We start from the raw sequence: 72,089 nt of genomic DNA on the forward strand, positions 1-72,089 counted from the left end.
ATTCTGTCAACAGTGGATATGCTACATATCTCAAATCTCTATTCACAATTCAGAAATCCAAAATCTTCGAAAATTGGAAGTTAGTATTTTAAAAGTTTTCAGTAAATTCATTTGATAGTAAATGTAAAATTTACTGACCAAGGCTATGAATAGTGTTTTAAAAATTTCTACTTTGAATATTCATCATTTTGATACAGAAATATTAAAGTATTTGTTCATAAAATATTGAGAGTGTTACACAATCTGTACTGTATTACTTTATTTCCAACACTGAAATATTCCGAATTGTAAAACACATTATGTTCCAAGATTTTTAAATAGGGGACTGTGAACCTATTTAATCTATGCTTTCAGCTCAAAGTAATATTATATTAATAGTATTAGGCTACCTAGGTAAACAAATAATTTAGGTAGAAGTAGAATATCCATGCAGTTCAGAACATTTCTAAATGTTACCTGTGTAAATAACCTGATTAAAGAAGAAAATTATAAAATCTGTAGTATCTGATAACTCTATCATCTTGCAATCCCTTAGGTTTTGTTTGTTCATTTGTTTGTTTTTTATTGTCCATTGTTTTTCTTTGTTTCATTTATATAATCTTTTCTTCTTTTGTGTCAGGTAATTTTTATTTTGTTTTAGACATTGTTTGTTTTGCAAATGTAATAGGAGGCCTAGAGTTATATTAGCTCTCTTTTGAGAAGTTTTATATTTGTATCCAGAAAGCCTCAGGGGGAGCTAGTGATTAGGTTCACTGGTTCACCCTTAGTCCTAGGGTGTTGTCCTTAAAAGTACCAAATTAAAGCATGGACAGGCTTTCTAGGTTATACCTCCTAATGTTGAAAGACTCTTAATTCCAATTTTTGTTTACCTATCAATTAAGTGTTGTTAAGCATATTGTGTGGCTTCTTGGCTACTTCATCCAGAATTGAAAAACACCTTTAGGGGAAAAATGGCCCACAGTACCCAAGCTTCTGGGTTGTTGTCTTCTCTTAGCTCTTGATTCTGTAATTCTTCGCTGCCTATTGGATACCTAAAACTTTCATGAATTTAACAAACAATCCTATTTTTCACACCTCTTTAAAGGGATAGTTATAGGATTTCCTGGTCTTCCATTTAAGAAATCAGATATTGTTACATAGATTTCTTGTCTTTTCCAATCTGTACTAAATTTTCTGTACTTTATTACAATCTATCTTTCAGTTTACTAACTCTCTTTTTTGATATTTCTAATCTATATATTATGATGTTTCTTTAATTTATAATTTGTTTTATTATATTTTAATCTGTATAAAATTTATTGTACTTTTTTAGATTTTCTTAATTCATTTTGGTGGTATCTTTCTGCTTAATATTTTAAGGGCATTTAAGTATATCAGTTATGCTTAATATTGTGTAGCAGATATTTCTCGGAATTCTAAGCCACCATCATTTATAGTGGCTTGTTTTCTCATGGTTCTTTGATCATGAGTTTACATTACTTGAAATTTTAGCAGTATGTATTTTTTGAGACCTGGTTATAAACTACATTGCTCCAAAAGAGGATTTGGTTTTGCTTCTGTGGAGTTCCTGAAAGGAACTAAAAATCCATGACTACTTTAATCATCAGCTTGTTTATTTTACCTTTCTTCTTCTTTTTATTTTTCTTGTTAATTTTGTCTCACTACTGCTTTTATCCAGTTTTGAGTGTGTAAGCTTGTTTATTTTAGAACTACAGAGTATTGTGTATTCTGGTCCCAAATCCTTGTCAGAGAGGACTTTTTTAGAAATTGTAAGGATAGACTTTTATTTTTTTTCCACATTCACCTAGAGCACAGTGTGACACAGTATCTCTGTCAGTAAAGAAGGGATTTTTGTGTATTTGCTTTTTGTTTTGTGCTGAATTTATATAAACTTAAGGTAAATTATGTTTTAGGAATCTCTGAACCAAACTCACCCCGTGCTGGTTCTAGGCTCCTCTCCTGCTTCACTGCCAAGCACATGCCAAAGGAAGCAATGCTCTGTGACGGTAACCAGAAATTAGGGGATGTCCTCAGGACAATGGCCAGATCCTTTACAAAGTCATTTCCCCAGATTGTGTTTTCACTGTGCTTTTGGCCTTTCATTTGCCCTTTATTTTGATCTCAGTAGTACATTCAAAATACAACTCTTGTATTTCATCCAATTTGTTCTCAGAACTTTTGCAGCTACATCATTTAAGACTTAATGTAGCATAAGAGTATGAATACAGACTGCCTAGATTTGAATCTTAACTGAGCTACTTAGCAGCCATAAGACCCTGAACAAATTACATAACTTACATTATCCTCAGTTTCTTCCTCTATAATTGGGGGGAAAATAATAGTATCTGTATCATGGCTTAACTGGTAAGAATACATGAGTTATCTTATTTCAGATATTTAGGTTTCAATATTTTTAGAATACTTGATATTCAATATTGTGAAAATTAAAAGGTCCAGTTATTTTATCAATGTAATAAAATGATCAGATTTCAAAATCAATATTATAAAAAGAGCTACTTAAATCAACATAAAGTTCTTAAGAAGCAGAAGCAATTCTCCAGAGATTAGGACAATGATGATTTCAAATTAATCTATTATTTAGAATCACTTGATTTCAGAGAAACACAATGTATTTTAATCAGCAAGTCTGGTGGAGAGTTGCCATGTTACAAAAGAGCATAATTCTGCCTTTATCATCAAAGTATGAAGACACAGGATTCTTATCTTTAAAAACATGGGGTGAAGCTTTCCAGGGTTAAAGAATTATCAAGATGATTATAGCTTTTAACATTTTGGAATCAGAGCTCTTGGTTTATTGCTCAAAATGATTAAGGCAGTTTACATATTTTATGCAACATGAAAAAATCCTCAATTTCTATGTAAATTTCCAAAAGACCACTTTCTAAAGAAAGAATTTTTGAGAACTTGGTGCCCAAGTTTGGAAAACATGCTGTTATCTGGAAAATTGTGACATGAATTATGTGTATTAATACAGTAGTATGGTGATATGGGACTAAATACATATCTCTAATTATCCATATGAGATTTCACATCAAAGACACAGTTAAGATGATTTTAAGAGAAAAATAATGTAAAATACAAATCTTTAAAGCAACAGTTCATCCAAGAGTTTTGAGACCAGCCTGAGCTGGAGCAAGACCCTGTCTCTACAAAAGATAGAGAAATAGCCATGTGTGGTGATAGGCACCTATAGTCCCAGCTACTCTGGAGGCTGAGGCTGGAGGATCACTTATGCTCAGGAGTTTGAGGTTGCAGTGAGCTATGATGGTGTCCCTGAACTCTAGCCCAGGTGACAGAGCAAGATTCTGTCTCAAGAATAAAAATAAATACATAAATATATAAATAATATAAAGCAACAGTTCATAGAAACAAAAGAAAAATAAAAATGTTTATTATTTTCCATTTGGTAACCATTGTGTGACTTTTGTTATTTAACAACAACCACCCATAATTTTGCGTTTATAAAAGTTTAAGTTAAATTAAACTTGTCCTCTAGAAATGAAAAAAAAAAGTCCTTTAATTAAGATTAACTTCAGAGCAGTCATTAAAGCAACTCAATCACTGAGTTTGGCATATGCTAGATGCTTACCAAATATTTATAAATAACTCCATAGATAAATTATTATCAGTGAATTGAAGAGATAATTTTTCTGAACACTACATATTCATAAAATTTAAGGTATTTCAATTTTTTACTGTGTTAATTTAATTTTATTCTAACTATTTTGATACACTTGCACTTTACAAAATAAAATTCATATTTATTATATTTTTATATTTCCTGGCTATAATTTTCCAATTGATCCTTTCTTCTTTATTGATTTATAATCTCAAATTATTTATATCAGTTTCCAAATTATAAAAGTTTCACAGATTGTGATGGTGGAAGTTATCATTTTTTCTTTTATCCTTATCCCCTTTATGCATGATGTTGATACAGAAACTGTATTACTAAAATTCATTCCATACATTGACCATTTATCTAATATGGCATTAATAATTACATGTTCCTCTTTACATTTTCTTCTTCTTTAACACTGCCATCACATTCTCTATCAAATATTTTAAACTCCAGAGAAATATGATATATTCATTTGTTTCAACAACTTTCCAGAAGTGTCCATCTCAGCACCGTGACCAGATATGCAGCAGTAAGTTCTGTCTCCCATAAACTATGCAATTACCTATGCTTCCATTTTTTTTCCAAAGAAATTTTCACAGTGAAAGTCATTCTCTTTTATTACATTAGGTCTACAAGTGGCAACAGATGCACTCATGTAATGAAGCACAAGGCCCCAATTTGGCATTGCTAGTCAAGAGTTTCCTCTTATAGGAGATGTCACTTTTTGCACACAACAAGCTATCCTGCTAAATTAATCTTTGGTTGGCATTTATGTCTACTTGAAACTAGCTTGCCACTTCCTCAGTATGGCACCATGACAACCTAGCAGATGGGCCTGAGGACATGCATGCCAGATGATCTGAATGACAACCAGGTTTAAGTATCATGGGATATATTTTTTTCTTCAAAGACTGAAATAATGACCCACACCAAATATCTGTATATTAAAAATAAATCAAAAGGTGAGCACCATTTCAGCTTTACAAATATTTTAAGATTTTTTTCAAGCATATAAAATGAATTAAAATTATGGTCATATTCCCACCTTTGTGTATGTCTGGGCAGATACTGGTTAAATGAAATTGAGGCCAAACTCAGCATTCTGAGTCTTTAGAATTACAGAGGATATTAATGGCACCTTCAGTTACATAAAGCACTGAAATATCCAAAGGCAGCTTAAGAAAATGATTTCTTAATCAGTGTTCTTCCCAAATATCTTATCTTAGTTACAAACTGGTTTTTTGTCCTACTTCTTGGATAAGGTACACCTTCTGGCTCCTGATTTACTATACTCTAGATTATTCACTTTTCCTTATTCTTTGCTACCTATCTCTTTCATATTTCTGTCTCCTGGTCTAGCTTTTAACCCTTATGATTATTCCAACTTCTAAAAATCTTGACTTTTCATTAATAGTCTGGTTGCACTTGTTTTAATTTATTGCTATTGTTATTTTATTTTATTAATATTATTTTGTTTTGATAGTGTTAACTTCCCTTTGAACTGTGATATGCTTAGCTATTGCATACAATGTTTCAACAGATTTTATTACTAATACTTTGTTATGTCTTTATCTCACTTTTATTTTATTTTTATTTTTAGATTTGAGCCTATTGTTTTTTCTGTGAAGAAACTTCAGGCATATATATTACCCATTCTTAGTGACAATATTAAAAATGAGGGGATTAATGTTTGAAAGTGATATGGTTAAATATGAGAATTAAATAATCATATTTGCTCCTGAAGATTAGGAGAATTTAAGGGTTCTACAATCTGACTAGGTTTACTAAATACAAGTTAAAATAGAAATCTCAGACAACTAGACAATTTGGAATTAGAAACATTTCCATCAAGCCATGACATTGAATAACCTGGTATATGATGGAAACGTTTTATTGTTCTGAATCTTCTCAACATTGAACTTGAATTTCCAGTATACTTCCATAAAGTTCTATCATTTAGTTACAAATAAATTTACATTATAATTTAGTCTAGCACTTTATTTTTAAAACACTAAGTTTGCCTGCCATTTTATAGGTATATATTCAATCTCAGAGAGCTTAAATGTTTCCTATAGGGTCATGCAAGCAACTTCTTAAGAAAGCTTATTATCTACCTTTCTGCATACCTTCTGCATATTCTTTCCAGTACACTTGTATATATTATTTATACTTACATAAATATGTCCATAGGTATAAGTCAACGTCTATTAACTGTACTAAATTTCCAAATCACCTGAGTTTGGCAACTAATTATTGCTTGATAAATCAACATATTTTTTATCTAAATATCATTAAAATAATTCTTTAAGTGGAAATTAAATAATTATATTGGCATCAATTAAAGCATAATTGACATTTGTTGATAGAAAAAGGGAATGACTAATAGAATTACCCAAAAGTAGTCTAGCTATGTGGAGCTCTTGAGTCCATCTCCAGGTCTAATTCTCTCTTTTTGTGAACCTCTGGGATCTTTTCCTTCTTGAATTTGAGTATTTTTATAATTGTTTATTGCATGACTTTTTGCCTGACCAAACCTTTTTGTACTGAATTTTAGAGCTTCAGTTTTGTTTTAGTATCATGCTTAACCAAGACAGGAAAGCAACACACACAGGAAGCAGGCTACCCACAGGCTGTAACTCACACCTATGACAATACCTTAGTGCTAAATAGTTATAACATTCTCCCAGTTGGCCCTCACTCCTGCAGTTTCAGGTTTTCTATTATTAGTACTTTAAAAGGTGATCACAATTTGAAGTGAGGTTTTCATTTACATCAGCAAAACTCAATGAAACTGATAAAAATTATAATGACAATTAATTTAAATGTAAATATGATAAGCAAGTAGCTGGATATTCATAATTACTAATTTGCTTATTTTCTCCTTGTGGATAAATCCACATAGGAAGTCAAATTCTAATTAGAAGATTTCTTAGTGAACTTGGAGGTAAAACATTAGCTATTAAATGATGTTAACAACTAGTGTCATCCATGCTCAATACTACCATAGAGCTGCTAAAAGGGCCACATATTCATATTTAGGGCATCCTCCAGCCTAGTCAGAGCTTTAAGGGACTCTGCTTCATTTTTTATTTATCAGTTTTATGATCCTCCCCTTGTACCAGCATTATTACCTTTTTTAGCTTTTAATCATGTTATTTATGGCCAGGCATAGTGGCTTTCCCTGTATAATCTCAGTGCCTTGGGAACTCTAGGGGTCAGGAGTTCATGACAAGCCTGGGCAATATAGTGAGACCCCATTTCTAAAAAGGAAAAAACAAAATAGCCAGGCATGGTGGTACACCTGTAGTCCTAGCTACTCAAGAGGCCAAAGTAGAAAAATAACTTGAGCCTTGGAGTTCAAGGTTACAATGAACACTTATCATGCCATTGGACTCCAGCCTGGGCAACAGAGTGTGACAGAGTGTCTCTAATGATAATGATAATGATGATGATTTTATTTAGACTATCAGCATCAGTAGAGACCTGTCTATATTATGTAAGCATACATATTTTATTGTTTATCTATCAAACGGAAAGTCACCACTGTCTCCTGGTGTTTGGATTGGGGAACCTTTATTAGTGAAAATAACTTAGGAAGAATGTAAACAATAAATATTTTCTTAAATGTGTACATCTCACTTAGTGGTTGCATACCTGTGTCACCTGAGGCTAAATTTTCATACTAAACTTTTAGTTCAACACTTCTTCATAGTTTCTAAAATTCAATACAATGAATCATCAAAGCCTTTAATTTTCCTCAGGTCCAAGATTTCTGGCTGGCTCACTGCAGGAGGCTAATAGCCTTGCTAAAACCCTGCAGCTCTTAAAAAAACAATGAAAATGAAATTTTGAAAATATGTTTAAATATATTTTTTGTTTTGTTGACAAGTCAAAATCTCACATTAGTCCATTGAGACAGACATATTCCAGTAGATAACCACAAATTTTATCATAAATTCATTTTTTATTGTCTACTCTTCCTATATCGGACTTTCTCTAACTTAGGGCAGGCACCTAAAAAGCCTGTGGTTTTCTTTCTTGAGGAAGTTCTAAAAACCAGCCATTGGCTTTTACTTGTAATATCTTTGGACTAAGCATACACATGTTTATAATTAATCTCATTATCTATTATTAATTTTCATCTTCTTTGATCAAGAAAAACCTTTATCTTATTGATACTGCAGACTTGGATTCTCTTAGACGAGGGAAGCATTTGTACACATTATTTAATTTGGGGCTCATCTATTTTATAAATACTTTGGAGGTCTGAGGATATCATCAATACAAAAAATATATATATATATATATATATATATATATATATATATATATATATATATATATTTGCCATTCATCATCTCTTCTCTACAAACCGAGTATATCATACCTACAAATTCCCTGCTGCCATGGAGCAATTTCTATCAATGCACACATTTTTTTTGACCTTGACTATTTTCCAGCTTTTTTTTACAGACTAAAAAAGTGACAGCACTTCTGAAATTCATATATGTGTTTTCCATTTGTCCCCTTCCTCATCTACATGAATGAGCATTTAGGAAGTCTAGATGAAAGAAAAAAACACTAACTCCTCACCATAAAGAAAAGGAAGGCAATCAGAGTTTTTGCATAACACTCCACACTGTATTTTCTACAATAAGTATAACAGCACTTTTCTGAAACCATCTCACTTAGTGGTTGCCAAGAAAATTATAAGTTTAAGAAACATATAAAAGCCTTTGAAATTGTTAAAGGTGACAGGGTGGTAAGATAGTTGTCCTGGTTGACTCTTTGCTTTGAAGAATCACAAGTAGCATCCATGCCAGGAAGTGATGACAGACACAAAACACTTCCACACAAGTAGCTTTTATCATAAAATGAAAGTACATTCTGGAGAGAGAGCGAGGAGCAGGTCTGTCTTCATGAATGGAGAAGACCCTGAGTTTGAAGACAGATTATAAAAAGTATACACACTCTCAAAGTCAGTAGAGAACAGACTATTCCAATAAGGAACAGCATCATCTCAGGGTTAGGGTCTGCCTTTTATGCAAATCCCTAATAATGTTACACTGGGTGTGCAATATTCATGTATTTTTGGGGAAATGGATGCAGATTCCAGAATCATATAGTCTCCCATTTTCCGTCCTTCTATGGCTTGCTCTAGGACTGTCATGGTGCTAGGGGGTGTGGTTTTTTTACTATGCTAATGGGGAAAGGTTACCTGCAGACAGGTTTTCCATTCCTCTGCTCATGCCCTGGTGGAGGGAAAGTCCCTAAACTGCCATTTTCTGCTGTTGTGGTTTCTAATCTTTATCCTCATTGGTCTGTGCCACCCGTACACCCTCATCCTTATCTAACAAAGGAAGCGAAACTTGAGTTATATTCCAATAAGAAGTTTAAATTACATGTTATACAACAATAGTGGTATATTTTGTTTTCTTTATTCTTTGATTTTGCTATCAATAGTCTTAGAATTTTGCCAGTGGACTATCTTGGTTCTTGTATCTTCTCAATAAAGAAAACAAAAGCAACGAACAATACTATATACATGCACACAGACACACACATACAAATACATTATTATAATAAATCCTATAATTACTCCATTCATAAGTTCTTATTTAGAAATTTGATTTCATTATTTGGGAAGAAAGCTCAAATGTTCAAGGTAAAATTAATATAAAATTTCTGTTGATATCAGAACTCAATAATTTTTGTTTTTTGTTTTTCAAAATTCTGGAAAGCAAAATCATACTTAGTATTGTAATTTAGCCAGCTAGTATACAAATTAGTGCTTTCCATCTAAGAACTTAGAAGTGAAATTGTATTGATATTAGTGATACTAGACGGAATTCTTTCTTGCTTGAAATCCAACAGTACTATACTTGTAGCTCTTTATTATTTTACCTTCTATGACAATAATGTACCAATATGACTTCCCTATTAGATTGCACATCATTGAATATGGAGTCCACATCAAATACAAATTGCTGTCACCTATCATCTACAGTACCTTACACTTGTGATTACTTTAATAAATATTTGTTGTATTAATATAAATGCCTAAGAAACAATAAGTAAAGATCATCTCTGTCTCTAGGTAAAACAAACCATGAGCATAGATCATCGAATTGCATACCAACTTTTACCACATGAAACTGAATACACTCAAAGTTTCCCTCAAATTCGGGGTTTCTAATAAGTAATATATAGAAACATTATACATATACATGGTTACAGAAATCTGGCCAAGCAGATAGCCCTTAACTTTGAGTACTGCATTGTGGTCTAAACCTCAATCAATTGTATATCTGTCTCACATCATGCCATGACCCCCTAATAATAAAGTACAGAAAGAGAGGATTGGTTTATAATATCCATTTGGAGGAAGCATCTAAGAAAAAAAGATAATAAAACATGAGTTTTAAAATAAATTGTCTGTTCTTGAGCTAATTTATCTGCCAGATTATATTCTAGATGGGATAGATCCAAGTCCCTATCATACAGATAAAGTCAAGAAGAATATTTAAGTAGACTTTGTGTATTTAATATTTGGGAGCTACAGAATATTGGTATAGTCATTTAGATTTTTGGAGTGAGCTGGCTAAGGATGTATGCAAATAACGAATACTAGGGACTTGGAAATACTTGAAGGTTTATGAGGCTTGTTAGCCTGATTTTCAGAGGTATGTGCTGTGATCCAAACTTAAGCTGCTCTAGGTGGCTGTGCTGAGCAAAAATGGTATATGATTGAAACTGATTGAGCAGAAATGAATACAGAAATAATGAAAACAGCATCTAATATTTTGTTTTTGTGAGCAAGAATTTGAGGGACTCTATTGAACCTTGAAAAGTATATACTACATACTTTTTTGAGCTGTGTGTATCTGTCTTTCTTTGGCGTCACTTTGGAAAATATTATTCTTGCAGCAAATCATTAATGCACAATAGACTTCCTTTAAAATATATTCTATATCTATTACTTTGTCAGTAATAACTAAGAAGAAAGCTTACACATGGTAGAAAGGATTTTTTTCCCAGAGAAAGTGTCATAATATAAAGGGCCAGAAAACCAAAGTGAAGTGGCCTGACACTGCTAAATGAATTAACCTTGTTTATGGCCTAGTTATTTGAAGAATCAATATTTACAAGAATGAGGAGAAGAAGTAAGGAATAAAATGGAAATGACCAGAAAAAAACAAATGATATAATTCCCCCATTGGAGAAAAATACATAGGCAATTAGGGAGACCTGGGAGGAAGTAGTGAGAGAGTCCTCTGAAAGGATGGTCTGTTTGTGTATGTTTAGGCAAAGAATACACCCATTCGGGGGTCATATGTTTCACCTGAAAACAAATCATACCTGTATAAGAAACTATTGATGAAAAGGAACTCAGAAAATTTTGTAATAGATACCATTCCAGACACAGAAAAACACACAGTACTAGTGGCTCTTAGAAAGTGGTTGCAGCAGGTACTGAGTGTTGCAAGGAAACAGAGAAAAGCCAACCCGGAAGCAGGGCAAGACAGATGGGGAATCAGGACTCCCTGCAAATCAAATAGAAAATCTCTTTCACATTATGCCAGAAAATCTCTTTGTGCCCCTGGTCTCAGTCACGAAAGTAATTGCTCTAGTTGGTAAGAGTAAGGTTCCAAAAATAGAATGTATGAGTCTTAAGCTCTGTTGGATTCTCCAAGTCAATGACTTTGCCTCAGGGCCTCACATCTGCCAATCCTGGATCAAAAAGATCAAGGGCAAAAAAGAGGGAATGTATTAGAGAAGGGAATGATTCACTGACCTTTCTGATGGAGTTAGCCAAAAAATAAGTGACCAAATAAATAAGTAGAAGAAAACAACACACAAGTAAAAAAAGTATAAAAAAAAAAAATTGCTCTAACAAGATACTTGCACTAGCTGCAAGAAATATATAATATTTTCTTGATTCTAAAGAAATCTGCTTAACACTATGTGAAATTCATTTTATTTTAGATTTTGCCTTTAGGGAAAAATATGTTTGTCTTAGATAAGTCCTAACTTTGAAAATAACCTGTAATTCTCTTCATAAAATTCGGTATTAAGAGATTGAGAATTTAAAAATATAATTGTAATTCAGGAAAGTCATCTCTAGATGAAAGATTGGCATGGTTTAATTGGAAACAGAAAATCCCATTGTTAAAATTTTGAGTTTTTGTACATGTGCTTGGTTTATGTGTCTCCTGCTTAGAATCTGAATGCTTTCCTCAGCTGTGTTTGTATACAGTTGTAATTTCTCAGGTTCCTCACTGGGCTAAAATGGAGCTATGATTTCAACAGTAAAAATTTACACTCACTAATATAATTATTATAATCAGAAGATTATTTTACTGTAGAAAAATTGACATTAAATAATTATACCAAAGTTTTATTATTTATTAAATATACTTAATTAGGTTTTTTATATATCATGATTTTTTTCCTTTTGTGGTAATTCCATTTAGAATTTCACACATGATTTCTTAAATTTTGAAATTTGCTGTTGCTGCTGCAGTTAGTATTGTTATTTTTATTGTTGGTTTTATATTTCAAGAGTAATATCTCTGCTTTATAGGAAAGGATTTTTTTTATTTATTTTAAAAGCAGAATTTATTGATCTGTAGAGCTGGAAATCAAATAACTAGGAATGGTAAACATAGAATGGATATTTTTTACTAGTTAGGTAAACACTTTTACACCTCTTTAGAATGTAGCACTGTGGCACAAGGTATAAAGAACAGCAGACTAGACAACTGTCTCCACTATTTAAAAATAACATTCTCACATAAATAATTTGAAGAGGCATATTACCATTATTTTAAATTTAAAATAAAAGGGGGAAATAGTGCAAAGCATTTTTAACAAAAACAATATATTTTTTACCTCTGGGATTTTCTTACCTAAATATCTCAATTAAAATAACCTGATTTCATATTTGGCAATTTCAAATATGTATTTTTGTATGTGAGTGAGTATGTGGGAGGGGGAGGCATTATTTCAGGGTGACAGTACTGTTACTACAGAATGTTATATTATTACATGCAAAAAATTTGAAGAGCTGCTGGAAAACAAATCAGAGATTTTAACTTTGTTTTTATTTAAAGGACTTTGAGTATATACTCAAAATGTTTGAAAATAACAATGTACACATCAATGTTAATGTTATGAATATTAATATAACTAAATACATTATTGTTCACACATATTGTGTCTTTAGAAAAAAGAATTGCTAGTAATCTTTTAGTATGATTTAGTATGATGCTTAGACCCCAATAATGTTTCAAAGTACAAACAACTGCCTCTTTCAAAGAAAACTATAACTGATTGGCAGTATGAATTAGTCTTCAACTTAAGAGAACAATTTCATGTAATACTTCAAAAGGAAAATATATATTATTCAACTTTTGATAAATCAACAGATATTACTGACTTAGCATAGGTTTTATACTTCATTCGAGTCATAACGGAAGATTTTCTTTGCTATGAAGAGTTACTCACTTTGGGCACTCTTGCGAACAGAGCACATGGAATAGATGTCTTCAACAACTTTCAAGATAAATGTCATGAAGTTGGACTGAATTTGATAAATTTAGTGTGTGTATATACAGACAAGGCACCTTCTATAACAATAAAATATGAAGGGGTTTATTGTACAGATGAAAAATTAACAGATTCAGCACTTATTTATTTTGTGTTATTGAACTTTTATATATAGGTTGTATATCAACTTTTCCCTTTCCCCTAGGCTTCAACAACCATCACTTTACTTTTGTTTTTATGAGTTTGACTACTTTAGATACCTAATAAAGTGGAATTATGCAGTCTTTGTCTTTCTGTAAGAGGTAATTTCATTAGAAGATATTAGGTAATTAAATATGAAGTGTTCGATTATGAATCAAAAGTGTAGTCTATTATACCTCAAGCAAAAAGCAGAACAATTAATCAAAATATGCACCTAAACTATCATCAGTTTTGCCTCCTTAAGAGTAGCTTGTTTATGCCAGCAGTGAAGAAGCCTGGAAAGAGAGTGACAATGAAATTGCCAAACGTGTCCATCCCCCAGAGGGTATGCTCTGTACTCATTAAATGTGAATATATCCTTTCCTTCCTGTCCCTTCCCACCTGCCTGACACCTAATGAATGTTACTACTATATGTGCACTTAAGTGTTGGTCAGCTAAATCAGTTAATAACAATTTGCCAGTGAGTACATATGGTGCTTGTTTTTCCATTCTTTTTTTTTTATTATTTATTTATTATTTTTATTTTGGCATATTATGGGGGTACAGATTTTAAGGTTTCAATAAATGCCCATTTCCCCCCTCCCCCCAAAAGTCTGAGTCTCCATCATGACCATCCCCCAGATGGTGCACATCTCACTCGTTATGTATGTATATACCCGCCCCCCTCCCCCCTCCCCAATACCCTATTACTGTAGCACCTGTGTGTCCACTTAGGTGCTACTCAGTTAATACCAGTTTGCTGGAGAATATATCTGGTGCTTGTTTTTCCATTCTTGGGATACTTCACTTAGTAGAATGGGTTCTATCCAGGCTCTATCCAGGATAATATAAGAGGTGCTGGGTTACTATTGTTTTTTGTGGCTGCGTAGAACTCATGGTATATACACATACCACAGGTTTTTAATGATTATCTTTCAAAAACATTTTAGAGTAATTTTTATAAAATCATGGATAAGTCCAAAATTCAAGTTATTTTAGAATATGAGTTCTGTGGTGGAACTAATGCAGGACACATTTGAAGGTCTGACTCGGGTGGGGAAAAGGCAATATATGTAACCTAAACATTTGTACCCCCATAATATGCTAGAATTAAAAAAAAATCACAAGCCAAACCATGCATTTGAAAGAATGTGAATGTACCTTCACAATAAAAATAAAACAAGATGTGTCAAATTGAAATGTCAGAGATATCAACTGTCATACTTAGTACTTAAGGAAATAGGACATTTCATACTTAATAACCTAATACACAAATAGCCAATAGGTAATTGAAAAGATGCTCAATGTTACTAATCATCAGGAAAATATAAATCAAAAGTACAATTCAATATCACCTCACATTTGTTATGATGGGTATTATCAAAAAACTCACATAAGATAACAAGTGCTGCTGAGGATGTAGAAAAATAGAAACACTTGGACACTGTTGGGGAAATGTAATACAATGGTATAACTGTTATGGAAAACAGTAGGGAGGGTCCTTGAAATATTAAAAATAGTACTAACATATGATCCAGAAATCCCTTCTGGGTATATATCTAAAATAATTGAAATAATGTTCTTCAAAAGAAATCAGCATTTTGATGGTCATTGCAAAATTATTCACAATAGCCAAGATATCAAAACAACCTAAATGTCTGTTGACAGTTGACTGGATAAAGAAATTTTGAGATTTATATATATATATCAAAATATATACACACAATGCAATAATAGTCTTAAAAAAGGAAATCCAACTATATGTGATAATATGAACATGAGTAATTTTTTATTGATTCTTTTTTATTTTTATACATTATAGATATTAATCATTTGTTGGTTATTGTTTTGTTTTGTTTTGTTTTGTTTTTGTTTTTGTTTTGTTTTTTGAGACAGAATCTCACTGGGTTGCCCGGGCTACAGTGCAGTGGTGTCAGCCTAGCTCACAGCAACCTCAAACTCACGGGTTCAAGCAATCTTTCTGCCTCAGCCTGCCGAGCAGCTGGGACTACAGGCATGTGCCACCATGCCTGACTAATTTTTTCTATATATATTTTTAGTTGGCCAATTAATTTCTTTGTATTTTTTAGTAGAGATGTGGTCTCGCTCTTGCTCAGCCTGGTTTCGAACTCCTGACCTTGAGCGATCCTTCAGCCTCAGCCTCCCAGAGTACTAGGTTTACAGGCGTGAGCCACCACACCTGGCCTCTATTTGTTGGTTATTTGTATTAGAAATATTTTATCAGATTGAATTTGTATTTTCACTGACTCTTTTGATTACAAAGTTTCTTAATTTAATATTGTCAAACTAATAAATACTTTCTATATGACTTTCACTTTTTTATCTTATTTACAAAATAATTTTATACACTAAGATGATAAAGGAATTGTGTCCTAAATTTTTGCATATTTTTTATATTTAGCCATTAGTTATTTAATATTCAGAAAATGTGTTTGCTCTGAATGTGGGAGGTAGGGCCCTTTTTTGTACTTTATTTTTTCCATATGGCTAGCCATCACTTATTTAAAAGTCTCCAACACCATCTGCAACATAGCAAATGCCCATGTTTATGTATTTTTTTCTTGGCTTGATATTATATTTATTTGCTCATTTGCACAATAGATGCCCTGTTATACATACATTTATAATAAGTCATAATATATGATAAAACTATTCACCAAATTTTGTGACCTAAAATGAAACTTTATTGTTCTTAAACATTTGTTCTTCAATATAAGCTTTAAACATTTGTTCTTCAATATAAGCTTTAAACATTTGTTCTTCAATATAAGCTTGATAAGTTTATCAAGTTCCACCTAGAAAATGTGAGTAAGAAACTGTTAGAAATTTGATTGGAATTTCATTGAATTTATAGGGTTTTTTTCAGAAATATCTGCCTTTTATAATATTAAAAATTCTAATTTATGAACATTATGACTATGTTTTAGATTTTTTGTTTCAGTGATCTTTTATTAGTGTCCTGTTGTACATTTTATTGGATTTTTTATTTATATTTGCCATAAAATTAGAAATGATACTTTTTTGATTTGTATTTTGTCTCCTTTTATCGCTTGATTATAATAGTGTATGTTATGAAATTTTCATTAATTCCACTTGTTGTACTATTTTGGGTTCTCTATGTTGACAATTATCACATACATAATTAAGATAGTTTTCTTTCTTTCATCAATACCCAAGAGATAATGACCAAAAAGACACCTGTAATTGAACAAGGTTTTATTTATTGGTACATGTTCATCAAGAGAAACTTCACATGATAGGGAACCATTTGGATGTTAGGAAGATATTGTTATAGAACCTAAGTTTGTGTTAAAATATTGTGGGAAGTCTTCATAGGAGTGTAATTTTAATCTATATTAGTAAGTGTCAGTATGTGGGAGTAATTCTAGGTTCAAATATCCTATAATACATAATTTTTATCCTGGTTCCTAGAAGAAAGCAATGTGGATACACTGAAATTGGTTTAAAAATAAAAGCAGTTGTCACTGCTCTGGGAGTGGGAAAGATTTGATTTTTTGTGTGTTTTGTATAGTATTTTTATTTTTTTTGTGTGCATAGACATTATTATAGAGTGATTATATTATTGATTCACTTCATCATGGACAGACAGGGACACTGTGTGATATTGGTGTTCTATGAAATTGTTTAGGTTCAGTAAAGAATGCCTCTGTATTACCAATTTTTTAAACATCTAATCCTCATATTTCATATGATTTTGGTAGTTTCCTAACCATCAGATTGCTCAGTAGAAAAAATGATGGGCACACTTGTTTTATTCCTTACCTTAAAGGTAATACTTCCAGGGTTTCATTATCAAGTTTTTGCTATAGAAGTTTTGTTGATACCTTTTAGTAAGGTAAAGAAAAAAAGTTCCTATTTTCAAGACTTTTTCCAAATTAATATAACTATATTTGCAATCTTTGTATTTTTATTATGAAATCGTTGTCTGTTTCCTTCTAGAAATATTAGAGTTTTATAGTTTATATTTGAATTTAATTTTGTATGCTGTGAAATATTTTTCTATTTATCTATGCCAAATTTTTCCAGTGCCATTTTCCTTTACTGAGACCATCTTTTCTTTATTGAATTACTTTGGCACTCCTTATAAAATAAATTGTGTGAGGGGCACCACTTCTGGACTGTATTTTCACCCATTGATTTCCATTCTGTTGCCAAAAACACATTGTCTTGGTTGGGAAAGCCTTATAATAATTTCTTGAAATAAAATAGTTTGAGCCCTCTATGTTGTAATTTAATTACATTGTTTATCATAGTATATAGTACAAAATATAGAATTTTGTAGAGTATATTATGTGTATGTGTAACGACATTGCATTTCAATCGAAAGCACAAAAATGATCTAGTAATTCTAAGGTTCTTGTGTTAATGCTCCATTAGTAACATAAGAAAATATTTACTGGGGATGCACACAATCATTTTAATGTATCCATAAGCATCCACGCTTTGATCAGCTCACTTTTACATCCAGACTGAAATTGGAGCTTCTGATTGAATGGTGGCATGACATCATAAACAGGTCAAAATCAAAATGAATTTCAGAAATTTTCTATGTCTGGAAACAAAAATATTTTCAAGTGTACTTAGACTTGTGTTGACAATAAAACAAGAGTACAACTTTGGAGAGGGTATGCACTAGAGAAATATTCACTAACTGAGAATGAATATATAAACCTGTGTACATGTTACATATGTATGCACATGCACATGCCCTTACTTCTTTTTAGATGTAAATATAGATATCTTTGCTGCTGTTTGACAATTAAATTACCACTGAATGTAGAGATGGGTGGGTACAGTCATGTCATATTGTAATTCATAAAAAGTAATATGGATACATTATTAATGGAATAAATCTAAGACAAATCATAATGAAAAGTTTAAAATACTATAAAGCTGTAATAAAAACACTGGTTTCTAAAGTCCATGTAAAGATGCTATATATGAATGAGTCTTTGCTTGGTAAAATTTTCTATGCCTTTGTCTTTCCTGTCAATTACAAAAAAAAAAATTAAAGAGGAGGCATAAATCGAGTGGATCTGAAAACTCAGGAAAAGTTATCATATGTTAATTTTAAGTATAAGAATATTGGAAGAATCTATATACACAAATATATATATATATATATATACACACACACACACACACACATACATACCGTGTGTGTGAGATACACAGAATCTAAAATCATGACATTATTAAGATAGATACAAATGTGTATACAAATTTTGTTCACAGAAATATTACTTTTTGAATAGTATCTTATCGTATAACACTTTTATATTCCCAGTTTTCTTTTAATAATACTAAAAGTCCTCCTCAGTCTCATTGTACTTTTGTCCTCTGTAAACCAATCCAATAACCATCATGGATGCTTCCCATGGAAGCAACATATTTCAAGAGGTCAGAATCACTGGTGTAATTTTAATGGAAAATCTCTAACTGCTGATGGTCATAACTTGCTACAACATCTGGAGTTTTCTTTAAAAAATGGTTCAAAAGATTACTACTTTTATAAAGATTTTAGCATTGGTATAGAAAAACATTAGGTCACAGATGGCATAATTCTTTTTATCTATCACCAGAGAGCTCTAATATAACATATAACAGTGGTATGGTTTAGACATATGAGCTTTCTAAACTATAAAATTTATTCTTTAATTCTTTGGACATGTTCTCAGAGGCCAGACATAATATGGAGGTCAAGTATTATTAACCTTGAAACATAATGACAATATAAACTATAAAAAATAGAGACATTCTCTTCCAGAAACTTGCCAACCTCATCCATTTTTTCTAAAAAATAACATTGACTATTCTTGAATTAATTTTAATTTTAATTAATTTAATTATAATTACTATGTACCTAAACAGATAGATTGATAGATATATAGATAGATATGTTTGTTTTCAGCAAGTGTATCACTTTTCTAAGTTTTTATGTTATATATTTATTTATTAAAATGCAAGTTTAAGCATATATACAAGAAAAAAGGAAAGCTAAAAATCTTTTATAAGTCTTGATTGATTAGTGAACCACTAGATGAAGCATAAAAATAAGAAATAATATAGAAATAGGAAAATAAATAGAAAAAACAAGCATAAAATAGTAAAACAGAATTACGTATTTAGACATAGACTATCAACCAAACCATGAGTTGTGTCTTGAAAATATTAATAAAATTGATAAATTTCTACATAAATAACTCTAGAATAAAAGAAATTTAAAAAATAATTTTGACATGAAGAATATACTAGAAAACCACAACACAGTCTGAAGATAGTACAACTTACTTAGATAATATTATGAATTTGTTTTTACAGTAAATTTCTCAAAAAAGTTAGAATGAAAAATTACATGACAATAAAATGTTGCAAAACTTACAGAAAACTGAAAATCTGCTTATTACACTATTAAGGTGATTGAATCTACTCTTAATATTTATTCTTAAACAAAATTTCTAACAAGGTGAATTTTCCGTTGAATTATTTTAACCATTTAAGGAATAAGTTACACATCTTATCTCAAAACTTCTAGGTAATAAAAAAAAATTGAGGGATACTTCCAAGCTATTTATGAATCCAGCATAACCTTGAAGTGAAAATCTGACAGACACTACAAGAAAGACAAAACTAAATCTCTCTCATGTGTAAATATAGAAAAGTCTTAAATAAATAATATATAAAGGGTGATTTATGAAAAAATATAATATGTGAAAAGAATACGCCATTATGATCAATAGATTATTTCTCAGATGCTTGCATGATGTAACATTTTATAAGCAAAGGAAAAAAAACATATAATCTTCTCAAATTACACAGAAGTCACATGTACTGAAATAAATTGGTATTGAATCTCAGCAAGTGTGGTTTTTGTTTAAGACTTTAAAATATTTGTCCATGAGAAGTATAGAAGGCAGCAGGATAGAAAAAAGAGGCAGAGAAATCTCATTCTTTGAAAAGATCGATAGATCAATAAAATTAATATAAACCTCTAGCCAGGCTAAACAAGAAAAAAAGAGAAAAGACTCAAATGACCAATATTAGTAATGTAAAAGCGGTCATTACCACTGATTGAATAGACATTAAAAGGATAAGAAGGACTACTACAACCAACTTTATGCCCATAAATTTATAATATAGAAGAAATGAACAAATCCCTTAAAAGACAAAAATTACAGGAAAAAAAAATACTGAAAATACTGAAGGAGAAATTCACAACCAGACAAGCACTATATCTTTATGGAAATTTAATTCACAGTTAATATCCTTTCTGTTGGGAAAATATGATTGAGGAATTAATGAGATGTGGCTCATGAGATCATTATTTTATTGCATTGCCCAATATTGCTATATTAAAGACAAAAACAATAGTTTGCAGGGTTTTGCCCTGAAGGAAGATATGAGCTCATTAGTTCACTTATTGGGATCTGCTCTCTTGGAAGGGCTCTCAAGGCTCAGGTAAAGATGTTTTCCAAGAAGGCTTCCCTGGTTATCTCATCTGTGGAGCCTTCCTGTTTCTTGAAAGGCAAGACAGGGCCTTTCAAAAGGCCCTGGACTGGAGCCTCCCGTCCTGTGGCTCAAAGGATGGGAGCCAGAGACAATGGGTGCCCTTTGCCCAGAGACACACGCTTATGTTTATAAACAATTTGTTTTGTAGAAATGGGCTTCTTGCTCTCTCCTGGCTATCTGCTTTTAGTCCACAATAACTAGATCAAATAAGTATTGAACCACTATACCTTTTTGTTACACCTCTGTTAATTGATAACTACCTCTTGGAACTTAGAAGTTAGCCCTTGAAAAACTTGGTACCTGTTTGTTCACCTAGATAGATTAGAATTTGTTAGAAGCCCTTTGTGAGGACTTTTGACCCTAACCCACTACTTGTGTAATTCTGTTCCTATAGCAACTGTATTCCCTGATATATAAATGTGTCACTATGGCAACTGGTAATTGATTATCTGTGATTATGAAAACCTATGTGAATCTAAACATATGGCTGAACCATTCACGGGGATATGGTTCAGACTCCTGAGTAACCCTGCTGTTATTCTGATCTTTTTATATAAAACTATATACTATACCTTAGTCTCTGTGTATTCTTTTATTCTATTTCCTATCAATTTTCTTATCCTCTGTGGCAACCCCTATCTAAGGGACCATTCATGGGGAGACATAGCTAATCTCCTCACAGGCCTGCCCCATTCCCATACCTTTCCTTCCCCTCAAAATGCTTAGGCCCAGATTTTTCACTTGCGACTTATACAGACCACTTAAATGTAGATATAATTCTACATTTAACACAATATAGAAGCATTTTACCATTCTACCATTCTATACAAGCTTCAGCAGAAAATACAAATGAAGGAATATTTCCTATCTCATTTTATGAGGGCAGCATTACCTTGACACCAAATTCAATGTAAAGAAAAAAATAAATTAGAACACCACAGGCTCATAGCTATCATGAGTGTAGTAAACTCAAAATTCTCAAAAAAAAAAAAAAAAAAAAAAAGAGTTAGTCCATCAAATCTAGCATTGTATAACAAAATCTAACATTTAAATAGAGACCATGTCAAAGATGCAGGTTTGGTGGGACATTAAAAAATTAATTGATGGTGACAAGTACAACCAGTACAAGTTTTTGTTTTTTAATACCATTTTCCAATATACAAAAGGAGTGCTCCTTGGATAAATGGGCTATTTATCACCGGAGTATGGAACATAAAAGGGACACAGGGGGCAAGTGAAAGAGATACTCATGGCTAAATCTGGAACAATTTGAACAATAATATAAATAATGTGATATTGTATTACATTACATTACTATAAAAGAAACATCCGTTGCCTTGTATTGATATAAAAATGGTCACATAACACAAAAGAGGTAGAAAGACCGATTGGTGTAGAAAAATTCCAAGCAATATGCGCAGATACTCCCATTCCAGAAATTGGAGCATAACCTCCTACTCTTTTTTCTCCCCCTTTTGAGGGTTTTATAAGTTCCAGAGAATTCTTTACTAGTATTTCACAGATGACATAAGAGCTTCATTTATTTATTGAATCTGAAATTCAACCAAGTTCAATGAGAAGCATTATCCTTGAAGTACTTTTTCCAGCTACAGATAGTTTTACCAGTCTGGGCCCATTGTCTTTTTCTTTTTTTTTTTTTCATTTAAAGTCTATTTTATTCTATTTTAATTTTTTTTCTTTCAGAATAATACAGGAGTATAAATGTTAAGGTTATCTGTTTTACCTTTGCCCCACCTGAGTAGAGCTACAAGCATGGCCTTCCCCAGACAGTGTGCACTGCACCCACTAGGTGTAAATATACCCATCCCTTCCTTCCCCCTCCCACCTGCCTGACACCCATAGAATGTTACTATCATATGTGCACATAGGTGTTGATCAATTAGTGCAAATTTGATGGTAAGTATATGTGGTACTTGTTTTTCCATTCTAGTGATATTTCACTTAGTAGAATGTGCTCCAGTTCCATCCAGGGTAATATAAGATGTGCTAGTTCACCATTGTCATTTGTGGCTGAGTAGAACTCTGTGGTATACATGTACTGCATTTTATTAATCCACTCATGTATTTGATGGACACTTGGGTTGTTTCCACATCTTTGCAATTGTGGCTTGTACTACTACAAGCATTCATGTGTAGATGTCTTTTTTATAGAATGTCTATTTTTCCTTTGCCTAGATGCCCAGTATGGGATTGCTGGATCAAATGGTAGTTCTACTTTTAGCTCTATGAGGTATTTCCATGTTACTCTATGAGGTATTTCCACAGACGTACTAGCTTGCAGTCTCACCAGTAGCGTATGAGTGTTCCTATCTCTCCATATCCACACCGACATTTGTTGTTTTTGGAGTTTTTGATAAAAGTCACTCTGACTAGAGTTAATTAATATCTCACTATGGTTTTGATTTGCATTTCCGTGGTGATTAGAGATGTTGAGCATTTTCATATGTTTGTTGGTCATTAATCTGTCTTCTTCTGAAAGTTTCTGTTCATGTCTTTTGCCCACTTTTTAATGGAGTTATTTTATTTTATTTTTTTCTTGCTGATTTTCCTGAGTCATATATATAGATTTTACTTATCAGGCCTTTATTGGATATATAGCATGCAAATATTTTCTCACATTCTGTAGGTTGTCTATTTGCTCTAATGATTGTTTCCTTGGTTTTGGAGACGCTTTTATTTTATTTTATTTTAGCACATTATGGGGGTACAAGTGTTAAGGTTACGTATATTTCCCATGCCCCCCATCAAGGCAGAACCTTAAGAGTTACCATCCCCCAAACATTGCACCTCTCACTCATTGTGTCTGTATATACCTATCACCTCCTTTCCCCTCCCACCTGCCTGACACCCGATAAATGTTATTCCTATATGTCCACTGACATGTTGATCCGTTAATACCAATTTGTTGGTGAGTACATGTGGTGTTTGTTTTTCCATTCACTTAGTAGAATGGGTTCCAGCTCTATCCAGGAAAATACAAGAGGTGCTATATCACCATTGTTTCTTAAAGCTGAATGGTACTCCATGGTATACATATACCACATTTTATTAATCCACTCAGGAATTGATGGGCACTTGGGTTGTTTCCACACCTTTGCAATTGTGAATTGTGGATGCTATGAAAGATCAGGTTCCATTCATTTATTTATTTTTGTTGCACTGTGATTGCTTTTGGAGTCTTCATAAATTCTTTGCATAGATCAATGTCTATAAGGGTTTTTCCAACATTTTCTTCTACAATTTTTATGGTTTCATGTCTTAGGTTTAAGTCTGTTATCCAACACAAATTGATTTTTTGTTAGAGGTGAGAGGTGTGGATCCTGTTTCAGTCTTGTACAAGTTGCTATCCAATTTTACCAGCACCATTTATTGAATGAGGATTCTTCTCTCCAGTGTAAATATGAGCACTATGTTGTGACTTTCTTCCAAAGAATACAATATGAAAAGGGATAGAGTAATTTTACAGTGGAAAAATGTGACAAATATTCATTCAGCCAGTGGGTTAAGGGGAATAGCAATCATGAAAAATCATGTTGATAGCATGTATCCTTGATATGACATGTTGAGAATGGCACTTTATCTCTCTGGCCTGCCCTCCAAAATCCCATAATCCATTTAATCATAAGAAAATTCCATAAAAATACTAATTGAAGGACATGATGCAAAATACCTGACAAGTACTCTTCAAAACTATGAAGGTCATCAAAAACAATAAAAGTCTGAGAAACTGTTACAGCCAAAACAGGCTAAGGGACATGATGACTAAATGTAATATGATATCCTAGATAAGATACTGAGACAGAAAAAGGGCTTCAGGTGAGAATAAAGGTCATTTGAAAAATATGGACTTTAATTAACAATGATATATTGGTATTGATTCATCAGCAGTGACAAATTTAGCATGCTAATGGAAAATGTTAATAATAAGGAAAATAATAAGGAAAATACTATCTTTACACTTCTTTATAAATCTAAAACTATTCTAAAATTAAAAGTTTGCTTAAAAATTTAATCAGTATGAATTAATATTTTAACAGACTTTAAAAATCCACATGATAATAATATCATTTAATGCAGAAAAATGTTGATGCTGACAATATTCAATATATATTCAAGTTAAATATTCTCAGAAAACTTGGAATAGAATGAATTTTTTTTATTTTGATAAAAGGCATCTAAAAAATACCTACAATCAAAATCATACCTTGTGGCAATAGATTAAATGTTTTACACTAAGATCAGTTACAAGGCTAGAATGTTCACTCCCACAACCTGTATTCAACATTTCATTGAATGTTTTAGCAGTGAATTAAGGCAAAAAAAATAATAACAAATACAAGCAGATTGGAAAGAAATAAATAAAATTGCCCCCATTCACAGAAGACAAGATAACCACCTAGAAAATCCCAAATAATCAACCCAAATAAGTTTCTGAAATTAATAATAAAAAGGTTTAGTAAAGTCATTGGACACAACATAAAAATGTATAAATATATCTTATTTCTATATATTAACATTGAAAGGTTGCAAACCAAACATTTTAAAGATGCTATCAACAGTAGGTCAAAAATAAAAATGCTGAGATGTAAATCTAACAAAACATGTGCAGGAATTGTGGGCTGAAAACAAGAAATCAAAGACCCAAATAAATAGAAAAATATACCATGTACATAGATTGGAAGACTAAATATATTGAAGAAATCAGTTCTCTCCAAATATGTAGATAAATGCAATGCATTTTATTCTATAAATAAAATTCAATCACAATAACAATCACCTAAGGATTTCTTTTTAATTTATTGGCAAGCTAATTTCAAATTTTTGTGGAAAGGCGTAGGAACTAAAATCACTAAAACATTTTGAGAAAGAAAAACATGATTGCGTGGCCCTATAAATCAATATCAAATAAACTATAATGTTACAATAATCAATAATCTTGTCTCCTTTGCAAAAGTTCTTGAACCACCGCTTCACTGTATCCTCGCTAGCAGTTCCTGGACCAAATGCATTGTGGATGTTGTGAGTTGTCTCTGCTACTTTATGACCCATTTTGAACTCGAATAAGAAAATCGCTTGAATTTGCTTTTTGTCTAACATCATGTTAAATATAAACATAAAATTAACAGCAAGTGATATTTCATTAGCAAAAAAACATAAAGTGAGAAATGCTCATTAAAATGATATATAGCATAACTATATTCATTTAAGAATTTATTCTAATATCAAACAGCAAATGTCAACAATGCTAAAACTGCAATTACTTTTGCACCAACCTATTACATCAATTATGCACCATTAAAGTTGTAAAAATTTTCAAAACTCACAAGGACAAAAAACCCCTTCATATTGTTATTGCAGCTTATGGTGTCTATTAATCATCACCTATTTAAAGAATGCCTTAGCATATAGAAGAGATATAAAAAAGAGCATAACAATTATTGAACAAATATCTGTCAGGTAGTGTATTAGTGCTTATACTCTTTAACCTTTACTACTGCCTTTGACACAGTAATTTTTTTAAAGAAGTACAGTCAAAAGCTCAGAGAAATTTTGCAACTACAGGTTAAAACAATGTCAGAGGAACGTTTATAAAAATACTGAACAGAGCTTTTCTAATAACATGTGTATCTTAAGAATATAGTTGCTATACCTGGATATAACATCATCAGATTAGCAATTTGAATATATCACTGTAGCTTTGATATGGAGAACAAATTGAAAGGGAGTGGTGGGAACATGTGGTTGCAGGAAGACTAGATAGGAGGTTAATTCAGTACTCCATAGAGCAGAAGATTTCCGGACTAGAATAGTCACAAGGAAGAGAAATAGGCATATCCAAAATACATTTAGAAGAAACCTTACTCATGCATATCCTAGTGACTCCAAAAGAACATGAGAATATGGTTTTCATTGTCAAGAACAAATGAAATAATTAAAAAGATCAATCACCTTTGTTTAACTTGTTTGGTTTATTTGAAGATATGAAAGTTAAAGGCTCTAAGTATTGCTTTACTCAACTCTTTTTCATTTAAATTAATTTAACTCATATTTATTAAGATTTTTACATTGCTTACACTACTTAGCTAAGAAAATATAATTAAAACCATGTTATTACATATATAATCCTAACAAATACCAAATCCAAGAACATTAATATCTGTGTGGATTTCAGTTATCAATTTAGTATGAATACCATATGCTTTCAGTAACTACAATCCCCCTAAACCTCTCTTCTTGTGTGATTCCCAGATATGGTCTCCTAATAAGAAACACTAGTGGGACATTCACAAGGAGGAAGAAATGGGGAGAACATTATTTTCCATAGGCAATTGTAGACCTAAAGAATGTTTAAAGCAGCTCCAGAGAAGTGCTTCCATGAAGCAATTGCTTCAGTGCTGTGGCTGCTGAGATGGCTGGCAGGGGCTCCCTCAGAATTTGTGCTTCTCATGGTAATGGAAGAGCTCCCAGCAGGATCTTAGTATTCAGAACTGCTGCTGTGGAAGACCTCTTGTAAAACCACTTGATTTGTAACAGAATGAGTTTGGTTTTTTTGTTTGTTTGTTTGGCAATGGCTTCTGGTTTCCCTGGTCATTCCTTCGCTCAATCCTTACAACAGGTGAGTAAGGTTCATACTCTCTGTATACAACCTTGTATACTTGGAATACATATAGTATTCTCGGCTCTTCCTGGCTGAACCATGTCTAATTCAGTCTAATTTTAGAAGTTGTCAGACTATGTAAAGACCACTTCAGATGCATTCTTAGGCTTCTGTTTTGCTTTCCCTCCCTCCTGTATACTTGAATGCAACTTCCTACAAATGCTTCCTAGGGTTTTGGAAAATAAATAGAGCTATTTTTACCAGGCTCACAATTTTTAAATACTGAGACCTTTAACTTTGTATCTATAATCTCTAGTCCTGCAGAACTTCTGCCTAGTGCCCGCAAATGTTCAGTATCTAGTAAATTATTAGTTAAATGTTCATAGTACTAAGTGAACTTATTTTCACCCAGATATTAACTACTATGCTATACATTTTCAAAATGATAAAAAGGGCATTATGTCAGTAACCACATGGGATAGGAAAGTGTAAAGATTTGTTTCATGTAAAACTTTATATTATCCTACACTTTATATAGTAAAAGAATCCATGAAACCAATATTGCAAAATTAATGGTGTGGAGCCATAGTTTTATTATTTTCAACAGGTCTAAAGTTTGAGTAACCCATAATAATTTTTGATAACTTACGAAAGCAGGAAACTTATCTCATTCACTTAAAAGAGAAATGTGAAATGAATTCCATGAAGAAAAAATTACCCAGAGGATATTCTAAATTTTGTAGCATAAAAGGCTTGTCCATTTTCCTTTTATTAGCTTTGTAGACAGAAATGCAAAATTAACAAACCATGAAATTCAACACCACACCAAACAGTAACAGATGCCTGACTTTGCAGTTGCTGGAGCAAAAACCAACGAATATATTTCAAGAATTGGAAGAGAGATCGTTTTGCTTCCTTTGAAAATTCATACATTTGCATGTTTTATACTTACCCATTTAGAAAAGATTCATTTTAAACATACACTCTAGATCACTGGTGCAATATAGAAAACATTTCAAAAATCATTGGAGCATTGCCATAATATGTCAGACTTGCAATTATACTTTGTAGACAACAGTGATAATCACAGATACTTTACAGAATAAAAATTAAATACCACATCTTTATGTGTGTTATTGAAGATTTACTCACAAGGACTGTATCTCTCTCAGATGAGGTATTAAAATTATAAGCAAAATTTTATCTGTAATTAAAGTAATATAGTGACTATTGATGTTTTTACTTCATATATCACAGAATTACCAATTTTAACTTTGTAGAGAATTATATTGCTGTATTTGTTTTAAATTTCTTAAGAATGCTTAATCTTTGTGTAGAATAACTTTGAAATTATTGAGAATAAATTGTTTATTTATAAATTAATTGCTGCATTAAAAAAATCAAATCATACTATTTGATCCAGGTACTTAATTCTTACAATCTTATCCTAAGGGCATAAAAAATACAAGATTTATATATTAATATATTCAATGGAAACTGGAAATAAGTTAAATATCCAATGATAGCAGAATGACTAATACAATTTATCCATACAATATACCATGCAGCCATAAGTATCAGTATTTCAGAGGGCACTACTAAATGGACTCAGGGGAAATGCTTATGTTATAATCATGAAAAACAATAACAATTTTAAGAAGGTTATAAAATATCATCTCCCACTCAAATGCATAATGCAAATGCACAAACAGGCACTTACTTATATACACACAAAATTTGTGATTAGTATATGGAAAGCAAAATGTTAAAAGTGTTTATTTCTAAGAGATGGGAACACAAAATAGGTCTTTTCTCTAGCTCCCTGTGCACATTTCTGCCTCTGATAATTCTCTGCCATAAGCATTAGAAAACTAGAATAATTATTATTGTTTTAAAAACTTGATTGTTTTAGGCCGGGCGCAGTGGCTCACGCCTGTAATCCTAGCACTCTGGGAGGCCAAGGTGGGCGGATTGCTTGAGGTCAGGAGTTCGAAACCAGCCTGAGCAAGAGTGAGACCCCGTCTCTACCAAAAACAGAAATAAATTAATTGGCCAACTAAAAATATATAGAAAAAATTAGCCAGGCGTGGTGGGGCATGCCTGTAGTCCCAGCCACTCAGGAGGCTGAAGCAGAAGGATTGCTTGAGCCCAGGAGATTGAGGTTGCTGTGTGCGAGGCTGATGCCACGGCACTCACTCTAGCCTGGGCAACAAAGTGAAAAAAAAAAAAAAAATTTTGATTGTTTTAAATTTAAATTTAATTGTTACTGTTTTAAAAACAGAACATAGTTTTACCTGTCAATAATTTATACAACAATCAAGACATTTAACATTTTGTGAATTTGGTATTATATGAATTTTGTATATGATGTTATGAGACCAGTAGATTGTGAAGCCTTGATTTAGAAATTAAGGAAATACATAATTTTTTATATAATGGTCAGGAAAAAATGTTTAGAACACTGAAATATTTTCAAGCAAATTCAATGTAATCATGTAAATCTCAATTTTTTGATAATATGCTAGAGGTAGGAATTCACTGGTATTGAAAAATAGGTACACTCTGTGCTATCATTAGTATTGCACTTTAGTGAAGGTTAAATATTTTTAAAATTTATATGATTAAAAATGTTCAATTTTCCAAAATATTACCAAATAGTTTGAGGTACAAGAGAATTCAAAATGAGTGTACCTCCATGGGAGCCATAATCTATTTTATGAGGACTTCTAAGAGAAAAAAGTATTTGAGCTGAGACATGAAGATGAATAGAATAGTTATGAGACAGAATAAAAGAGCATTCTGATCAGGTAATAGCTTTAGCTGAGATACAAAATTGAAATAGTAACCATTTAAGGACCTGTAAAATCCTAGCATTAGAATGAAGATGACATTGACAAAGTAGCACTAGGTACTGCTGGAAAGGAAGGTGGGCTCTGTTTAGGCAAGGTCTTCTAAACTATCTGAAATACATTCATTTTTTTCTAGGGACAATGAGAATCCACCACCTAGTTTTTAGCAGAGAAATGGCATTATCAATTTTTTTTAGAAGTTTATTTTCTCTGTATTATGGACACTGGGTCAAAGAAAGAAGGGTAGCAATTGGATCTTGGAAGATTACCAAAGTAAATTGAGAACGATAGGAACCTGGACCATTATCACGGCAATAAAGATAGAGTGTGATAGACAGATTTTTGAGATTTGAAGCTGATGGAGTTGGAGAAATCATGCCTGACACAGAAGTTTCAAGCTTGAGCAACCCGGTAAATGATGGTGCTGTTTATTTAAACTGAACATTAGATGTGGGGAAGATTTAGAGGAAGATAATAACTCCAGCTTGACATGTTCAATTTGAGGTATTTTTGTGATATGTAAGTGGAGATTTTAAGTAGATGGTTGGATATTTATAGATGGAGTGCAGAAAAAGTCTGGGCTTAGAATTTGCAAGTACTACTAGAATTGGTCAAATTTCTCTTTGTGGCCCTGCATATTCCTCACAACTTGCGATTCAAATAAAAATTTTTACATTTTTTTCTTGGGAAAATATAGGATTAATAAACTATGAATATTAAGTAAAATATACAAATAAGTGTTTCTTCCAAATATTTCTACAAAGGAAATAATGATAATAATGTCAAAATTCTGATTCAAAGTTTTTCTTATGAATATGTGTGTGTGTGTGTGTGTGTGTGTGTGTGTAGAAATAGAGCAGGACGTTCCATTTACTTTGGTAAATGAGATAGCCATGTTGTAATAAGATGTTACCAATAAATCCATCCCAAATATTAATAGAAGTATGTTATATTAGAGCCTGTAATTTCTGTCTCAAGAAATATACAAAAAATATACAAAATATACAAATTGAACACTGTTCAATTTGAATCAGGTTTCCAGCCTTATCATCTGAGTTTGTCTATCAATTACAGGTAAATACACTTTTGCCCACCCACTTATTAAAATTGGCTCTAATAGTTTAGGGATCAACAATATTTAGAAATCTCTCAGTTGATAGAAGGCTGAAAGCAGTGCTGCTAACATTTTAATGTTGCTTAGAATTTTATTGAAGATAAAGCAAATAGCCTGTTTAAAACATAACACACTGAAACTCTAACAGCTGCAATCTTAAAATATCATTTTCATTAGTATAAAATAATCAATGTAGATTCTATATCTTTATTAAGGCTTTTACTTTATTTTAAGACATCTTTATGAATTCTAACTATTTTACCTGAGGTCCTAAATGTTTTAGAATATTTACCTATGAATTACGAGGTAGTTAAATGTCAATTTCTTAGAGCACACCTTTCACCTTTCAAAATTATACAGGGAGGGCTCTATTTTTCTAGCTTTAAATATAATTGTGAAGAGGTCTGAGATCAAACTGTTTTATTTACTGATGTCATCTTCATGCTTTTACCTGCCCTCTTGTATTTTTTCTCAATTCTGTATCTATTTCAAAGTTCTGTATCTTCACCAGATATTGCTGGTTTTCTGTGTGTGCTTTTCTTCTGAAATATTGTATTTCCTTTCTATGAGCAGATTTTGTTCTCCCATCATCATCAGAAAGAAAGCAAGAAAGAGAGAGAGAGAGAGAGAGAGGGGAAAAAAACTAAAGTAAAAAGCTTTCTGCTATTTTGGTTTTGACTTATCCTTATCTCTCCATTTTACAGAAAGAGAGATGATTTTTCATCATAAATATCCCATACTCTCAGTAACTTTAAAGTTAAAAAAATAGGACAAATATAAGACCATCTGAAGCCTAAGGAATGTGATAGAAAAGAGATATAATACATTAAGACCCAAGCTTAAGAACAGCGAAACTGAAATAAAACTATCATAGAACTTAAAAATAAGTAAAGAAATACTAAAACAGAACAAGGAAGAATAGATGTAAACCTGAAAATGAATTAGTGACTTTAGAAGAAAGATCTGAGATAATCAGATAGACTGTGGATAGGAAAAGTATGCAGATGAGAGGAATTAGAGAAGAGTAGGAATGGTGATTCAACATGAAATCCATCGACATAAAAAAATGACTCATGTAACCAAAACATAGAAGAAATAAAAGATATATAAAGAAATAGATAGATAAAGAGAGAGATTGTCTTTTGTATGCTTTATATTACTTTTTAATTTTGCAGTATTTCTATGCAAAATTTTTGTTTTTTCCTGTTTTTTAAAAAGAGTATTTGTGTGTTTTAATCTAATTCCATTTTTTTTACCCTCATATATATCATTGGTGCAACATGTTATTTGTTCAATTACTTCTAAACACCAGTTTGAACACTATGAGCTATTGATCTTTATCTGGTTTTTCACTTCTATATAGCTGAGGGAGACTAGATCAGGGGATGGAGGCCATGTACACTTATTCCAGTCTTCTTTCAACTATTGGAGTCACTTTGGGAAAGTCTTGGTGTTTTAAAGTACTCAATAATAGTGAGCACAATAATAAGTTTTTGCTTTGCTCAGAACAATCTGTTCATTTCTCAAATTTACCTATTACCTTTCAGTCAGCTTTCCATTCTCTTTACAGCTAGAATAAGTGTAAACAGGCAAAATAGGTACACTTTTATTTTGACCTTCTATTATTTATCTATTTTATGGTAATTTCTGTAATGTAAAACCATCAGCTTGCTTGAAGTCATTCCTTGGTGGGGAACATGGCTTGTTCAAGGAAACAAAGGTCCAATGTGGATGTAGAGCAGAAAAGGAGAGAGAATAGGTAAAATGGAGGAGTTGATGTTGGAGGAATACACAAAGGCCAGTCTATGCAGGACTCGCAGAGACATCAACATATTTAGAAGGGTTTTAGCAGGTAAGTGTCATGATGTCATGATCAGCTATATATATTATTTAAAGGACATATCTTTGTGCAGCATGGATGAGAGATTAAAGGGGTCAGTTTTAGACAAGGCAGTCAGGTCTAGAGTGATGATCACTTTTACTTGATTGATAGTAATGAAAATTGACAGAAGCACATGGATTTGAGAATGTTTAGTTGGCAAGATAACAGGACATAGAGAAGCTGGATTAGGAGATATAAATTTGAGAAATGTTTAGTAATTAAGGCTATAATTATGAGCTCCCCTAGAAATCTAATATTGATTGAGAAAATTAGGGAGGGTTAGATATGAACCTTGATTTCCAGTATCCAATGAGGTGGCAAAGAATAATAGGAAAAAACACTGCAAAAATGTGGTTAGCCAGTTAGAATATGTCAACTATTTTCTTTAGAATAGATTGTTTCCCTTAGGTAAAATCTTTGCTATGTAGTAGTTTTACATAGGTCATTAGCCTAAAGTTGTTAAGAGCATGAGTTCTGGCATCAGATAATTGGTCTGGTGTCAAACCTTGGCCCTACTGACTGTCACAGTGTGACCTTCTATAAGTTATAAATCTCTTTATGTCTCAATTCCTCTTCAGTATAATAATTATTTTTTATGCCATAGAGTTATGAGAGTTAAAATATGTCTTGACATATAGTAATACTGACAAGTGACAGCAACCATAGTTATAATGTCTGCCATAACTGTGAACTCTAGCACTATGTTCCAATTCTCACATTCTCTGTCAGGAAAGAGCTAAAATACATAGTTATGAATTCAAGAATTATATTTGTGAAATAATTCTAAAATTATAATTATATAAAACTACATATTCAAAAGATCATCTCAATTTAATAAAGTGAAAACATTCAGAGGTCTATGGTAATTAGAAAAGTACATGAAAGTCATCAGTTGAAGTTTCTTCAAATGAAGTGCTAAGTTTGTAATATTAAGGGAAATGAACTGGTACCAGACGTTTGTTACTGAATAACAAAACAGCCCCACACTAAAGGAAAACATCATTTAATTTGTTCATGATTCTGTGAGTTAGGAATTTGGGTTGAATTCACCTGGATGGTTCTTCTGCTGATATCAACTAGAGTCACTCATGTGGTTGAAGACATCCTGAGACTTGAGTAAAGGCAAAATTATCAATGATGCCCTTCATCTCATGCCTGATGCTTAGAGCTTGCTTTCAGACAATTGATATGTGGAGGTCAGCTGGGTTCATTTATCTCTGCTATGCTTAATCACTTAATTTCTCACGCTCTGGTAGGCTAGACTGGGCATCTTCCCAGATACACTTGGGGTAGAAGTCCAAGAAAGTAAAACTAGCATCTATAAGACTTCCAAAAGTCTATATTTAATACTACCATGACTTCACTTCCTGTGTATTTTGTGGGTCAAAGAAATTCACAAACCCTAATTCAAGAGAATGGAGAAATGGATTCCACTTCTTGATAAGAAAAGCAAAATTTCATCGAAGAAATACATGCATACAGGGATGGGAAAAAAATGCATCCAAAGGGATAAAAATGCATGGAAAAAAATGCATCCAAAGGGATATTCCAGATAACAGAAACAGAAGCAGCAAAGACATCACAATAACATGAGGTATTACATGCTAAACAGTTGTGATAGTATGCTCGAGGTAAAAATGTCTTACGAGAAGGCTTTAAGATTAGTATTAATTTGTGTATTTTTAAAGAACATCTCTGTTCAAAGGAAATAATTGTGAGTCACAAATGTGAGCTAAATATAAAATTTAAAATCATTTCAAAAACTCAAAATAGGTAGGTTAAAGAAACAATATGTTGTATTTGACTTATATTTATATCCAAATATTATTATTTAAATGGGTAATTGATGTTCTTTAACTGTTAAAGACATCTTACATTCCTTTGTTTGTACTGAGTATTTTATGCCAGGTGTGGTTTTATACTTATAGTGTGTTTCAATTCATATTAGATACCTTCCACATGCATAGCAGCCAAGTGTAGTTAGTAATCAAACTTTTAGGAAGTTCAGCTCTATAATGCAGTGTTTAGAATTTTTAATTTAATTACTTTAGAAATATAGAGTTGCCACCTTAGAGTAGTGGAAATATACTAGCTTAGAATGATGATATCTGGCTTCTAAAACTGGCCAGGCCACTAATGTGTATTTATATTATACAATATATATACATTGTTATATATACATATAACAATGTATATATATTGTTACCTTTATTTCTTCCTTAAAAAGTAACAGTATTGACCAATATTCTCTTTGATGTGCTTTGGACCTGTAATATTATATAATCCTATTATTCTTAGTATCTTAAAAAGGAATTTGGCATAACAGTGAAGAACGAGTATAGAACTGAACTATATGCAACATTGTGCAGAACCGAAGTAGAGAGCAACTAATGCAAGATCACCAATTAAGAACTAACAGTGTGGAGAGTAAGTGCTGAAAGCGGAAAGGAAGAGAAAAGCCAATAACTTATTCTCAGAAATAAAGAGACTGAGCCTGTGCCTATGCATGTTAAAGCTTAATCATTGATTGAGAGTGAAGTCAGAAATATAAAACAGTTATCAGAAAGAGTGAATCTCAAGTTCAGTGAGACTGGCTGTTTTTACACAGTGGATGTGATCAAAACCTTGGTCAAGAACCTGGAGAAACTTTTCCCTTTAAAAGAAAAGAAGGAAAAAAAATAAAACAACAGTTACACTTGGTGCCAAGGGAAAAACATTAAACTATCATCAATGAGAAAAGAAAGAGATAGCCTATCCTGTGAAAAAGCTAAGAAAAGTTTCAAGGGAAAAAGAAATATTCAACATATTAAAAACTATAGGAAATCAAGAAAAATGAGAATTAAAGAAAAAATTAGGTTCTGTAATTAAAAAGCAATTGTTTCACCTAAAAGACAGATTTCAGAAGGAGGCCCATGAACCAAACTATTAATACTATTGGGATGAAATGGAAGCAATGAACATAAATTATTTCTTAACAAATTTTATGAAAAAAAATGAAAGAGTAAAAAATACTTATTGACTCATAGTCATAAAGAGTAGATGAAATCACCCCAAGAAATTCTATAGGAAAAATAAAAATTCTAAAGCACATGTTGAATTATAAATTGAATGTGAAAAAGAAAAATAATCAAATATAGAAGATGTTAGAGAGGAAAGAAAATTAGTTTAAAATGAAATTAAAAATATACAACAATACTTTCTATTACATAAAAAATTCTCAGCAGTGGTACCACATTTCTAGATTGCATATTTTGAAAGTTTTTATAAAAATTGTTATTGTTTGCAACAATCTGGATGGAACTGGAGACCATCCTCCTAAGTGAAGTATTATAAGAATACATAAAACAAACATCACATCTACTCATTATTAAATTAGAACTAACTGATCAGCACTCATGTACACAGATGGAAGTAAAACTCAAGGGAAATCATGCTGGTTGGGGGGATGGGTTAAATCATACCTTACAGATACAATGTATACTATCTGGGTAATGGACATACTTATAACTTTAACTTAAGAAGTACAAAAGCAACCCATGTAACCAAAATATTTGTATTCCTGTAATAATGGAAAAAAAATGAATTTTTTTTATTTTTCTTTTTAAATAACCAAGATCCATCTACTTTTTACATAATTTCTATTGTATCCTATCACACACATATGGACATTTGGATAAATAGATTTAAAGTATTGAGTTGATAAAAAAAAAAATCAAACATTGTCTTCATTAAGAAACTAACTAATCCCCAAACTCCTGTGTGAAACAATTATTTAACAAGCAGACATTTGAGAGCTGGTGTGTCTTGATGGTGAGATAGAGCCACCAGAATAAAGATTTTCTTATTATGTGAATAGATAGTACCTGTGTGTGCATTTCATAACTAATTCAATACTGTACTCTACATATCACCATTGAGAACTTCAAGGTAAGTAGACATGTAAAATATTTTAGAAACAATTTCACTTTCTCTGAAATCTATATAATATGCCCACAAAGATGGTGACAAACACAGTGCTGAAGGGAAAAGGACTAGTAACAGTATTACTTTTCTCATGCCCTTCATCTAACTTGACAGATGGATAAATGTAAGGAAAAAAGGTAAAGAAAGGAAAGGAAACAAGAATCTGGAAAGAAAACAAGAGTCTTAGAGTAGGCACATCACTGTAGCCTGAATATGGTTTAAAAGAAAAGAGTGTAATTTGAAACAGTGGCAGTGGAAAAGACAGCAGGAAGCATCATACTGATTTGGGAAACTGTATTACTTCTACAGCTCACACATACTGTGCCTGAGACCACTTGGTTCCATCAGACTCAAGATTGTTCAAGGGCTTCCTATTTGGCATATGGACATTTCTAGTAATAAATCCACCTGTTTGTGTAAGTAAACTTTCCTATAAACTCAGTTTCTGATTTGCTAAATTAGAACTTAAAAATTTAATTAACACCTAATTACAGGTATGTGCATTGATATTTTGCTGAATTATAAATATTTTCATTAAATATGACACATTCCTGGAAAGCTATTTCACACATTTCCTTTACTACATAATCTAAAAATCTAAAATATTTTTGCTTAAAATTAAAAGATTAAAACTATTATTAGCATTATACTGTCAAATGAAAACTGCAAAAACAGTGACAGATAATAGTATATGACATTTTAATATAACTCACTGGAAGATCTAAGTATTCTAATTTAGCAGCCTGTAAAATTCAAATAAGCAATAATTGAGGTGAATTTAGTATGTAAGACATAATTGCAGAGTGAAAAAAATATACATTGGTAAATTAAAAAGAAATTTAAAATAGTCCTATTGTGCATTAAAGGATAAGTTGTTAAAGTTAGAAAAATTAGTAAGAAAAATTGGATTTAAAAATATTCCATGTGGGTAAATTAAAATTCTAATAAATTACCTAGTATCTATGTTTAAATCTTAATAGAGTACTCAAATTAGCAGGTATTAAAATTTGGAATTAGGCTAATTCTTACAATGTTGAAAGTATTAATATAGGTGTGGTTTATAGTCCAATAAAACAACTAAATAATCTAATCATAGGGAACCCTGTCAACCACATAAATACCACTGAAATATCACTTGGTATCAAATCCCAAATCTACACCTATTGAGTCCCTAATATGCTACTACTCCTGCTAGCCCCGCTAATCTCTCTTCATGTGAGTCCTACCTATCACCTGTTCCTTGTCTAGCACTGACTTTTTACTGCTATTGACCTGCCTTCTGGAGACAACAGGAATGGCGCCAATAAAGATATAGGACTTTGCTTCCTCTACTAGCATAACCATGTTTCTTGCCACTCCTTACTATCCTAGCCAGAGTACCCTTAGAATCTGAGGAAAGCCCTTCATTCCAATGATTACAGTTGTAACCAAATCTGAATTGTGTCTCCTTCATGATTACAGATAGGCAAGCAAGCAAGTCTTGGCTTTAGAAAGTACTCTTGCTTTTCAATTTAAAGCCCTGTCTATCAGGATACTGGGAAAATTTTCCCTAAAATGCTGTACATCTCTAGAATAGAATATTTTCATTTTCACTAGGTTATCTGACAGGCAGGGTGCCTACATACATACTATCCCACATATTCCTCCTTTGTTCTTAAATAATATTACAACATGAGTCATGTGAGTTTGAGCTGCTTCCTATTCAGGGTAGGTCTTTCTATGCTACCCTCCTAAGAGACAAATCAATTATGTCCTCCTACTCTGCAAAGTGTTACTCGCATGTGCACTCATCACCATTTTCCCCAAAGGTCTTAGGTGCTGATGCAAATCCACCTCCTGGTGGCATGCCTTAATTACAGTTTTTGAGTTCTGAAATAAGCATGTTGAGTAATACTAACATTTTCATTCTCCTACTATTCTCTATTTGACACCTTCTCTAATAAGACTTTGGCATGTTTCTCTTACTTCACAAAAGTTTAGTCTATGCAATAATCTATCCATTCTAGAGAAAAACTTAGAAAAGGTGCATGAGTTCTGTTCTTTGTGAATCTACATTTGCATGTGTGTTTTTTAGATCATATGCATTTATAAGGAAGAGTGTCACTGGGCATGTTTGTAGACAAACTATTCTCTAGATTTGGAGACTTGTCCAAATAAATTATTCTGACATAGTTATAGCTTAGTGCATCTTTTCAAAATGACCGATTTGTCACAAGGTTGTTTTTTTATTAACAAGAGACTGAACTCTAAAATGTTTTTTCCAGGATTGTATTTTAAATACCAATTTCATATGATATTTTAAAATTTGTCACAATGTTATTCGTGACAAGCTTAATCTTCTTTGACATAAGAAATAATGATTTTATAATTCAAGCTGCATTGTAAAAAGAGTGAGAAGTTTTATATTTAATGAAATATATTTATCATCTTCTATAAACTGAAAGCAACCCAGTTCAAAGTATGTTTATGATACAACCTGACTATGGTCATATTAAATAAAGGCTAAAGATTAATCTCACTTCTGTGTAGGGTAAACACATAACTTATCAACCAAACTGTGATACATTTGAGAATAAAATGATGTGCTATTGATGATTATGATAGAACAATAGGCATAAAGTTCAGCCTTCCCTGAGAAAAACAGAACATATAGTTACCATATTTATCTAATTTTTAAAATGCTAACATATTAATTGAATGGATAAATACTTTACTTCCAAACAAGGAATATAAGACTGATTTTATAACACAGTCCTAGATTCAACTAAACCATTGTTTGTGAGATACAAAATCAATTTAATAACATTATTAGTTATGAAAACAAGGAAAAAATAAATTACTGTTTTCTATTAAGGTCTACATCAGATATATCCTAATAGCTGAAACTTAATTATGTTAAAAAGACATATCTTAGAATTAATGAAAGTATGTAATGAATGCATGTTAACTTAGCAAATAATTTAAGACAATATAAAAATTATAGTAAACATTGAGAAGACATTTCAGAAATATAACATATTTCTGTTAAAAGAAATGAAAGAAATGTAAGACAAATATTTCCTTGTTAAAATACATTTATTTCAAATCATCACCGCATTTTAAATGTGATATTCAACAATCCACTAAATGTGCACTAAAAGTCATACCTTTTATTTCTCATTTTAGTGAGAATACTATCAGTTTAGTTCAGCACACAATAACAAAGGTGATAAACTTACAAAACATTTGGATTTTCATAATAGGTATTTGAGACTCATCTCAATTCTATTGACCTCATCAATAGAATATGAAGGGGAAAACGTAAAGAGAAAGTATGAGGATGAAAGCTAAGGAAGAGTACTCTGTTAATGTCTTTTGTCTTCATCACATTTCAGACCAAATTAAATCATATTACCTAAGGATTCACAACATCTCTATGGTAAGAGAGTGGGTTCTGTAGAACACATATTCCCTGTAGGGGCAGTAACATCCCTAGCACATTCTGGGACGTCTTGGGAATTAAAAACATTTTTATATTACAATATTTTGTTTTTCTATAGGGCCTTAGTACATAAACAAATATACAGTATACATGCAGTTTTAAATTTTCAGGGAATATTCAGAAAACAATGTTTAAAAAGGCTCCTGAGGGAGGTGGCTATAATTTTTAAAAGGCTGATAAACATTGCTCTAGAAATAAGTAAAAGAAATTGTGGCTAGAAGAGGAAGAATGGGAATTAAACATAGGGACTCTTCTTGCACAGCTTTTTTGGCTTCTGTGGAATTCAAGACCAACTACACCAGTGATCCCAGGCAACAGATACTCACAAGAGTATTGAATCCCACCAGTGGCAAATAGATAAAATGGTGCTGGGGGACATTATAAGAAAGCAGTAGCTATGACAAATTGAGGCATAATTTGAGGGTAGATGCTAGAGGAGGATAAGGACTTGTTTAGCTGTATAAAGTAGCAGACTACTGATTTCAGTCTCATGAGTTTTGGAAGAGCTTGTCCTCTGAGAATATTGACGAAGACTCCCTGTGAAAACCAAAATAATTGCTAAAGCATTTGTTGTTTAAAGCGTGAACCTATTGTTACCGTGCAGAGCACAAACCAGCTACAACACTTTAGGCATTTACTTGTCTGAAAAGGTCTTTATTTCTGCTTCATATACAATACTTAGTTTTGTGGGGTACAAGATTCTAGGCTGGGCATTATGCTCTTTGAGAAGAGTGAGAATGGGGCTCCAGTCTCTTCTTGCTTGTAAAGTCTCAATTGAGAAGTCTGATGTTATTCTGATGGGTTTTTCTTTGTAGGTTATCTGCTTCTTTCTCCTTACAGCTTGCAGGAGGGTCTCTTTGGTGGTTATTTTTGTCATTCTAATGACTGTGTGTTGTGGTGTCTTCCTGTTTGCAATGAATCTCCCAGGAATTCTTTGAGCTTCTTGTACCTGGATATCTAGATTTTTAGCAAGGCCTGGGTAATTTCCCTCTATTACATCCTCAAATAGCTTCTCTAGCCCTTGTGTATTTTCCTCTTTACTCTCAGGAATGTCTATGATTATCACTTTAGGCCTCTTCACATAATCCCACATTTCTTTTAGGTTTTGCTCTTTTCTCTTATTTCTCTGTTCTATATCTGTGACAGACTTATTTATTTGAAAGGTGTTATCTTCAATCCCTGAGATTCTTTCTTCTGAAAGAAGATCTACCCTGTTCTTGAGGCTTTCTATTGTGTCTTGTAATTCCTTGAATAAATTCTTCATTTCCAGAAGTTTGGTTTGATTTTTTTTTTTTAATATTTTAATTTCTTTAGTGAATTGTTTTCTAAGTCCTGGATTTGTGGGTGTGTGGTTTCTTTGTGTTGGTTATCCATTTTTTCTTGTATATCATTGAGTTTTCTTACAATCCATGTTCAAAATTCTTCTTCTATCATTTTAATGTTCTAAATTTCAGGTTGATATCCATTTCTAGGGAGCTGGTGTTCCCCTTTGATGGTGTGCTTTCTGTTTGATTCTTCATAATTCCAGAATTCTTTTGCTAATCCCTTCCCATCTGGATCAGCAGTTGCTTCTTACCTTTAGATTTTCATTTGAATAATGACAGTCTCTGAGCCAGCAGGTGGTATTTGTGACTGAGATTCTACCACACCCCATATGATGAGTCAGTAGATGCACTTAAAGGATGTGGAGAATGACCTCCTTTCAGTAGGTGGCACTTGCTGGGGGCAGCTGGCTATGGTGTTGTTTTTGGGTCCTGTAACCAGCTCTTTTTCCTCTGGAGAGACACTCTAGTGCCTCAGGTGGTGGGTGGGGCCCTGGGACTTCCAGGTGTGTCCTTATTCTCCACCTCAGTAGGTAAAGGTGGGAGAGGGGAGTGAGTCTGGGCAGAGCTAGGTTGGGTGAGCCTGCCCTTAAGCACCACAAATGCTGTTAGCAGGGGATAAAGTTCTGTTCTCTGCTTTTGGGCAAAGCTGGCAGGGAGGGGCTGAAATGGCCCCATTCAGCCCGAAAAGCCTGCATGTGGAGGTGGGGCTGTCTGAGACCTGCAGTCTGAAGCAGGCCTCACTCCTTTCCACTCTCCCCTATTCTATAGTTTCTCTCAGATCCCTGCCAGCAGGCAGGACCTCAAGCCAGTGGATCTCCCCTGGCTGTGATGCCAGCCAGGAGAGTACATGCCCAGGATCCCAGCCTGAGCTGGGTGTATGGCCCTCCTGTGGGAGGAGGGTTACCCCTAAAGCATGCTTATCTGTTCCTGAAGGCACACAAACCTCAGTAGACTCATTTACAAATGTATCTTCTGTGCCCTGGGGCAATGTGATCGAGACCTAAGTGTATAGGATCTTGTCTACAGGCCTGTCCCTTGGGCCCTGGAGATTAATCTCTGACCCTTCCAGGGAGAGGAGTGCTGGTCTCAAGTCACCCATGGGGTGGGAGAGCCGGCAGGTAGGGAGCTCATAGTCTGAATACCCCTCAGTCCATTGTAGGACCCCAAAAGAAAAGGTCCCATTCCCTGCAGATGCCTCTGGGTGGTGGCTAAATTGTCTTTCTTGGTAGCCATGGGTAGGACAGAGGAAGATGAGAATAAAGCAATATGGTACCTGCCAATGAGCTTGGAACTGCAGGCTGGGAGGTGCCCCAAGGGAATTGGGAGCCTGGTGCCCTGTCTGCAAGAGGCTCACTGTCCACTGATGGCAGCTGTCTCTGGGCTAGTGTTGGCTGGTCTCTGCAACTGCTCAGGAGCCCACCAGCAGTCTGAGTTGCAAGGGAGGGGAAAGTTACTCGCTTCGCCTACCCTTGTCGCTGATCTCCAAGCCTCTCAGGCCCTTTCTCCTTCCAGTTCTTCTCCGCAACTTCTTCCTGTGGAGTCTCCTATAGTTTCAGGCACCCTTCCGTGCAACCCTCAGATCAGACCTTGCTGATCTGTTTTTGCCTGTTTATTTTTTTTACTTTCTTCTAAAGTCTGCCTTTCTTGCAGAGACACTCTGGCTGGTGGGTTTTCTCATGCAATCTTGATTAAGCTTTTTTTTTTTTTTTATGACTATACTTAAAGAAAATTATTTAAATGGTGAATGTTTGTATAGAAAAACTGAGCATCTGGTCTCACATCTGGTAGCATTATGCTGTCTCACCTATCCACCAATTCAAAAGGCAATCCATGTTCTTATGCCTAAGCAGCAAATATTTGAAATATTTTGCTAACTGAGAAACACTATCAATCAGTCCAACATATCTTAAACACATCTGCTCACACTATTAAAGGGTATCAATGAAATCTAAATTGATTTCATAAGATATTCTGTATTTTTTATTAAGTTTAAATGGTACTGATTCAACAGATCCTGTTGATATCAAATGCAACATCAAATCAATTTCTCTCTATATATATTTATATACAATTTTATCCAAACATGACATAAAGAACTATTAATATTTCCAGTGACATACTCTTAACAAAAGAACACAGGCTATAACCTGTAATTTCTGCTAGGTTAGGATATACTTAATTAAGTATTTGTCAGATATCAATAATTATGTAACCTCTAACAGAATTTCTAATAGTCTTTATGTATGTAATTTTTCATATTTACTTTGAAGCACTCTAAAAATTTGCTTATCTAATTTTATATAGTATCAATCAAATATAATACATCTTGCTTAAAAATCCTGCTTTCAATCATAGATGTATGATTAATTTGTATAATGCATAAATTTCATATACACAATAATAAATGCAGACTACAACAAAAATACATTATTATAAGAAGTGATAATATTTTTGAATACTTGCTATCTGCACAGTACTGTGGAATGACCTTTATATGATTTTGCTCAATCACTGCAGCATAATAAAGATATAGATGTAACATTATCTCTGTTTAGAGCTCAGGAAACTAAAATTAAGAGGCACTAATTTGTTCAAGTTAACAGTAATAAAATGAGGATTTTATTAGGGGAACAGTCTGACCTAGGAATGCCATATTCTTTATCACTGTATAGTCATTTGTTATACTACTCTTTCTTTCCCTCCCTCTCTCTCTCCTTTTTTCTTCCTTCACTCTCACTTTTTTCTCTCTCTCATATCTCTCTACTTCTCTCTCTCTCTCTCTTTCTCTCTGTTTTATTAATGAACAAATATTATTTTTATTATTTTTAGTTGTTTCTATCTCCCTGTGATTAACAGCTCCATGTAGTTTTCCCATTGTATCTGTACTCAAATACATATGATGAGTACATGTGTATGTGTATATATTATACCTTAATGTTTGTGTGGTCTTCTGGTGTTGTTTAAAAACTATATTATGCTAGAAAAACAAGTTAGAAAATAGGGAGAAAATAGGGTATATGTAATAATTTCATTAAAAAGAAAAAACACAAAAAATATGTTTTAAAAAATAAGTAAGAATTCATCCAGTAAAAGGAGTCATGAATAATAGAATAATAGAAACTCAAAAACATGGAATAAATTTTGTCCCATTGTTTGTCAGCATTATGATGTTTTACTAATTATTCAGCAGCAGATATATCAAAATAAAGATAATAACACTATGTAGGTCCAGTTTCATTTTAATGATAAGATAAATTTATGTATATAACAATCTAGCCCATACCCATCAACAGGATGCAAATTAAATTAAATCAAATTCCCCACATTAGTAAATAATTATAAAAATCACAAAATTAACTTTTTAGAGTCCACTTGATTGTTATGCAAATTAAAGTTTCTGCCTATGGGAAGTCAGATTTTATTGCAGTAATCTACAGTATTTCCTTATGTTATGAATAATATACTGTAAACATGGTTCACTTGTTGATCCTAACAATACCACAGCTCATTCTATGGGAGCCATAGTGTACAAACTCCTATTACATTATTATGGGTTGAACTGTGTCCTCCCAAGAAGATATGTTGAAGTCCTTAACTCCAGTATTTTGGAATGTGATCTTATTTGGAAATATGAACATTGCAGAATTAAATTAAGATAAGGTAATGCTGGAGTAGAGTGGACCCCAAACCAATATGCCATGTGTTCTTATAAGAAAAAGACTATGTAAAAAGAGAGACACACAGAGACAACGTTATGTGATGAAAAATGCTAGGAGTGGAGTTATGGAGCTGCAGGCCAAAAAATGTCAAAATTTGACAGCAAACCACTAGAAGGTAGGAAGAGGCAATAAAGAATTTCTCTACAGATTTCAGAGAAAGAATGGCGCTTGCTTTCGACTTCTAGCCTCAGAACTGTTAAAAAATAAATTTGTCTTCTCTTAAGCCCCACAACTTTTGGTGTTTTTTTACACCAGCCCAAGCAAACTCACATAGAAGGGAAGCTGTAATGTGTAAGAATCTCTATTGTGGGGCACACTTCATTTTCATAAAGGCCAATAGTCTATGGAAAGGCTGCTCCTTCATGTGATGGGAACTAGTCTGTAAAAATGAATTGAGCTGATCAGATTCTCAGAAGATGCCTAAAGAATGGGACATTTAATAGTGGGAGCAGGGTGAATTTGGAAAGAAGAGAACTGAGCTCATAATTAAGAAAAAATTTAAATAAGTTATATTACATAAAAAAATATACACAGAGTAGAAAGAGGTAAAACCGCATGCTTATAAAATGGAATATTACTCAATTATAAGAAATGACAGTGATCTAGCACCGCTTATATTTTCCTGGATTGAGCCTGGGCCCATTATCCGAAGTGAGGTGACACAAGATAGAAAGAATGGGCGCCACATGTACTCGCCATCAAATTGGTACTGACTGATTAACACTATGGTGCTCAAATGGTAGTAGTGTTGTCCAGTGATTAGGGGTTGGGGGTGGGTAGACTCACAACTGAGGGACACTGTGTACATTATAGAGGGGAAAGACATACTTCTAACCCTTGCTAGGGAGAGGCAAAGATATAAAATGCAACCAAAATGTTTGTACTCTCATAATTTCTTGAAATAAAAAAAAAATAAATAAGCAAAAGAAAAACAAAAACAAAAAACACATGCTTGCAGAAGGAGAAGCAGGAAGAACATGGTAGAGAGAGATTTAAAGCCAGTCTGAATCATATTAGAAACAGTATTGCTGTAATGAAGATCAACAAACCTTAATTACTGCAGTCACAGGATTGCTTCAGATTCTAGAATGGATCCTTCAATCTCATACTCTGGGGCTTACTGAAGTTCTCCTTGAATTAGCCTGAGATTGTTTCAATTATTGCTCCACATAGATCCTATGGTAACTATTTTTTCTCTGACTTTAAAGTTGAGTTGAGTGATCTACATGTCTTGTAGAGTAAAATGTTACAACTACCAAAAGTAAATTATTTTCTTTGCAAACATAGAATTATTTTAAAAATTGATAAAGCCTTGCTCTCTTAAGTTTTTATATTTATCTTTTCCTACTTGCCCTTTTGTTTCTTTCTTATATCTTTTATATCTTCGCAAAACCATAGGGATGAAAGGGGCTGAAAAAAAATTGTTAAAGTAAGCTAAGATTAATTCCATGCTTAAGATACAACTGAAGCTAGGCACATTGGAGGGTCAGAAAGATATTACCTCCACTACAAAAAAAAAGGGAAATCCTGATGAACATGGAGAATGGAAATAATAAAAATGAGAGATTGGGAGAGTCAGAATAATAGGAGACTGTGATCAGAAAAATAGGATATTCTTATGGGGAAAATAAATACTATTATAAAAGTAATAAAACCATACCACGGATCAGAATTTTATAGTGTTAAAAATTTCAAATTAATCTGTCTAGATTATTTAATGAATATATATTATCTATAATATAGAAATATTGATATATGATATGAATCATATCTTAGTGATATATGGGACTATATATTTGATATTTAATAGACATATACAACTACAACTTTCACAACTTTCAACTATTATGTCTTCACAACTTTCATAGCTTCACAACTTTCTAACTAGGTGCTTTGTAGAATTATTTAAATTATTATTGTTTCCGTTATTATATCTAGAGAAGTACTATATAACAACATTTACCTAAATAATATATTTGTACTAAAAATGAAAAAGAATGAAGCATACGGTATTCTTAGAACAGCTCCTTTCACACAGGAAGTATTCAACAAATATCACTTCATTTTTGACTAAATATATCTGGACCTGCTGACATCTTCACATGGTAGGGTACTGGCATCTAATTTGGCATACTTATTATAAGCTACAAGTTTAAAAATCCACTTAAAATCTAATTTCCTAAAGTTTTCTCTGATGAAACCATTATTTTTCCCACTATTTAATACAATAACTCTTGATTGATATACTCTTAAACGTAAATGCTTAAAATTTAGTGTGACAGTGTAGGTTTTAGGAGTTCCTTAGTTCATGTGTGACAATTAAATTCCATCAAAGAGATGTGACAATAAAATAACTATATTAGAAAATAGTTTTGCTTTTGCTTAGGTTTCAAAATGCCAAAAATTAAGATAACTCTTATCCTAAAATTAAGAAAGAAAGCTAGAAAACTCTCAAATCATAATTCTTTAAGCCCATCAGAGAGCTGATGTGACAAATTTACCATGCGAGAGTTGGATTCTAAATGATGACAAGGCCCTCTTAGGAAAGAATAGACATACAGAGATAGCTGCACTTTGGAAAGATTATAAGACGAAGAAGCAGTTATCATAAAGCGGTTAAGAGGAAAATAACAAAATTTAGAAAATTCTTAACAGCTGAGTGGAGATTGATGTGATACTTAGAATCTCTGGGAGTCCCAGACAAAGGAGGAGTCTGCCCCACTTGCCATCAATTGCTCTCACTGGACCTTTACCAGGCGGTCATGAGAAATATTGTGAGCAGAGCAGCTATGTTTGAGAATGCGCTCCTCAAGTGCTGCTGATAGCCAGAGCCTGCCAAGACTTGATGGTGGAATAGAAGTACTTGGAGAAACCCATAAGTGCTCTGGGCCCTGCATGAAGACAAGCTGGTAATCAGCAGTTGTTTCCCTCCTGCAGCCTAGACCCCTTTCTGACATGAAAGCCTTCTTCTGCTTAAAGAAAAGCAAGAAATTCACCTTTGTTTCAGACTGGCTCCTGTTCTTCCTTGAGGCCAAATCTGTCTGCATCTGAGGAAAGGTCAAGATACCCTCCTGCCTCCAATTTCTGCTCTGATATGGGGAAAAGTTGAGATGGTGTGATTGGAAGGTCAGAAAACCTGGTCCCCCACCCTGTGCTGTCACAAGTTTAAAACCATCTACCACTAGAAAGAGGCAAGAAACACTGCTGACAAGAAGTATGTGACTTAAAACAGAGTTCTAATACCACTTTAGGAAAGGAAGGTTTAAAAGGAATGGAGTTTGTCTGCCATGATAGAAAGAAGGAAAAATCCTGCCTATAAATTAGACCCTGCACTAATGTCTTAGCTTTATATCATTATGCAATAAATCACAAATTTAGCAACTTAAAACAGCAAAGATTTATTATCTCATAGTTTCTGTAGGTCAGAAGTTTGAGTACACTGATTGGATTTTCTGCTCAGTATCCCATAGAGCTAATGTCAAAATGTTAGCTAGGGCTGCAGTTCTCATCTGAAGTTTGGAATTCTTTCCCAAGATCACTGCTTTTGACAGAATTAATTCCCTTGCAATTGTAGGGCTGAGGTCCTGGGAGTTCTGCTGGCTATCAGCCATGGGGGAAAGGTATTCTCAGCTTCTAGAGTCTGTCCACAGTTTTTAATACATGGCCTCCTCCATTTTCAAAGCCACCTAGGGAGACTCTGCCTTGAATTGACTTCTCCTGCCTGAAATTTCCCAAGTCAAGAAAAGCCCTATTCATTTACACGCTCTCAAACTTAGATCAGGTGGACCAAGGGTATCTTAAAGGCAAGTAGTTTGGGATCTTAAGTACATCTGAAAAATTCCCTTTGCTATATTTAAGGTAACATAACCATGGGAATGATATCATATTCATAGGTACTCCTCACACTAAAGGTGAGGAATAGGCAATAATAAAAGTCATTGGGAGTCATCTTAGAAATTCAGCCAACTCAACTAAGTAGAAGGTAAACATTGTCATTTACTGGGGACAATGAGAAGTTCTGAAAAAGCCCCACTTGAGGCACAGGAACACAGAGACTTCTTAAGACTGAGTTTGGAAAAGGAAAAGTAACAATTTCACATGTAAAATATATCTAGCCAGTGTGTCTGGCACGTAGTAAGTGCTATATTAGTATGCTAATTTTTAAAATATTATCATAATTTAAGGAATTTAACTAACATTTGGAGAAACCAGGGTTGCAATCCAGGTCTCTGTTGTAAATGCATTCACTCCTGCTGCCACAAGAAAGAACATTTATTCAGAATTCCAATTCTGTCAGTGTTATACGTATAGATTGAAACAGATTCAGCCCTCCTGTTTATGGTTATAAGAAAAGATTACCTCAATTTTGTTTTAGGTTAGCTTTTCTGGATATAAAAATAAAAATATAAAGGGTTCACATATCTAAGATACTTTCCTCTTAGTCTCTGTTAACATCTTTGTCACTAAACAATCCTATTATTCCAAGTTGTAGCTTTTAGCTTCCTTCCCAAAGTTCACATTGCTGGCCACTGAATCACAGAATATTTTCTTTTCTAATCATGCTACAGTTACTTTTTACACTATCCTAAGTTGTACTCCAAGGATATTTCAGGAATTGAACATTAAACTTAAAGCATTATTAGCTTATAGCTAATAAACTCAGATATTCATTTTTATCATGCTGTACGTAGTTAAAATGACACTAGAACTTTATGAAAGTAGTTTGTAGACTTATAAATGTTATATTATTTTTAGGTTGTAACCTCAAAATAATTGTAGGGCAAGATCATGGCCTGATGGACAAAAGACAGACTTTGGCACTACATAGACCTGGTATAAATCCTTATTCTCTCACAAAGTACCAATTGTGTTATTTTTAAAATCTTACTTCAATTTGAGTTTTTGGTGTCTTATTTGCCCAGGCCATAAAATGGGCTAATAAAAATATACTTTCATGTGTTGAAGGTTAGAGAAATTACATGAACTGTCATTCTATAAGTAGTAGCTATTTTAAATTCAAGTTTTATTTTTCAAAGCCACAACCAATGATATAACTATCCTTGGCTTTTAAAATTTGGTTTATATTCATAAATCTGTGAGAGAGTTTGGAGAGAATAATTTTGATGAAAATAAAATTACATGTTAGTATTTATTTGTCAATTAGACTTTTAATATTAGCATAAGTTTTTTGTCAGTCATCACCATCATCACCATCATCATCATCATATCTTTCCTACAAGCCTAAGGGAAAATACATAATGGTTCATAAATCTGCATGAAGGGCTAACTCTGTAGAAGCCATTAATATTTTATTAGCAACATAGCTGCATCTGTCTTCAAAAAATTTAATCATAAGAGAAGGTTTTGATAGATTTTTCTCCATTAAACAATAGAGAATATATCTATTTTCATTTTTTTCTAATATGGCTTTTAGCCTCAGCTCTGTCATTGAATTCAGAAAGGAACATTCAATCATATTTAATGGAAATAACTTATTAAATATTGTAGAGAGATGACTTTGGTGATACTTTCATTAATTGAAGGTTACCATAACAACTGAAGGTCTACATTCACCACCTCATAGTTACAAAGGAAACTAGCTGTCCTATATCACCTTTATTATAATTCTTAACACTTGCACATGTGTGGCATGCCTAATTTATCTCAAGATGATATTGAGGTGAAAAGGACATGATAAAAATGCAAATATAGAGACTCATGTCCATTTTTGTTAGCACAAAGCATCACGAGTTAACTAATTTTCTCTGTCTCTGAATGTCTTAGAAAGTATTTACTGTTTTCAGACACATAATTGTACCCAGGCAATGCTTCTATAATTGGATCTTTATGAGATTTTTCTGAATATGTCATTTATGAATTTCTTTTTAACTAGGCTGAAATGTAATATTTTTATGTAACACTTTCAAGTTTATTGAATGGGTATCATATTATAAAGTAAATAAGGGATTTAATTAACAAAAAAGAAAATAAGTAATTAATATTCTCAGAAGATCAACATAAAATTGAGCTGCCAGGTAGTGTAGTAGTAGTAGTAGTAGTAGCAGGTGGTATGGATCTCAGTCATCAAATGCAGAGGCAAGATATATGCCAAACACATAAATCTGTATAGTTTTCATTAGACAAAATATACTCTGAATCTAAGTCCTCATTTGGAGCCAGTGATTCAATATTTAACTTCAACTTTTTCTGGGTCTCTTTCTCCTACCCACAGAACTGGCAATTATATTTAATTACATAAAAAACTAGACAACAATTTTAGGCAATGAGAAATTTTCTCTGTGGTTTAGGTTAGTATGGTCAAAGGCCCTTCTTTCACTCAAATAATTTGCTAATTGCTATTAGCAAACTATAATTCTCTCATTACAGTAATATTCATTTAATTTAAATTTTATTATTTTTAATACATTTCTGGGTAGAAAAGTAAAGTTTTAATTAGTCATTTGTATCTTTATTCAAACATTCTAATAGGACCTACACTTCTCTGACCTACCATGCCTGATTACGTCATCTGAATTTGTTTGAGTGCATTTTCCTCTGACACCATAACTCCAGACATACTGGTGTTTTCTCATGTGTGAAAATAAACTTTAATTTTTCCTGCCTTAATTTTATATAACATATTTCTCCCTTGATTTAAACTATTCTCAGCTAAGTATGATGAGGCTTTACCCAGGAAGATCTGCCCAAGAAGATGAGACCCCCATTCCCTAAAGCTCCTAGTCTAGGGAGATGGTTCTTGTCAGAGGAGCAAATGACAGGAATTTCTGATGTCCCCCAGCCCTATGTTGTAGAAGCTTTATCTTATGAAAACACAAGTGAGATAGATTGGGTTCTCTTCTTCCACCCAGCCTCCACTTGGTAGAGTGGAGGCTCTACTGTAGACATTGCAGGCCAAGGACATTGGGTTTTGATTATTCTCACCCCAACTGACACTTAGGGTGGGAGTTCCATGTCATGAGAGGCAAGCTGAGAAGAGTAAGGACTACCACTCTCACTCAATGACTCATTAATAGAACAGAGGTATCACCCCAAGAGAAGCAGACCACTGTACCTGCCCCAGTTCTGGTAATCAGTGGTATGGAGATTCTGCCCAGGGATAGAGGCAAGCAGTAAGAACAGAGAGTTCTGTCGTTCTCTCAGGGAAATGAATTTATTTTAAAAAGCTTTAGGAAGTTCAAGCCTAAAGTCTTTATCAAAACCACAGAGATATTGGTGGTAAGGAATTAAGAGGTCACTCCATGATAACAATATATAAAATGGTAAAGACACTAAAAAGTTTAGCAGACAAAACAAGAGTGAGACACTGACAAGCCCTCCTTGAATTGTTCTGTGTTTCCAAGATTGACCTCAAAATTATTCCTGTAAAAGGTTGCTATCTTTAATTGGATCCAATTGTGGAGCAATTGATGCCCCACTGTAATGTGAAACAACAGAGCAATTAGCTACCAATCAGTGGATCTGAGTATGAAACCAATAAAGCCAGACCATCCAAAGTCTTACTTTGGGAAACAGGCACTCAAAGAATCCAGTTAAAATCATGTCATCGCTGGAAGTAGAAGTGAGGTGTCAGAAAGACTGTGTACATGACCAAAATTGTGCCTTCTGAGAATTGATTTTAGAGGCTGCAAGGCATCATCCAGGGACTTTAGTACAATAGCCCAGCCAAGTCATTAAAACGGTAAATTAGCAAACAGCAACAATAACAAACCCCAAGGAAGGTTAGTATACAGTACACAGAGTTGCTGTGATGCAATATATAAAACATTCTGTTTGGAACAAAAATTGTGAGACACACAAAATGACTTTTTATATATTTAGCTTAGTATCTACCATAATTTTTACTGACTTCTGTTCATCGCCTTTCTTCTTTAATTCTTTTCTCTCTTTTTTGCCTTTTATTGTTTACTTAAACATTGTGTGTGATTTCATGGTATCTGTCCACTTAGCATATCCATAAAACTTCTTTAAAAATATTTAAGTATTTTTTGATAAAGGCCATTCTTACTCCAGATAAATGATATCTCATTGAAGTTTTAATTTGCATTTCCCTGATGATTAGAAATGTTGAGCATTTTTTCATGTTTATTGGCCGTTATTCTATCTTCTTTTGAAAAGCTTCTGTTTATGTCCTTTGCCCACTTTATGATAAGGTTGTTTGATTTTTTCTTGCTGATTTTTGTGAGTTCTAAATAGTTTCTAGTTATCAGCCCCTTATCAGATGTGTAGCATGTGAAAATTTTCTCCCATTCTGTAGGTTGTCTGTTTGCTCTCATGACTGTTTCATTGGCTGTGCAGAAGCTTTGTAGTTTGATCAAGTCCCAATTATTTAATTTTTTTGCTGCTGTGATTGCCTTTGGGGTCTTCTTCATAAATTCTTTGTCTAGGTCAATGTCTAGGAGAGTATTTCTAACATTTTCCTCTAGAATTCTAATAGTTTCATACCTTAGGTTTAGGTCTGTTACCCAATGTGAGTTGATTTTTGTGAGAGGTGAAAGGTATGGATCCTGCTTCAGCCTTCTACATGTGGCTATCCAGTTTTCCCAGCACCATTTATTGAACAAGGGTTTTTTTTTCCCCAGTATATGTTTTTGTCTGCTTTGTCGAAGATTAGATGGCTACATGAGGATGGTTTTATATCTAGGTTCTCAGTTCTGTTCCACTGATCAATGTCCCTATTTTTGTGCCAATACAAAGCTAATTTAATTACTACAGCTTTGTAGTATAGTTTGAAATGTGGCATATTGATACCTCCCATTTTGTTTTTATTGCCTAGAATTGCTTTTGATATACAGGGTCTTCTCTCGTTCCATACAAAGCATAAACTTATTATTTCTATATCTGTGAAAAATTATGTTGTAATTTTTATAGGGATTGGACTGAATCTATAGATCAGTTTAGGTAGTATAGACATTTTAACAATGTTGATTCTGTCAACCCACAAGAACGGTATGGATTTACATCTGTTTATGTCATCTGCTAATTCCTTGCTCAGTGTTTCATAGTTCTTCCTATAGAGATCTTTTACCTCCTTAGTTAAGTATATTCCTAAGTACTTTATTTTCTTTGTTGTTATTTTGACGAATATTGAGTCTTTGATTTGGTTCTCAATTTGACTGTTATTGTCATATAGAACTGCCTCTGATTTGTGTGTATTGATTTTGTATCCTGAGACTTTACTAAATTCATTTATCAATTCCAGGAGTCTCTTAGTTGAATCTTTGGGGTTTTCTAAATATAATATCATATCATCAGCAAACAGTGAGAGTTTGATCTCTTCTGTCCCCATTTGGATGCCTTTAATTCCACTTTCATATCTGATTTCTATAGCCAGGACTTCCAGCACTATGTTGAATAGAAGTGGAGATAGTGGGCAACCTTGCCTGGTTCCAGTTCTAAGTGAGAATGCTTTCAATTTTTCCACTTTCAGTATGATGTTGGCTGTGGGTCTGTCATATATGGCTTGTTTCATTTTTAGGTAAGACCCTTCTATGCCTATTTTGTTAAGTGTTCTTATCACAAAAGGTTGTTGAATTTTGTTGAATGCTTTTTCTGCATCTATTGAAAGGATCATATGGTCTTTGTTTTTGCTTCTGTTTATGTGGTGAATTGCATTTATAGATTTGCATATGTTGAACCATCTCTGCATCCCTGGGATAAGGCCCACTTGGTAGTGATGAATTATTTTCTTTATAAGCACCTGGATTCAGTTAGCTAGTATTTTGCTGAGAGTATTTGCATCATTTATATTCATAAATGATATTGGTCTGCAGTTTTATTTCTTTGTTGCATCCTTTTCTGGTTTGGATATCAAAGTGATGTTGGCTTGACAAAATGAATCGGTAATCCCCAACCAATAAATGTTGGCGTGGATGCAGAGAGATAGGAACACTCCTACACTGCTGGTGGGACTGCAAACTAGTTCAACCTTTGTGGAAAGCAATATGGAGATACCTTATAACAATACAAGTAGATATACATTTGATCCAGCAATCCCACTACTTGGCATCTACCCAAAAGAACAAATGACACTCTACAAAAAAAGACACCTGCACTCAAATGTTTATAGCAGCGAAATTCACAATTTCAAAGTTGTGGAAACAACTCAAGTGCCCATCAATACATGAGTGGTATATGTATACCATGGAATACTGTGAGTACTATCCAGCTATAAGAAACAACGGTGATACAGCACCTCTTGTATTTCTGGATAAAGCTGGATAAAGTTGGAACCCATTCTACTAAGTATCCCAAGAATGGAAAAGTAAGTACATGTACTGACCAGCAAATTGGTATTAACTGATCAATACCTAAGTGGACATATAGGAATAACATTTATCGAGTATTGGGCAGGTGGGAGCGGGGGAGAAGGGGATGGGTATTTACACACATATTGAGTGAGATGTGTACCGTCTGGAGGATGGTCACGCTTGAAGCTCTGATTAGAAGGGGGAGGGGAGGCAAGGGCAATATACTTAACCTGAACATTTGTACCCCCATAATATGCTGAAATAAAAAAGAAAAAAAATATTTAAGTAGTTTCCCAAGAGTTGGCAATTTGCCTTTTTAATTTATCTAAGTCCATCTAAGTAAGACTGCAGTACTTCCTGTATAAGTTGATCTTAGCTATGCCTCTCTGGATTTGTTTGTCACTCTCAATTTCTGAGTGGTGGTTTGCCCTGCAACCTTAGTTATATGATGGGTTCAAGAAAAGTCATTGATTTTCAGTTTGTTCAGTTTTTCTTGTGCTAAGGATAAGACTGATAACTTTAAAACACTTCTCATGGCAATATGAAAGCAGAATTGACTCTGGGATTTTTTTTTGAGGGTGATAAAAATATTCTCAAGTTAGATCATACTTATGGTTCCACAACTCTATGAACATCAAACAATAACAGCAACACAAGAGTGAATTTTCCACTTTAAATGTTGAATGTATGTCATGTGAATTATATATTATTAAATGTGTTTTAAGAATAGGTATATTGAGAACATGTCCATGATATAACCAATAGTATTTTAATTTATTAATGCTTCTAATGCCAAGCATTAGAGTAATAAATCTGGATTATAGCATAAAATTTGTTTTGGGAAAATTATGAACCCACATCTTCTGGACTAGATATTAGAGAGTTTGGTCACTCTGAGATCACTTTGCATATCTCTCCCTCCCGTGATTCTTTAGGTGTGATTTTCATTATTTACATTTTCTGAACATTATCTTTTCAAATATTTTAGAGATGTACTACAATCTTTACTCAACATCTAATTTTAAGCTACTATATATACATTTAGGAGCAAAACATATTTTACTTGTCGAAAAAACATCAAAATATAACTCTTTCTGAATTTCATCCACTGTTTTGAGTTATCTCATTTTGGTTTAGTTTATACACAAGAAATCTAAAGAAACTTATGTTACTCAATAGTTTTCAAAACACTGTAAACATTCTCATCTTAGGGTTTAGGAAGATGATAACAAGGATATGTGGCCTTTAGAGTACTTATAGAAATTGAGCATACCAAGACATAATTCCCCCAGAAATTGTATTTTATTCAGTTAATTGGAAAGTGACCAGAAGGCAAAGAGTTTAATACTGGGGTCAAATATATCTGTCATTTTGTTATGACCAGTTTTTATTTTTTCTTACTTTTTCTTTCATAATGTCATTCAACTCACACTCTGGATTTCTAGAACAAATGCTTTTCATTTTTTTCCTACAACTCTAAAATCCTTCTTTATTTTTTGATTCTTCACCTTGTTGTCATTTTTCTTATATTGAGAAAACAATTCCTGACTTTATTTTTGAGATTCATGATTCCAGAGTGTCCACTGGATATACTCAAACTTTGCATTTTCAATGAAAACAGCAACAATTATTTGAAATATTTTTCAAAGTACATGCAACAAATTGAGCAACATTTGTTTAATATTTTAGAGTGAGTAGCACAAAAATTCTGTGGATATTTATCCTGGTCAGACATTAGGGTTTTTGAATAAAAATTATATGCACCAATTACCCTGATTTGATTAATTCACATTGTATGCCTGCATCAAAACATTACACGTACCCCCAAAATATATACAACTATTATTTATCTAAAATAATTAAAAATTTAGAAAATACTTCATATAATTTAAAATATTTATTTGGGAAATTGTCTAGCCTGATGCAATGTAATGTCTGACCTGTTTTTCCTTTTAGGATGATTGCCAAATGGTCTATAACCTCTGCTATTACCAATTTTATAGTTACTTTCATAGCAAAGTCATTATCTCTCAGCAGTTTCTGAATGCATTTCCAAGGATATTTCATGTGTTGAACCTGAAAACATTCCAGTGTGATATTTGCTTACAATTTTATTGTAGAATTTTCAAATATGACTGCATAAAATAGATTGACTAAGACTGAACTTAATATACAATTTTAAGTTAGCTTGGCAATAGAATATAGTAGCTCACAAATGATAGAGGTTTAAAATATATAAGCCAAACATTGGATATTAGCCTATGGATATTATTGAAATGATCTGGATTATAATATTTAAGTTGATGCTAACACAATTTATATGTTTAAAGTGTCAAATGTTTTAATGATAGTAATGGATGCAATATTGAATTGTTACCGTTTTCCTTTAAATTGCTACAACAGATAGTCATTGGCAGTATCATGAAATTTTAGCCCGCAGTTTTATTGGAAGAGATTTATTACCACTTCTAGGAAATAAAAATAAAACTGAGCAATGAAAAGACAATGTAGTAAAATTACAGAGGAGAGCAAGTGGTTTCAAAAAATATTTGGAGTACATAATCTAAAAATACTATAATAAATATAACTTGATAATTGTAATTAGCAAGCATTTTTAAAAATTAAGGGTAGCTGCATTGCTTAAATGGTTGCAACTGAAGTATTTAGCATGTATAAATTTGAGATTCTAATACCTGAGATTTTTTCCTTAATTAATTTTTTGATGGTAACTAAGAAATTATTATATTTAAGTGTGTTAAATCTTGAGTTACAAATATTTTCTTTAAGGAAATAGTGTTACCTGTCCAAAATAAGTAACAATTCACATATGTTCGCATTTATATTCACAATTAATTGTAACAAATGCATTTAAATTAATAAAAAGTATCCATTTGACTTTACTTTGTTATTGATATTAAAAGCTATGTCCTATGTCAGCATTTCAAAATAAATACTTTAAAATCAGAATCAAAAATATCTTCATCTGACTTTATGTTTCAAAACATTTTTTCATACATTCCTATTTATAGCATTCTCAATTTGCTGTTTTTATGCTAATATTTCTTAGTTTGGCTCACGAACACTTCAAGCATAATGACAATACTTTGTTCTGTATTGGAATAGCCAAAGAAACATAGACAGCCTGTTCTGATTAAACCAAATTGAAGGAGGACATTTTTAGTTACTCTAAATCACATGTCTCCTGAAGTTCCATTCCATTTCAAAGGGTATAATTTCTCTATTCTGACTGTGAGTGAAGGGGGTCGTGAATTGGGACCTAATTCCTAACTACTTAATACTGTGGCACATTTTCTACATAATTATAAGACCAAAAGTTTATATTGACATTTATATTCTTATAAATAGACCTTAATAGAAACTTCTGACAGTGTTATCCCAGAGTAACAACACTATATAAAGAAGATAAAACTGTAAGACATGTGAAGAGGATATAAAGGATTAACCTTCAAAACTTTTCATATACGAAGGAGCCCTCAATCTGCCAACAAAAGGAACTTGGTTTTAAATGGTGCAATTTTTCCAAGTCAAAATCCCAAGCTATCTTGTAGATTCTGACACATGGATTCCAAGTTCATAGGGACAGCCAAAAAACCTAGAATTGCCAAAAGAATACTAAAGAAGAACAAAGGTAAAGGACTGACACTATCATATTTCAGTATTTATAAAGCCAGAGTATTTCAGTACAGCATGGAATAGTAAAAGAATAGACACATTGATCAAGAGATTCAAATAAAGAGCACAGAAATAGACACAAATCATTACTTCACTTTTGGCAGAGATGCAAAGGCGATTCAATGGAGAATGAAAAAATTTTTCAACAGATGGATTTTGGATTCAAAGTACATATTCAGAAATGAAAATTACTCAGATGCAGAACTCATAACTTATACCTCACACACAAAAAATTAACTAAAAATGGATCATGGACTTTAATGTGAAATGCAAAATGGAAAACAGTATGGAGTTTCCTCACAAAATTAAAATTAGAACTACTTTGTAATCTAGTAGTAGTCTTCCCTCTGGGTATATATGCAAGGGAAATAAAATCAGTATTTCTGAGAGATATCTGCACTCCCACATTTATTCCAGCATTATTCTAAATAGCCAAGATATGGAAACAATCCAAATATCTGTCAATAGATGAAAAGATAAAGAAAATGTATATTTACAGTGGAAATGTAGTAACATTAAAAAAGAAGAAAATTCTGCTATTTGTAACAATATAGATGAAACTGGAGGACATTATGTTGAATGAAATAAGCCAGACGCAGAAAGACAGATACTGAATAATTTCTGTTCTAGGTAAATTTTTTTTTAAAAAAGTTTAAACACACAGAAAAAAAGAATAGAATAGTGGTCATGATGCAGAAGAATATTAAATGACATGAAAACACAATCCTGATATATTATCATAAAGAGAGGCAATTGGACATTATTTATTTATTGTGTGATGCAACAGTAAGCATATAGTACTATGTGCTATTCCTTAAAAAAAATGACAAAATCATACCTGAATCCATTTAACTTAACCCCCAGATCTAACTATCTTGACCGGAAATATAGGGATGGAGTATCTTAAAAGACACTATGAAGATATGATCACCAAAGCCTGAATATGGTACATTCTACAGGACAAATATGTAGGTTTAAACAAACCAATGACATCTTTCCTAAGAGAAATGTCATGAATTACCTTGTTTGTATTTTGACTGTTAAAAAGCCAACTATAAAAGACAATCTTGAAATAAAAATAATTGTACATAGATGGAATATTGGAAAAATTAAAGAGTTACTGTTAAATTTTTTAGCTACATGTTTAAAATGCCATTGCTATGTTTTTAAAAAGGCCTTTGCCTGTTAGAACTAGTATATACTAAATTATTTATGTGTGAATAGACATGATGCCTAGTTCTTGATTTAAATTATTTAAGTCTGTTACCTTTTCATCAATCCACTGTCCCGCCCAAAGAAAAAAAGAAAAGGATAACTGGCGGGGAAGGGGGGGGGCGGTAAATAAATAGAGGAAGTAAAATGTCAAATGTTGGTAATTGTTAAAGCTGAGTGATAGGCACTAGAGCACAATAGAGTTCATTATATTATCATCTCTTTGCTTTAGTATATGAAATTTCCTTAATAAATGTTTTTAAAAGAAATGAAAAAGAAAAACAAATTTCCTGAAGAAATTTGGCTTCAGTGTTGTTAATACCAAAAGGAAAATTTATGAAAGAACGAATACACAAGTTAGAATTTATTAAAAGTATGTGTTGTAAAATAAACCAGTAAGAAAATTAAAAAAAACAAAACAAAACAAAACAAAATATTTGCTAAACACATTTCTGATAAAAGACTTGTGGCAAAAATACACAAAGAACTATTTTTTTTGTTGTTGTTTTTTGAGTCAGGGTCTCAGTCTGTCACCTGGGGTTAAAGTGCATTGGCCTCATCATAGCTCATTGCAATCTTAACCTCTTGGGGCCAAGCAATCCTCCTGCCTAAGCCTCCCTAGTAGCTGGCACTACAGGTGCACACCACCACGCCTGGCTAGTTTTCTATTTTTTGTAAAGACAGTTCTCTGTTGGTCAGACTAGTCTCAAAGTTCTGAGCTAAAGCAATCCTCCCACCTCGGCCTCCCAGAGTGCTAGGATTACAGGCATGAACCACTGCACCTGGCCTAAAGAACCCTTAAAATTGAACTATAAATAAACAGCCAACCTGATTTAAATTTTGCAAAATACTTGAAGAGACACCTCACCAACAAAGATATACTGAATGAAAAGACATTTATGAAAAGATGCTCAAAATCATTTACTTGTCATTAGGGAAACACAGATTAAAACAATGAGATACTTCTTCACACCTATTAAATTGCCAAAACTCAAAACATTGACAATACCAGTTGCTACAAGGGTGTAGAGCAACAGGAACTCTCATCCATTCCTAATGAGAATGCAAAATGATATATTCAATTTGGAAGATATTTTGGAAATTTCTTACAAAACTAAATATAGCTTTACCATATTATCATGTCATTTTATCATTCCTATTTTTATCCTATTTTTCTGTGATACTTTCTATAGTCTATGTTCTTTTAAATATATTAATAATAAATTTAAATTTTTCTTCTGAAATGCTGCTGCGATTAATTGTGTCACATATCTTTTGTTATAATTCTAACCTTGTCCTGGAGTATTTTTCTCATAGACAAATTATTTCTGGAGAGATAGACAAGTCTTTTTTTCTTACTTTAGAGCCACCCCCCAAATGAAGTTAAATGAGTATTTGTCAATGCATAGCTGAATAATTTGAAACCTTTTTCAAATATACAGTATAATTTTTAGCATGTTTCTTTAAAGCATGTATTTTCCTTACATTCTTCTCCACAAATTTCTATTTTCTCCCAATCATTCATTTATGTGGTTTTTCATACTCTACATAAATATAATATTATATAGAAAATTAAAGTACCAGTATGCAATGTTCTAGGATAACATTGTCATTAGTAGCCTTTACTCATGAACAATAGAAATCTAAGATTGATTTTGGTGACAGCTATTTTCATTCCATTTTATTCTGAGTTGTTTCTAGGACTTCCAGCAACTCATAAGTTACAGGATTATGGTAAGAAGTGATAATGAGCAAGATTAGCAGGAAAACATTCTAGTAATAGTTGGGCAATTTCAATTTTTCCCCCATTTTTTCTCACTCTTTTAATTAGTCAAAAAAGTTTTAATAAAACTCTTCTTAAAATCTCATTTAGAATCTATAGATTTTGGGTGCTGATGGTTACTACTGAAATTTTAATATTTCTATTTGACTATGTTTTTTCTACAAAAATCCAATTACTCAGAATTTTAAATCTTCCTCTGCTCAAAAAAAAAAGGAATCTTAGTTTATTTTAATTGTCCATTGAACATATTCACCAATATAACATAACATTCCATATACATATAATATTCCATATTTACTCTTTCAGTTGGAAAAAATGGTAGTAAAAGTTTTGGTAAGGTTGAGAAAGAAGAAAGAAATATAGAACTTATGGTATGGTAAAGCATTTTCAATTTACCAAATGATCTGCTGTTGTGTTGTAAGCCAAAAGGACACTGTCATGTGATGAATTTTTCAACTTTAATAATAGGAGATTTTTATGTTGTTATAATTTCTATATCAGGTCCAGATGTGAGTCTTTTTTGTTTAGCAACCTATGAGTAATCTTGCCCCCTTTAAAAACCAATATGAAGGCAGTAGACAGGCAAAGGATAAACACAAAAACAGTCCAATTTATACAAGGTGAGGCAGTTCTGAAATTCTGCTATGGAAAAATACTGTGAAGACCACCACCATGTGGAAGAAGAATGCCTCTTAATTCCACCTAAGTTCTGCTGTTTGCACTATTTGTCCATCATTCTTGGTTCCTCTGGGAGAGCTCCTTTTTTAAAATTAACTTTCTAAAATGCAGAATGAAGTAGTCATTGGGAATATATACTCCTTAAGTAGACTGCATATTTTTAAGATCTTTTCTGCTCAAAGGAGGTTGTAGGTACAAAGTTCTAAGTCTCTAACTACCAGAACCATAAATAACTTGTGGTTTCATAGTAGGGCAACTCTCATACAAACATAGTACAATTTGAACCTGTTTGATTCCTGGTATCTTCATTTGTTAGGAACCGAATTCACAGTTCTTTTTAAGTCTTATTTCCTCTGTATGTTGTATTTCTCTTGTTTTCTTGCTGCAATTTTATTCTTTCAATTTAAATAGGACTGACTACCTTAAGCTGTTGGGATTCCACGAGAAAGACTTAATCAAACCTTTGCCTTGAGATATTTTATTCAATTAAAAAGATTTAACAGACATCACACTTTTAACCTGATATTAGTCCTAATCCAACATTATCTGTTGAAAATTTTACTGAGCATTTGTCTCTCAAATATATTCTCATTTTTTTTTTTTTTGGGTGGGGAGTAGCATTTAGCATTTCATTTCTTCTTTCAAACCTACCATTGCTTTCCTCAACTTTTATTTACTAATACTTTTCCAAATATAGCCAATGATAACAATATTACTTATATTCTAGTTTATGAATTCTTGCTATAACTATAGGTTCAGAAGGCAAACTCTGTGACTTCCAATTTTCCAGATAATGGTTTCACCAAATGTTTTGCCACTATACTCTGTGGGTTTTCATTTTTCTAGTTTTTCAAATGTTTCCTCATCACTTACTTTCCTAAAGCCATAATACGCCAACTGATGCCTCTTATTCCTTTAGAAGAGTTAAGCTATTCAAATGATTTGATTTTTCTTTGTGAGAAAATAGAGTATCTAGTTTAAAAGATTTCTTTAATAATTTCTTAATTTAAATTTGGTGTATTAATATTAAACAAAGACCACTATTATCAACATTTTAATAACATAAAATAATCCCTTGCATATCAACATTAGATGCCATAGCTTTATGTTGGTTGGTTTATAGAATAGACTAAGAAAGTCTATTGATCATCGACTCTTTACACCTACAAGAGTAGGAGAGACAATATAAAAAATTCTGGTGAATGTTCAAAGAAGATGTCCAAATTAAAGGAAGAATGGTAAGAAAACTTTCTGAAAAATTTTAATCTTTCTAAGTATGCATACGACACTGTGTTTGATAGGTAAAATGAGGACTTGCATTTTTAATAACAAAAAGTTAGCAATCAGTTATAGAACCTGAGCATATGTAGAAAATGTTGGCCTCTGAAAAGTTACACAGGTCAAAAGCCACAAGATGTCAAGCAGAGAATCAAGTCAAAGATTTAGATAAAAAGGAAATATATAGGACCCTAATTAATGATGATGAAAGGTTATTAAGTATCTTGTTATAAGCCAGTGGACTAGTTAATATAATCAATGTAAGAAGGAATATCAAAGGTAATTCAAAGTTGAGCTATTTATAAAATATTTTTAAATTCTCATTATTTATTTAAAAAGGTGTCAAAATCTGGATGCCTCTCAACTACAGGTAAGTATTAAATGACCAACAGTAAAACATAATAATAATAATAAATTGGTAAGATACAGATATAATGGGACAAATGTATTATTATATTAGTCACTAGGAAATACCTTTCTTCACAGTATTTATTATGTTGTAATATCTTTTTGTAATAAATGTTTTAAATATCCTTATAAACTGGAACATAACCACAGTTCCATCAATTTCCCTGATTATTATTAGTAAAAATGAAATATGTAAAGCTTAAAAATTGTAAAACACAAAGGAGGTGAAGAAAAGTGGAACCTAAGTATATGCCAGGCAGTACCGAGTGTTTTATTCATATTATGGTGTATAATCCTGAAAATGATATATTGCTACTATTTCACAATATTTGTATAAATATATATATATATATAACCATAATATAACTAAGTGCCAAAACCTCTGGGAAAATTATAAGGAGTTGAGTTATGAAATCAAATCACCAAATACATACATACGCACACATACACATATACATACACATACACACACACACACACACACAGTGCTACTTGAAGCCTTTATTGTGAGCTTATAGAATCTTTCCAGCTGGTAGGAAATGGTAATCTGATATTATCTAAATCTAATATATTAATCAATGCCACCGTTAGTGCCTGTTTCTGTGGCACATTAAGCAACTTTTATATAATAAACCCCTCCAGTTTTATTGTAAAGCTGGGAGCTGTTTCACTATTGCAAAACACACGGAATAGAACATTTATTGCTATTATGCCAAATAAATGAAGTGAAACAACAAAGAGGCCTTTAAATGAACTGTATTTTATGGCTAAAGCACACAGAAGATTAAATGAAAAACCAACTTGGAATCCTTTCAGCCATTTTACTCATTCATTTATGTGTGTAAGAGAACACAATCTATTCACAGCAGGAGAAGCCCTAGGTTCTACTGCTCCATTATCTTGGAAGAGTTATGAAAGAGCTAAAACAAAAGTAAAGAAAATACACATGGTATATAATATCTGAATTATATAATTTAAAATACAGAAAGGAAAAAGAATAAAAACTATTATATTCCAACTACCTTGTAAATACAATAAAACCAAAGAGGTTTAAATTTCATTGGGATAGTTTGCTTGTATTTAAATATATATTATAATGATGAATAATCTATATTTAAAATTCAAATTCTCAGAACTTCAGTTTTCAAACTTTTAGAAAAGTCATTTTGGAGGGTAAAGCATGAATTTGTTTTTTCATATATAGACAAATGTTTTCTATTCTATTTTATATTTAATTTAGCTCTCATATTTTTGCATTATTCCTATTAGCTTAAAGATACATGTTCCCATAAAATACATTTCATGATATGAACATATTAATTTGTATCTGTATCAATGTTCACTCTGAAAAAAAGGACCCTCTACTCTTACAGCTGTTGCAGAAAATCAGTTGTCATACATACTTAAAATCAGTTTAATATTGGAATGATGTTATTGATCTCCCCTTAAAATTTTATAACAACTATAAATCAGTTTTCTGGGACAATAGAATTATCTACGTATGAAGCCAACAACAGTGCTTATTTAATATCTCTGTTGATTATTCACTAATCCTTTTCTTTCATAATAGTAAACTAGAAACAGAAATTTGCTGCCCTTAAGGCAGCTGACACTATCCATCTCTCTCAATACTGATAGGTTTGTTCCCTTTTTAAAGTATGTTCAATCTCCCCCTTTCCTCTGAGCTGCTAGCCTACAAAATGCACAAGAATTTAAAAAGAGAGGCAGGAAGTAAGAAATTTAGCTAATCCTATTGCCTTCACTAGACATAGTAGAAAACTCCTGGTATAGTTTTCTTTTCTCACTGCTAACACATTAGAAAAAAAAAAAAATAGTTCATGTCAAATATCTCCGATTCTTTCTTCCAATTCCTTTTTTTTCCTACTCATATAATGGTTTAGGAAATCTATCACCCTCTCCTCCATGGATTTATTATTATTTTGACTTCAAGCACATTATATTTTTGTCATTCTTTACTATATTTATAATAGTTGCTACTATTTCATTCAACATTTGATATTATTTCCACCAACCCCATTCCTGACAATACTCTGAGGTATCATCCAATGTTAATCAGTAAAAATAGTTGACCAATTTCATTCTTATCAGTGTTTGTATGTCCTGTATCAGTTGCAAAATGGTTTAAATCTTTTCCTTTTTCTCTCTCTCTCATTTATTCCATCCTTTTTAGTCCAGTAATATATTGTAAAAATGAGTAACATATTGCTGATATTGTTTCTGGAATTATAGATTGGTAGGTTAGCTAAAATAGGATGAAAGTTATGTACTTGTGCTGTAGGATCTAGAATTCAAACAAGGGCTGTAGAGAAGTACTTTATTTTCCAAGTGACTGCAAGCATGCCAGTTGAAAAATTCAAAAAATAATTTGGTACTCTGCCTACTAAAGATCTACCCAATATAGATTCCATTTTCTCATTGCCTTCATGAGAGCTCTATATGAACCCAAATCTATGAAAAAAAAAATCAGCCATTTTGGGATAAAGACATGCCTGTTTTTCAGGACTCCCAATTCTTAAAGATCTCAAGTGTTGAAGATCTCAAGTGCAGCAATATAAAAGAGGCAATTTTAATCACAACCATTTTAAAGAGGTATACTCATGAGTAATATCACTTGATGCTATATCACAAATATTCCATCTGAGGCTCACTGGCCTGTCTTGACTCCTTCTGAACTATACACATTATCTGAATAAATTGTACTTTTGACTAACATTTCTACTAAGATGTACCTATCACAATTCCAGACACACTAAACCATCACTATATTCCATGAATTCCATTCCATTAGCCAGTCTCTCTAATTCTTACATTTTTTGACTCCTACTTCCCCTCAATCCGTCAATCAAAATAAATAAGCAAGCAGAGCCATAGGTGGGGCCATTTGGGATTTAAAATGACAGTCTTGTCTCCAGCACATATGTTTTTCTAATATTTTTCTAACATGAAATTGAGACGCATTAGCCTCAGTGTGTAGTAGAAGAGGGAGTGAATAGAAAGGAAAAACTCAAGGGAATTGACTTTTCCTTTATGTATGTTACTGGAGAAGAGATTATTTTAGAGTTCTCAACCCGAAAATGTCATGGATAGGATGTTGTCAGCAGTGTATAAAATGTATTGAACTCGTTAAAGTGATTAAAAAAAACCCCCACAATATGGAGGTCTGTGCATACATAGAGGGACATAGAAAAACAGAGAAACTAATAGAGAGAATGAAAACTAAATTGTGAAAAATGAAAATCATGTATGAATTAGGGGAAAATGTATATTGCAACTTCTTGGACTATTCTTGCACCTTTTCTATAAGTTTGAAAAAATATAAAAAGAAAAATTTATATAAACAAATTTTAAAATATAGAAGGAAAAGATTGAGCATGATGGAGAAGATGCCAAGATGAGTTTGGAGAAGTAGATAGGAATAGAATCACTTAGGGCTTTGGGATGATTAAACTTCAACTTGGATGAAGTTTTTGTTTGTTGTTTTGTTATTTGTTTTGTTACATTTTTGTCCTTTTCTAATAAAAGTTTTCAGTTCTAGTATGTCAACTGTGTTTCCCAATGGGAAGCAAGTTTATTGACATAAGTCTAGATCATAGTTTTTCAGTTACAAAGCTACTCCCTGTCCTGCAGGGCAATATAAGATTGTGGCTTCAAAAGTGAGATATAGAAGATTGGAGTACTCTCTCATCTTAAATTAATCCTCTCTGTTTGATTTTCTGCTCTAGGTATGTGAGAAAGATTGAGAAACAAAGGCAGTTCTTTGCTTACAGTTTTTAGTGAATTGAATTTTCTATTTGTTTCTAGAATCAATGTTTCTGAACTGACAGCAACAATATAGTCATGGTAGTGAATAAGATGACCTCTTTATCCTTCCTCTGAGTGCATATTTAGCTGTGTTTTTACTGTTGTGGTTAAGAATTTAACTTTAGTTCATATTTTTTGTGTCTTTGTTAAGGCCAGCCCAACATTTTTCTCATGGTTATATATAATCATATTTATCATTTTTAACTAAAAAGTACTGATTTAGAAAAAATAATTAGAATGGGCTTCTGTTCACATAGTAGCTTTAAAAAATAAAAGTTTATATGCTTGGCATCATATAAAGTTTATGGCTTATGAAATTTATTATTTGTTATATAAAAATATAGCTATGACTAAACAATTTATACAATACATACCATTCTGGATATGACATAGAAAAAATAAACAGCAAAAAAATAACAATATTATTGTGAATTTTCATTATGAACCTACATATGTAAATCATTGATTTGGTAAATTGTTCCCTAGAAGTCTTTATTCAAATAAAATGTCACATGAAACCCAACATAAAATAGATGAAATCTAATATGATCTGGTAAAAGCTTTTGGGGCAGTCCTAACACCCTACCTTTTCCCAATTCCCATAACCTATAGAGACTCCTCAGATTACTTTGGAATTCTGAAGAGCAAATTTTAAAACTAGCCTAAATGATACTCAGTGTTTTCTGTATCTATCATTTTTCTGCCTTAGAAAATGTTAAAAATAATCAGTGCTTATTAAATAATTATATGATGGAATATTATCAAGTATTTAACATCAACCTTTTAGAAAAACAAAAATGCTATTGATATATTTTTTAAAAATTAGGATATAAAATGTGTTTATAATATGAAATCTATTTTATAAAAGACTGGATAGGTATATTAAATATATTGAAGTAGAGAAAAATGTTAACAGTATATATCTCTACATTGTGGAATTTTGGAGTGAATTTTACTTAACTTTGAAAATATGTATGTTTTCTCAGTTCTCTATAATGTATCACATCAATATAACATTATCATAAAGAAATAGATTACTCTCAAAAAATGCTTTTGTTTAAATTTAATTTAAATTGTCTTTAACCTAGACTTTTTCCTAATAAAATTGTTGTTAAAAATCATAAAATATTATAGTTGAAGGAAACAATATAGATCTTCTACTTAAGTTTAAATAACATTAGTGTTCTACAAAAATGCTATTGTTATTTCACAAATAATTTGGGAAATACCACATAGTATCCTTTACTTTTAGAGATTCATAATTATAGTAGTATTTTAAAGACTAAAATATTAAAGATCATTAACTTGGAATAATAACTAAAACAAAGATTTTTAACCTAGGATTCACAGTTTGTCAATGCAGCCTGGTGCTTGGTACCTTGCTCTATTGTTTTCAAGCAATTTGAAGCCTGGATATTTCATTGAAGGCATAACAAAAGATTTATCATATACAAGCAAATTATTAAATGTTATTTTAAAAATATTAAATTTGTATTTTCAGAATTATCAAAAGTTTGTTTACTATCATTTTATTTGAAATTTTAATTATAAATAAATATGCTTTATGCTAAGTAAGAAATTAGAGCTGAGAAAATGAACAAAAAGAATATAAACTAAATATAAAAAATTATTTTAAAAATAATTAGAGGAAAAGGTTACTATGCATTAGTGTATGTTTTTGATTCATGTATAAATGTTTTATTTCATTTATTTTATTCACTGTACTTCTTTATTCACACTTTTACTCAAAGTCCAGAGGAACATTCAAAACAGTAAAATGGTCACTGTTTATTTTTTCTTTTTTACATGAGAATTTTTATCAATGCTTAATTAAATAGAAATTTGAATTAAATAGAAATCTTAATTAAATAGAAATTTCCTAAAGAAATTTGGCTTTCAACAACTATCCATTTCTAAAAAGAAAATCCCCACATGCGTATGAAAATTCCATGGGCTACACTTCCCTGGAAATTTTCCATTTATTAACTCTTGTTTAAAGTAAATAGTACTAACTCAATATAACCTTTTACCTCTCAAAGAAATAGTTTTGAAAAAATAATTCATACAAAAAGCCTGGGCTAAACTTATAAACAACAAGAAGAACAAGTTATAAATTGTTCTTTGGAATAGGGATTGAATGAGCTTGTATTTGACCTTCCCAACCTCATCTTCCTCCACAATGAACAATCAGCCTTCTCTGAACAGGTCATGTACTTTCTCTCACACACAATGATAGAATGAATTCATTTTCTTTACCTGATAAACTCCAGTTTTCCCTTAAATAGCCCACTCCACTATTGTCTACTCTATAAAACATCATTCAGTACCATTAGACAGAATTAATGCATTTCCACACTGTGCTCTCAGAACACAAAACATGAGTAACCAGTGGCAAAATCTAAAAGAAATAAATCTTTTTAAAACAACTGTCTTTAAGGAGTATTGCCTAATATTATCTGCTGGGGCAGAATATATATTTCAAAAATGGCCACAGAAATATTTTCAATCTAATGACCTTCCAAAATAAGTCAGTGTCTACCGTATTTCCTCTCTTTGAATCTGGAAAGAACTTTATGTCTTAAGGAATATGTAGAAATGGTGTTTTCTTACTTCCTAATCCAGGTCATAAAAGGTGATATGGCTTTCCCCCTTCTCTCTCTCTCACTCTCTCTCTCTCTGTCTCTCCTAGGATATTTGCCATTGGAAACTACCCACCATGCTGTGAAAAAGCCCAAATTGGCCCTCACAAAGTGAGCACATGAACAGAGAAACGGGGCCTCTGGCCAAGAGCCAGCCTCAACCACTGGATTTGTAAGTGAAGCAGCAGCCATCATATGATTCCTGCTTCTAGGTTTCAACTCTTCCATTTTGCCCCTCCTTAATAAGATATTACCAAAAATTCTTAATTTTGGTGTAGCAAAGGAAAATTTATTTATTTTGTTTATATTTAGATATTTTCTAAGTTTTCTATTTTCTAAGTTCCCTTTCATCCATTCCTTCATTTTTTTTTTTGGCCATATGCAAATGTATACAGAGATATCCTCCCCTTGAATAAAACCCTTAGTCTCATA

This window comes from Microcebus murinus, chromosome 5 (assembly GCF_040939455.1).
Source record: "Microcebus murinus isolate Inina chromosome 5, M.murinus_Inina_mat1.0, whole genome shotgun sequence".
In the NCBI taxonomy this organism is placed as follows: Eukaryota; Metazoa; Chordata; class Mammalia; order Primates; family Cheirogaleidae; genus Microcebus; species Microcebus murinus.